We start from the raw sequence: 72,089 nt of genomic DNA on the forward strand, positions 1-72,089 counted from the left end.
TATCCTATCAAAATAAACAAAGGGTTTTAACTACGTTGAATATTTTTTTTTATAGAGCTTATTACGTCACAAAGTCGAATAATATTCATAAACCGATCGCTATTTTTGGCAAGCGCTGAGTTTAAATACACTATAAAAATATCTATGTCGAATTTTATGCATAAGTCACAGATAACGTTTCTTTTTTTTAGTGAAAAACATTTGATTAAACCTTATTATCATTCCACGATATTAACTTTGATTACAATATTTATAAAACAGCTCTGGTTTTATTATGTATCATTTTAGTATGTATTTAGTCCAATAATTTCAGTGGGATTTAAGTACTTAGTTAGAATAAATAGAACGGATAAGTTGTAGCATCTCCGATCACTTACTTGTCACGCGTACAGATGGAAATTATAAGCCGGTTTTTTTCGTAAAAATGTTGTTTTTATAACTATACTTATTGAAGACTTCATGAAACTTTAATCATATACGTGCAGTTGTTAGTTAGCCTAAAGGTTACGTCAACATGCTGGAAAGTACTTGGAAAATAGAGTTTAATAAACGAGTATCATTAATTATATAAACTTTGAAATCAGTAGCTGAAAAAGATAACAACTTCAAAAGTTTCACAGATAACAGAATTAGAATTAATTATATTTACTTTACTTATTTTTTTTAAATATTAACCATTCTTTAAATACATTCTTAAACACTAATGCGCCACCAACCATAGGAACCTCTATTTTATGACCTTTGTGCCTGTAGTTACACTGGCTCATTCCCCTTCAAACCAGAACACAACAACGGCTAGGTATTGCTGTTTGGCGGTAGAATATCTGAAGAGTGGGTGGGCCTGCACAAAGCCCATTTGGGTAGTAATATTTCATAGGTTACAAACACAATAAATAATTATAAATTTATTTGAATATTTGTATGAAGCAGTTAGTGAGTATTATTTTATATATTTGACGAAACAGTTATTTCGAAATTTCAGAAGTAAGTTTATGCTTTAAATAGTATTCGTATTGTACATTTTGCTCAACGAATCTATGCATAGTGGTTTAGCACCGATATGCGAGACCCCAAAAAGGGTACGCGATCATGCTGTCTGTTATTTTATAAACTTTCAGCGGAAAATTTACTTATAGAACATGGTGTTTACACTTCTGATCTGTTTAAGATATTCAATACCAGTTACGCTTAGATTGATTACTTTATTATTATTAATATTAATGTAGAAGAAGAACATGTTTATAATAAATATGATACGCTTATATGAATTCGTTACATTGAGTTTAGTTTAAATTACAATTCTGAATCGATATAATTATCATATTCTCTACGTTTCTATCACTTATCGAAAACTCGCTGTTACACGTAACTTAAACTTCGCACAATAAACTCCCGAAGGAACCACAGCGAGCGATAAAAGCGTCATGCATAATGTACGGGCGTCCGAAATCGAAAAATTAAACTCCCGCCATCTGCCGGTTGGGCCGGGTAATTACGCGAAGGGTTGCTCTTGTTTTGACATGTATCCATCGGTTTGCAGGGTTATGATCTTTGCTAATAACGCACATCGCGTATCATCACGACTCACGCTCCACCATCTGGTCCCGGCGGAGTTCATGCTAAAAACCCTTTTAGACTCAACTTTTGTTTCGATTACTAATTGAGTGTACGAATTTTAATGGCCGCTGATTTTTGTTTATAATTTTGTTAAAGCTATGTTTTAATATTGGTTAAAAGTTTGAAATGATTGTTGGTACTTTAGCTAATATTTGAAACATCCTATTGTATAAATTGAAATGTTTTCGTTAATCGAATAATTGATATATTTTATTTATGATTTAAAACGTTTCATTTAAATTCGTTTTTTTGAAGAATATGTTCCACGGATTTTTCTTCTTCATCGATTAATTTCGTTATCTTTTTGATCTTGTTCTGAACTCCCACCAAAAATTCCATTAAATAATCGATATATATACATACGTTGTATATACATACGTTTATGTTGATATTATTTATTATTAGTATTTTTTTGTTAGATTTCATAGTCACTCAAATCAAAATTAAAATGAAGTTATACTTTATTTAAATAAGTTTCTACAAGCACTTTACAATGATGATTTTACACAACTGTATTGAACGTAAAGCTACCATCGGTTCGGAATGTAGGTTCTACCGAATGGAACCGACAGGAAACTCAGTAATTTCTTCTTCATCTTGTAAATTCTAAGGAGAAAGAATATATATGTATATTAATATGTAGGTAGGATCAATAAAGTTGAAATTTCAATTGAAATTTAATATTATATATGTTCCTTAGGTCATAATTTAAAACAAACTATAATTGCCATTAATTCTTACTGCACTACTTAGGTACTTGAACGGTATAAAAAAACAAATATGCGCTTGAATATCAAAGTTGATTTAACTTGTGTATCGGGATGAAAATTATTTTGAAAAATATTTTTAGTTGTAATTATTATTATATGACTAGTAAGCAAGCATATACATATATCTAATATTGCTGTAGTTATAAGTGATTTTTAAAAATGGGTATTTTGTTCGTGTTGTCGAAATTAAGATTTCTATGCAACTATGTTGAAACATCGTTCAAACCAAAAGTAGTGACGCATGGTTAGCCCGAACCTACAAACAGCGATCGCTTCCTTGTTTCTTTACCTTTAACCAAAAACATTAAATCATTTTCGAGAAATTGTAGTTAGGTACGCTAGTTACGTCCGACGCCCGTATACGATGGTTTAACAATTATTTCGTGGGATAATGTAAAATTTTACAACAGTATCCTAGAAAAAGTTAAATAATGTACAATAGCTAAATTAAAAATAAAATGTATTAATGAAAGTTTGTGTGTAAAAGGATATTATAAAACTTTTATGGAAATAAAACGATTGCTTGGAAATTGGAAACAACAACGGCAAAAAAGACCCGCTGAGTTTATTTCACTGGTTCTTTGCGGGCATAAGTTATTTCTTTCCGAATCGATATTAGATTTTTGACCATTAATAAGTAAGTGTAATCGTGGTTCAATATAGAAAAATTGAGCCACGATTTTGAAGTTGACCTATAGTGTTATTTATCAGTGGATTTAGTGAATTTCAGTATGAATGACGACAATATGATATATTAATTAAATCTTTAAGAATGAGTTTCTTTCATTGAATTAAGTAGGTAGACTAACAAATAGGTCACCACTGCGTTAGATGGGTTAATGGTAATCACTGTCCAGAGACATTGGCGCTGCAAGTAAGCTTAAACGTTCCTTACAGTGTCAATACACTACCAACCCAGGGAACTAAGCTAGTATGTTCCTTGTGTCTGGAATTACACTGCTTCACTCATCCTACTAAGGATTACATTTAGTCTCTATAAAAACAAATCAGTGTATGACTGACAATTTTTTTATAATTAATTAATGTTATCTAAAGTAGAGCAACAGTTTTATACATAAGTTCATTTTATATGAATAGAGAATAATGCTTGTTTTTTTTACTATTTCATGCATTCACATATTGTTTTCAGATTGAGTAGAGACTTTGTACCGCTATTGTTGGTACCTACTTGCTTGAAGATCTCTAAACAGATTCTATAATAATCCAAAGTGTCTAAATGGATGTATTCATAAAAATAAAATAAATAGAAGAGTTATTGTAACGTATGCTGATCATTAGGTATAACTCATATTTATGTCATATTTGAAATTATAAACAAAAGATAGATAGTCGACTTTAGTGTGATATTTGGCAAATGAATAATTCAACGTTTATGAATATACCCCCTGACTGCTTAAACCTATTTCGGAACGTTTCAAATTATTCAATAATTTCAATATGATTTCATTACTGAATTGTGATTTGCAACACATAATATTTTAAAATGTATTATTTTATGTGTATTATATACTATTTAACATATGCATAGTAAGCATGTACGATATTAAACATATACGTGCAATCGTTTTTATTAGAAAACTTAAAATTGTGTAAATGCTATATTTATTGGAAATAATTATAAGTCAAAAATTATATGTGTTTGTTTTATTTGAAGAGCGTAACCATTCTTACATAAAAACAACATCAGTGTTATTTCTATGTTTGATATTGTTAGAATTTGATATAAATTGAGGGTTAATTAGGATTGTGCCAATCGCGTCACGGGCAATCCGTCAACCTTTGCGAGCTAGAAGCGTGAAAAGGTAACAGACACGAGAAGTGAATGGACCAATTAAATAATTCAGTTAATCGTGGAGCCGCCGGCGGCGACGTAAACATGCGTGCGAGGGACGAGGTGTTGTCGTAGGAGGGGTCAGTGGAGGGGAGAGGGCGTGGTTCATAACGTCACGCAGCACCCTCTTCAGTCGGTTATCATCCGGCGCACGGAGCGGTCGCGGCGACGCGTCGCCTTTTTTTAACCCCGAAGTACGATAAAGTCGCCAAAATTTTCGACCGGCAGTATCACTCACCCTCCAAGGTGTTAAAGTTGGAGGACGATCCGTGGGGGTCATGTGCCATGTACTCCCCGGACAAAATGAAGTCCGGTGGGGGACTGATGGCACCCCCCGGCTGTTTTCCAGGCCGGTACAGCCCCACGTACCGCAGCTCTGATCCGCGGCGCTGCGTGCCAAATCCATCCGTGAGTATCTTAGTAACCTATAATTACAAGAAACATTAGTTATACTGATTTAAGATGTGCATCACCGTTAGAACCGTTAAACTTTCTCAACAACATCAAATAACAGAGCACAATAACTAAAATAAAAAACAACAAGTTATTCGAAGAACACTAATAAATTTATTTTCAGGATGTTTGTGCTATGCGTATATGTATAATGTATATGTATATATATATATAGTATTATATATGTATGATGTTCTCGTGCTGGCTTGCTTTAGCGACTTCACATGGAGCTCCATTAACCTTGTTTTCTTTTGTCACAGCGAATTTTATTTCTCCTAAAACTTGGTTCTCAATGGTGTCAAAAACAGAAAATAAATAAACGCTCAAACTTTTGTTATTACAAAAGCACAAATACAATTATCTAGACGAAAACGATTATTATTAATCTCCTATTAGTTATTAATCTCTTGTCTTAATAAGGGTTAAGTGAAAATTCACATACCGACGGCGGTCTGTAAAAAGCAATCGTGTTTCCGACTTATAATTTATTGAATGTATAGTATTGTTTTCAATTTAATTATTTCTGCATATATTGTTTAATTAGACTTTTACTAACGTTTCTTTGCTTTTGTTATTAGTATTTTAGCTTTATGAATCTAATAGTAATATATAGTAAGATATCATTTATAAACGAAAAGGAGATTTACTTGAATTTACAAAACAAAATATTAGGCAATTACTTACCTTACATTTACTATTAACAAGCAGTAAAATATTTTTAACGTGCAGTCGTTGAAATCTTTTTCATGATTGCTCGTAGCGTTGAACAAAATGCCGACGGCGGGCGGCCTGCGACGGACGGCTACGCGCTACAAGATCGTTCACGTAGCGTGAATGTAGGCCATAGACAAAAAAAGGAATTAAAATATTGTCGTATTTTAATATAATTTTATGAATCCGTACATTAGTTCGATTAGATAAAGAAGTAGAACAAACGCGTATCATTTAAAATAATAAACCGGTAAATTTTATATTTTCTAAATACGTAAACACATTGAGAGCTTAGTTTGTGGAGTATGTTTATAATTTTTTTTACAGAAAATTTTATTTTAGCAACAAGAAAGAAAGAAGAACGCCGAGGATCATTTTTATTTATTTAAGATGACATATACAACTATGATTCAATGGGAAACAGGTATTGAGTCGTTTTGTTATGTACAGAATCATTATTTTTCTTAGATCCTATTTTTATATCCAATACAATATAGGTATATCCGAAGAAAAAAATATTATTAATTAAATAATTAAATTTGAATAATCATAAAAAAGTAAAATTTTAATATTCTCCGTTATAAAAAAAATAACAGTATTACTTTTGTTGTACTTAATATTGAAAAATTTGCACCCTTTACGAAGTAAAAAGTATTGTAACGGTTCAGTATAATTTAAACGGTGATTACAGTGTTGTATAAAGAGCCTTTAAAACTTTTATAGGGCAATAGCGTGGTGACTTCTGTCAACTTTATACCTACTAATCTTTTTGTTTGCGGGTTAATATTAAAATGTCTACAGAGTAAATATTCAACGTAAGCACAATATCACGATTACTTTAGATTCGTGAAGTTTTAACGATCACGTGCAGTGAATAAATTGGTGAGCTCTTAGCGTCTCTGTATGTACAGTACATGTACAGTTAGTTGTATGTTATACGTCTTTCAATGCTATCTCAATAAACGGAATCAATATAATTTCATTATATAAAATCTCATAAGAATTGATATATATTAAAAAAATTATATATATTATTCGTTTATCTTAGTTTCATTCATTTTCTAATATCGTTTTAATTAAAGAGGGAAGTTGAAAATTTTTTTATAGTTTCAAAATCATACTTTTTACAGTCTTGGATATGGAAATGTTTCTTATAAAAAAAAAACGTATCTCTGGATTTATAACATAAAATCAATGTCTTGTAATACATATTTAAATTTGCTAAACAATTTAAAGATGACAAAACCGTTGTTGCTTATCGATAATAAAGACTATGACATCGTAATAATAGTTAGTAATATTATATTTAAACTAATTTCCATATACTATTACATTAATAACTTTTATTAATATCGGAGTCTGAACACAGCCTTAAATTAAAACTTGATGCACTGCAGAGTATTATTGTATGTGAAATATATCAATGATTTGTAATAAGTTCACAAATACCCGTTCATCGCTGTCGACTTGAATTGTCATTATTGCTGTCTTTAATTATTTAACGTGTTTTTATAGCTTTAAATAAATCGAGCTACTGGCGTAATGAAAATTGATTTATGAAATTATCTGAATTCTATGAATAAGTGTTTTTGATCGGTTATTTACGAGATACTTTGAATGATTTAATCATTAATTATCAATGTTGTACGATTTTTTTTATGAATTAAATTTGATTGCTATTTATTTGTCAAAAATATATTGAAAAATAATTATCATAAAGTTACAACATGCGGTTTAAGCCAATGAAGAGATAACTCAATTATAGCTCATGTGATTTCAAAATACTTATACTTAATAATATGAACAAACGCCTCGAATAAGGATCAATTTTGTTAACCGTGTTTCGTCAAACATTCAATTATCCATAAATAAAATTTCATACTATGCTATCAGTTTTAAAATACGTTTTTCTAGTCATAAAAGCTCACTGAAACAATACCGTTACTTTTTTACGTGTATTTACGTTTAAGTTTTTTTTATTTGATCCTTAGTCTAGAGCAGTAATTTTATCAGTTTTCCGTCGGTTTGTTTATTATACGATATATAATTTTCTAAACGATTATTTCTAGCTATAGATCCTAACCAATCAAATTATTTATTCTTTGTTAATTTAAAAACTAAAAAAGGTCAAGTTTTCTCTTTGGACTGAGACGTCACTATTCTTGAATAATACTGTGATTAGGTGTGGACCAGATAAAAACACGGCTAGCGAAACAAGTGTTGCACCGTCGGCTTTAGCATCAGAAAAATTAAACATAACATAACTATATATTTTTAAATATAGTGAGTTATCTCATCAAGCGTGGGCTTATCTTGATAACAATCAATCGTTTTACACACAAAGCAAGAACACTGTGAATCACTATATTTCAGTAAGCTATAATATAGGTGCAACGGTCACTAAACTCATAAGTCATAAGTGCTAGTACATTATCAATTATATATAATGTCTCACAATTCTTACTATACCGATGTTTTTATATCGCGAAGAGACATCAATGTGTTCGCAGAGTTATAGTACTATGAATTATGAAGAATGTCAAAGACTTTTCGTATCTTTCCCTAAAAAATAAATATTGAACAATATAAATAAATATAATTGAATTAAAAAAATGATTCCAATTTAATCCAAATATTTGAAACTTTGCGATTTTCTGACAGTTGCTTATAAATTTGGAAACTGTGTGATTGATGATTAAATTAATTATTTAAAAAAATATAAATCTCATAAGAAAAGTTCTTATACGACCTTTTTAATCGTTACGTACAAGTTTAAAATGAATGTAACGTTACCACCGAACTGGAATACTTTTGAGATTATGTAAATGAATTTAAATGTATATATCCTAGCCGACGAATACTAAACCCAAAGTTTTTGATCACTTACATATTCTTGCATCAGTAGCCCATTCTATATTTCCGTAAGATTTAAATCGAATGTCTGGTACATAGGTTTCAATAGGTAAAGGTATATCTATAGAATTTTATTATAGAAACATTAACCTTACCCCAGAATAGATATTTTGTTTTTGTCCAAAACTTGGCGTGTTAAGTTTACTTTTATTTCTTGAGTTTATACATACATTGTCCCTGACACTGTGACATAAATCTAAATTATTGTGAACCTGCGTACAATTTGAAAAAATAGCAAATTGTTGTCTGCTCTTAATACAATATCTCAAAAATCTTTATCATAGAGAGGTAGACGACATATGTGCCAAAAAAATAAATTAACCAAAATGTTGCCATTGAGTAATTCTTAGTTCTTTAAATTTATATTCTTGCAAATTCATTCCACTATTGAAAACTTATTTACTTGTGTATAAATTAATATGATGAAAGACCTTCAACTTTATAGTTTGTATAAAAGCGTTCCGTGCTCTACACAATCAATAGCCTTAGATAGGTAAACAACCGCAAGAACGGCAATGATATTTTGTGATATCTTGCCTCGTTTGTATGTTGCTTAAAGAAGAAAGTGATCGATCGTTTTTGTTTTCAGTTTCTTAACTGTCTTAAAACACTTGTTGTATTTATAGATTTCTTAATACTTCATTATTGCTCCTGCTGTAACACAATTAAAATAAAATATCTAAATTTAAAGAACTATTTTGTTAAGCGAGATGTTATCTCAGCAACATAGTAGTTTTTAATTTTAATAATATTGACAACATTTGCTGATTAAATATACAATAAACACAATTAATTACATCTCAGGGTCTGGGTTATTTTATCATTTGAATTAAGGACATAATTTTTAATATATATTGATTTTGCTTAAGTTTTTCAAGTATTTGAATGGCTTAACAGTTATCATTTTCCAAAACGGATGTCATTGTCTCATATAGGTAGTTCAATCCACGATGACGCGCCCTACTCTTTAATCTTTACAGTGCAAGTTTGCAATGTAAGCTGCTAGTTCTTTTACTACGTACACAGTACCTATGTGGGCACACCCACAATAAGCACCAATAGAATCATAGTATACTGGAAATATGCTCTACCACAATTTTCCAACATTAAATAGCGATGTTATTTATATTAAATATTTTGTCGTATTCTTTTCTAATATTTAAGTTTGATTGAATTTCTCAAAAAGACTCTACATAGAATATATGTTAGTGTCGGCAAATTATTTTATGCATTTCTTTTTTCCTGGAGTAAATCTAATTTAATTAAATTCGGGTAATTGTGTTTTCCGACTCCAACAGCTTGTGCAATTTACCAGCGTTCATAAGTTATTTTACATAGTTATTAATTATTACTAAGCTTAAGCTTTTCTGGTAAAGTTAAAGGTAAAGCAATTAGCAAGTAAAGGTTAATAAAATCGTATACTTTTGACTTTAATAGAAAAACAATTGGACATACATAGAAAATACATTTCAATTAGCCGAGTAAATAATTTAAATAAAATTTCTATGTATGTTAATTCTTTGCTTTTATAAATAATGCGTTCCGATTTTCTGGTAATTTTAAAAATAGTATTATAAACAAATAAAAAATCATAAACATAAAAAGTAAAGTTAGTAAAGCATCTTTCCCGATGATCCGTCGGTAGATCCGTCCGACAACGTGACCTAAACTAGCCATCTATACCGCGCCGTGGTCGACTTAGGCTGAACTCCCCCATTCCGCGCTTTCCGCTTGCGAAAAATAGTGGGGCGCGTCTTCGTAGATTGATATTCTATATAATTTATTCCTACTGCTATATATATGCTAATAGTACAATACCTAGTGCAATAAAGTAATAAAAATAAGTAATTTATATCGTTCGTTTTAATATAAATAATACATTTTTAAATTAATTTAATATAAATAAAGTAAATAAATATGCAGTTTGTCATTAAATTAAATGTTTGTATTACACACCTCCCAATATTTCTACAATAATTAAAGTTCACAGGTAGAATTCTGGTTTGAATTATCGGGTTGGTTCAATATATTTGTGTGTCAAATTAAATAAAAAATCCTTACAGGAGGTATATGCAAGCAATAATATATCGTTGAAATTTCTCACAACCTATTTCAACTGTAAAGTCGAAAGAGATGGTTACAATGTATTTTTAAGATTTATAAAGTATATCTTTACGCACTAGGAAAAAACCTGCCTACCTAACATAATTTAATTTCGAATGCTCGGCATTTGAAAACTAAATTCGGTAATACACAATATATACATACTTGATATAGTATTGTGTACATATTAATATTTAAGTAAGAAGGGACAAATGTTATATTTTTAGACGTTTTTAAATGAAGATCAATTTTTATTTGTATTAAACCATGTTGTGAGAAAGGTATTGAGAATGGATGTGGATGGATATAGAGATAGGGGACGACCAAAGAAACGATGGATGTATTTTGTGAAAAACAATATGGTTAAAAAGAATGTTACTTGTGAGATGACGTCCGACAGAGAAGTATGGAAGAAGAAGACATGCTGCGCCGACCCCAAGTAAAATTTGGATAAGGGCAGGAGGCTGATGGATTTTATACAATTATTGTATAATTGAACGTGAATTAAATATTACTAACATAAACTTTGAATAATATCATTTATTTAATAAATATGTTAATTTAAAGACAAATTATCATACTGCATTAATAAGTTATACGATAAAAGTCTATTAATCTAATGATGAAATGTGTGTGTGTGTGTTGTCTTTCACATGAATACTCAGAATGGAACCAAAGCTCTGTCTTTTCTTTGCTTGTCTTTCTGTTCTTCGTTACAGAAGTGACTTTATCTGTAACCTTTTCATGTAACTATTGCGTCAAAGTAAATATCGCTCTGAGGACAAGTCTACTTATCTTGCTAATTTTTAAAGCAGTCACAAGTGTACACAAGTGTGTTAATTTAATAATGACGAGACTCTACGAGGTACGGATGCATCACAATACAAGATTAGCAGTCGCCTGTAAATGTTCTCCTAATACGTTTCTGCATGAATAAAATGTTTCCTCTCCTTTTGACGAGAAAGCTGTGCAGCTGTCTTCACCACGCTGTTCCTAAACGAGTCGGAGGATACACTTGTAAAAGACACTCGTCCAACAAACGCTGGTTTCTTCGGGATATTTTCACTGCTGAGCACGAAATAGATTATAAACAAAAAAATTAAGCTAATTAAAATTCAGTCCAGTCCAGTATTCTAACTATTGTTCCATCTCAACTCCATATAGAAAATATTATTAAAGAGAATAATGAGAGATGATTTTGTCATTTACTATTAAAACTAATCAAGGTAAACGATAGTATCAAAATGATTGTAGATTTATTCGATGATGTGAATAATGTTGCTATTACTCAACAGTAGCCATCTACATAGCATAGCCAATATAACATAGCAATTGTATTGTGATGCCCTTCTGAATGCGTCAGGCCACGGCGGACGTGTTTAAGGGATACTAGCCAACTGTGCCGGACACATTATAGTTCACGAGTGCAATCACAGTGTAATTTAATTTGTGGAATATAGTAAGTATTGAGTATCTTACGGATTCATCTCGGTAGCATCTACACTTTGAACCGGTTGCATCTAAAATCTCTATTCGAAGGTGCCCGTTAGGCTCTATTGAATAAGAAACACTTATAAATTAGATTTTTCATGAATTATTTTTACTTTAGGACTTTTAAAGAAATTTACTATTGTTAAAATATTTTAAAATCGAATTATACACGCAGACGTCTGTATATAATGTTAAATTTATGCCGAAGGCCTAAATTTCATATCTGCTCAAAACTGTTGAGTTTCCATGTGCTCAATTTGTCCTTATTAATCCTTTTATCTAAAAAATATTACCTTTCAAGTTATTAGTCGTTTGCATATTATTTTTCCGAGTATATATTATTGTGAAGGGCTTAGAGTACTAAGACCGTTATTAATTAATCCTAGAAGGTTGTCTGTGATTATGTATGTTCTTTTATCTTGCATATCTTGAAACAAGTTATTCATAACATATAATTTTATTTCATATACTATAAGTTCTTGTAACAGTGTAATCGACAGATTATATAACTGTTAATTTTGTACATATTATAAAAATCACGCAAAAAAAAAACAACTTTAAATTGTTCACGAAAAAGGTTATTTTTAAATATCGTTCGTCAAGCAAAATTGGCTACCCCAGAATATGTTGTTGTTGTCACATATTTTGATGAGCTCAATATATTATCACATTTAAATTAAATAAACATTGATTTCAAACAAAATCAAATAATTTCGTAAACATACTTTACAATTATTCTTCAGTGTGTTTGTAAATATATACGACTTGAGCATCAACTATTTTGATGGTTGTTACTATGCCAAAATAGTTAATCTAAGTTTAACTTAATTGGGTTTGGATCATTGATATAAAAACGCACACGGGATAAACAAATAATCAATTTTGTATAGACTGTGGAATACAAAATTAAATTACATCCACTAGGCTATAAATGTAACCAAAGATAGGTACTATATATTTCCAAAATTCTCTGATTAACTTTATCTTAATAAGCTACTTAATTATACCACAATAGTCTAAATTAGAAAAGTAAATCTTGTAAAATAATCACACAATTAATATGCTTCCTCAGAAAAAGCTGGTAAATGATTTATAATATTTTTTGTTTGAACAAAAATTGCATTGAACTAAGGGCTTCACTGTAAGCTAACAAATGCAGGAATAGAACAGAAACAAACTTTTGATGTTTTACATCTGAATTCAAGCGATACATTTTGTTCCAAACTACATATGCATGTGTGCCGCTTGCATTTGAAACACTATCTGTGTGTGTGTGTTATCGTTGGAGTAATAGTGCAAAAACTTTTCTAAAACATATAACACACCGTTATTGCCTCAACTGGTGACTGCAAGGCTGGTTCATTTTTCGCCCAATGTTTTTTTGTATGGAAGGCCATATATTTTTTTAATAGATGAGAATGCTCAATGCAAGTACTTAATTTTAAAAAAGAATTGCTAAACCAATAGTATAGAGGGTTATATTAAGTACTATTTTTAATATAATATACCAATTTAGATTACATAAAGGACAAAGCGGGAATTTCATGTTCTTGTTCTTATAGCGATATTAATGTAAATTTCTTTAATACTTCTGCTTTCGTGTTCCAGGTGTGAGTGGAGGCTATTGTCTTCTTCGACGTGCTTAACTTTAACACGTCATCTCCCATATCGAACACAAATATATAATTATCAAAAATACATAATAAAATAATTATCAACATTGATATTTTAAAAGGAATCTAATTTCTTAGATTAGAAATGATATTCCTTTCTTAAATGTTTATATTCTTAAAATAATATCATTATAAATTGATCTTATAAACATATAAGTAATCATTAAATTATACTCGGTATACGCTAAATATTAAATTAGTTATTAAATTTTGTTTTTACAATCCAACTATTGGGTATATAAGCTTTGTAAAACATTGCCTAATTGTATATTAAGATGGTATTTTATATCAATATTAAAGATACGGTTTATGTGAGATTGTTAAAATTTTCCGCAACAGTATAATCGTCGAGTTGTTGGGGTGTATTTATTCTTCGAAACATATTATTTTACTTTTTGTTTTCAGTAATTTAGTCGACTACATAAGTCTACTAAAGTCGACTAAATTACACTTGCAGTAAAGGAGTTTGTGGAGGGTAATAGTGGACTCAAAGGGCTCCATTAGGGTGTTTATTCGTAAATGACATCTAACAGCTTTCTGGCGTGACTGTCGACAGCCCGAGTACATAACTAACCAAGGATGCGATATTTATTCAATACTGATATGTTTACAAACAATAGACTTAATGTTATATTTCCTATGCTTACATTGTAGCCGAACAAATTTACCTAAGTACTTCTGTATAAAAGCTATTCTATAAAGATGAACCGTAATTTTCAACGTCTATATACTACCCTACTAATGAGGCAAAATGAATAGATAAAAATTCACTTCACTGATTTTGCTATTCACTAGGCAAACTCGGCATCATTAAATCTAATCAAACAGGAATTATCACGTGCGCAAACTGTCTGCTATTGAAATGAAACAACAGATCTACTTAGTATAGTTAAAAACTATAAGCTTCTATATACGGGTAGAAACAAATCTCTCGTGTAGGCGCAGGGTTTTATTGCATTTCTGTTTTACGTTAACTATGACTTACTCGTTTTGCCAAATAGCGTAATTGGTGGTGCTGAGGGAGACAGGTAGAGTCTGCCTGCGCTATCTTATTTTATTCATGGAGGCGAGAAACATTCCGTGTGATGAGACGGGTTTATGCCAGGTGCTTTGCGAAAGGCAAGGACGACAATACCTCTCATGACCGACTGCAAACAAAACAACGTCGAGGGTGAGCGGCCACGGACGATTGTTATTCGACTTAAATAGTAACGTCTACGTTCATAAAAGGAAATGATAATAGTAATAAAAACGGAAAATGTATCCATTGAATCTTTGAAACAATATGTAAACAATATGCCATTTTATTTTATTTTTCTTTCTAAGGACATAAACAATGGAAAATCATCAATCAACTCATTTCATTTAGCCTTTTTATTAATTCAAAATTTACTGACTTTTTATATTAAATTAAAGTATAAATAATTTATACAATAAAAAGTATACGTACATAAAATATAGATCTTTTAATTTTGATATTCTTATTAACATTTTAATTAAGCATAAACAAATTAAATAAAAATATATATATACATCTAATATTTATGTGAATTTGAAAATTTAAGATGCAAAAAATTTTCTTTTTATTCATAACAAACTAAATTGTTGAATAAAATGTGTATTTAAATATTCATAACGAAAAAGGACCCTTAATAACTATTATTATTCGTAAAAATATCGTAAAGGTAAAATAAAAATAAATTTCTAGTTAATCTAGTGTTTTCGGATCAACAAAAAAAAAAAAACAAACAATACCTACACGTGGAATTCGTATAATATGTAGGTTCTCTTGGGGATTGTTACTCGATCTTAAAGATAAACAAACTATTTTGAACCTTATAAACAGAAAGAAAAATTCATTCATTCAAACAGAATTCCGGCACAAAAGAAAATGGAAGTTATAAAAAAAAATCTAACAAGAGATAGACTTACTATATAAATTATTCATGTTTGTTTTGTTGAGTATTGAGAGATAGGTATACAGGGCCGATTATATTCAGTAGATATTGTTCAAACTTTACTTTGCGAAAATGTACTAAACTAAAGTACTTACTCTTGTTAGGGTATAATATTATCCGACTCAATAAATATTCTTAAAAATGAAATATTTCATCGCATACAAATACGGAAATGAAAGTGAGCTACGATGGCTTAGTTAATTATAAACGTAGATTTTAGCGAAACATCGTGAGTTAAAACCCGAGTAAGCACCACTGAGTTTTCATGTGCTAATTTGTCTTTATAATTCATCTCGTACTCGGCGCTGAAAGAGAGCATCACGTGTAGATGTGTCAACCCGCAATTGAGCACCGTGTGAAATAAGCTCCAAATCATCTCGTCAAGGCGACCCTTGTCTATCAGTGACACCTTAGCAGCCGTCACTTAAGTATTCAAATAGTATTTTATCGATACTTTACTTAAATAATATTATAAATTTCATGTCGATTTAAATGTGCATCACTCGATGCGTCACTACTCCGAATAAGTTTTGAAAACGCGTCACATATAATACAGTTACATAAATTATATACGACTCCAAGTTAGAGTTTTGATTAAATTCGTCTGAGCGGATCGTACTCACTTTTATTCAAAGTGTTCAACCGCCATCAGATATTATTCCGCCTGTAACAGTATCTTGTGTAACCGTCCGTCGTTAAGTTAGTGAATCTTTTTGAACGAATTTGCAATATTTAACAATTAAATTAGCATTATTAAGTTAGTTTCTTAACCTCTTTTAATTTAAAATATCAAAATCAAATAAAAAATATCAAAAATCAATGATGGTCGAACCGCTTCCATCTAAAGGCAGCTAGCAACTATTATCCACATAATTTCTATTGTCGACATAAACAAACAACTAAATATTTTTATAAAATGTATCCTAAAATTAATAATGACCTATTTAAAAATAACAGTTGCAAACTTTTTTTTGTATTTGCATATTCTACATGTATTTTATATACAACAGGTGCCTAACAATTCGAAGTTAACAACTTAATACCAAATGCTCTTTTAACTATATGTTCCCTAGGTTTGCGACGCATTGGCGATGTAAGGAATAGTTATTATTTTTTACAGAGCCAATATCTATGAGCGGTGGTGACCACTTACCATCTCTAACAATATCAAAAATAAATATATTTATATACCTACCACCTTTACGTGAGTCCGAATGAAAAACGACTCACACACTCGCATTTTTACTGAAACCCAGACACGGAAATGTAATAAATAAACGGATTCCGGAAATAGGGAAAATTAAAAACGAATACTTTGCAACCAGTGCGTGAAACATACCAATAACCCTTTTAATTCATACATATAAATATTTAAGCTACGCTACCGAGTAGCGTTTCATACTATTAAAATTACCAAACTTTGTCTTAGAAACTGTAGATTATTAACATTAAAAAAAAAACGAGTAGATCTTCACATATAGATTATTTATTCACACAGAGACAAAACCTATATAGAGTATATAGTCTAAATAAGTTAATTTAAAAACACCCTTCTAAGAACAAACTTTAATACACAATATTTCATATTGTCTGTTTGCTGTAGACCGCAGAGGAGTTCCATTGCGTGGAACCAATTCTAGGTGACCAATCATGTTATATTACAATAAAAATGAAGCAACACGTAAAATTTCAAATCCGTATGATAAGAATTCGTGGTTCTAATACACCTTCAAAATTTGATCTGAGTAATGGTTTATTTACCTACATAAGTTTTATTTACATTATACATTGCAAGTTTAATAGATACCTACTTGTAAAAAAGCAAACATAGTTAATATTAATTTGCTTGCTTAAACATTTGCTGTTGAAATGTATAGCAAACCATGTATTTCAATGTTAGCTAGGCCCGTAGATGACAAATTCTTGGAAGTGACCTTCTCAATCGTTAGTAAAGTACTTAAGTTAAATTACGCTACGTACAATCTTATACTAAAATAAAAATTCACGCTTGTTACGTAAATAGGCTAACCTAAAACTGGAAGCGAAGCTTCTTCTGTTATATATTTTATTCTCAATTTTATGTAAATTATTATTTTGTGGTGGACGGGCAAATGGATATCTGATGGTAAAAAATCTGTACCGCCATTATTAAGACATATCATTACTAATACATGTATGATGTGATGTCTACCTAAAATTTAATTATAAGTTATGGATGTAGCTTTTACCAGAGGAAGGACTGCACGTAAACGTAGTGTAAAGTAGGTACGTAGAACCTTATTATAGCAAGTAACAATAGAGTATCCCTTGTGCTTGTAGTTACAGTGGCTGACTCAGCCATCAAACCGGAACATAACATTACTCAAATATCTAATGAATTGTACCTACGCAGATGGGCTACCGCCATGATCTTACCTTAGTTTAGATTTGAGAAAATACTTATACTAGGCGTGTCGTCTAGTCATATACAATAGCTTATTAGTAGGTTACAGAATTTATAGACAGGTAAAGCATAGTTAATAAAGAAAAATAAACCGTTCACGGATACTCTAGCAAACTAACAATTCGGTTAACGTTGCACACTCAATTATGAGTTAACTGCACCACGAGTTAACTCGGAATGTGTCGCTAACTATAGTTTAAATATTCAACGAGCTGCCGTATTGTGTGAAGTTGTACGGCCGATGAACGAATGTGAGCCTAAAGTGATTGTATTAGATTTCCTATTGTGTTACGTTTCTTTTAACGATTCAAATTTGATTCCAAATCTTTTCTAGCCCTGTTAATATAACGTGGACGACAAAAAAATATCTTAAAATATATATGTACTCATATAATTTTCTTGTCCGTTTCGTTTGCAATCGATTCTTCATTGTACAATTCCATCGATTTTAATTTATTCATATTTAAATTTATTATTAAATACGGTAAGTAGTCGACAATTTAAAAGCCTTGGCGTATTATTACTATTTCATAACTATTCTAATTCTAATACAAACTTATTTGTTAAATTTTAACAATACAAAACTTAGCACAATGGATAGTTTTATTCTGAACTTGTTAGTTTCAATCAACTAACGTAAAATCATTTATGTTTGCTTTTCATTTTAGGCAACGTATATATTTCTTTATGATCAGTGACACGAATGTGAATGCGTTTAAAGAGAGGTTTCATTCCGAAATGAGCCCGTTACTTCATTAGCGATTCCCACTGAGACTAGCATGTCCGACTAACATCCGACCATTGGTAGGGCTTAAACTACATTACGGTCTTAGTATTGTACTGGATTTAATCTAGGATTTAAACCATTCCTGATCCGTTCTCTGCCGTACCACGCTCTGATGGGTTATACATATTTTAAAGGTATCGACACAATTTTGACATATTTTTTTAATATATGTATTGATAAAGCTTTGGTGCAGATATAGTAGGCATTGCCTTCAATTTGTAGATTTTAAACTTCAAAAATGAAAATGGATCTAAAATTACAACATACTCGAATATTATTAAAGAGGAATAGTTTTTTAGTAAGTATATATGTTAATATATTTCACAATAAAGCGGAAATATCAAAGATAATTTATTTTAAGATCAAATCTTTACGGTTAAAGTTTTGCATAATGCATAAAGAGAATATATATTTGTACTAAAGCGAGCTGTTTAAACCGTAGGCATAGTTAGGTATTGAGTTACGAAATCGTTCTTTTTGGAACGGCAAAATTTAACTGAAGCAAACAGGCGTAAAACAAGCCGTGTAGCGTTTCAAATTTTCCTCAACAGAGTAGTTCCCAAAACCTATTAAGCTCCAAGATGTTAGTATTTTAATAACTGAGCGCACGTCGGCGGTGCTTCGTAAACTTGAAATTAACTTGGTGCCCACGGGAGGGATATGCATTCTGCCATGAATACGGCTCCAACTTCTATTGTTACTTGCTATAATAAGGTTCTACGTACCTACTTTACACTACGTTTACGTGCAGTCCTTCCTCTGGTAAAAGCTACATCCATAACTTATAATTAAATTTTAGGTAGACATCACATCATACATGTATTAGTAATGAAATGTCTTATCTTAGGAGTTAACGTGTATTGATAAAAAATAATATGATTGAAATATTTTGATTAAACAATTGTGAGATTAAAATATATAAAGATCGATTGATAATAAATAACAACATACAATTAGAAAATCAAGCAAATATTGAATTTGCTAATTTTTATAACAATTTTTTTACCAATATCCAATGCAATTATAAACGCTTTTAACTATATTTTTTTATTATCCGTATGTGCGGTTAACAACTGATAGAATATTTTAATTTTAATAATTATCTTAATAAAAATTAAACACAGCAAAACATTTTAAATATTTCTATTGCACTACTAAACAATATATAACAATTTGCTGTTCTTATTTGTAGTTTCCTCCATGAATCACAAGAGATTCGTTTAAATATGTTAAAAAACCGACAAAAACTACAATATATTTCAACAATATAACGATTAATAAAGAGTTTAGTATTCGCTTAGATATGTAGAGATACTGGTTAACAGTATGGTATGCATTTAAGAACAGTACATAGGCCTTCTATCTCGTTAAAGAGAAGATTTAAGTAATTTTATTTTAAGATAAAAAACATGAAATCTCTTTGGCGCAGTGCTAGATTTGAACTTGTGATATTCGGCGTAGATTTAATGTTGTACTATACCATCGCGACTTTCGAATTATAAATAACGGAGTAGTACTAAATAAATAAATTAGTTTGGGAAAAAATATTTTTATTACCCTTTGCAAATTTATTAAAGCTATTGTATTCAATTTGGTTGAAAGTTGAAACGTTTCCGCTCGTATAGCAAAATACGAGTAAAGTGTGTTCGTAGACCGAACGATGAGAAACAAAAGCGAAGGCTGAACTTTTTGCGTTCACTATAACTCTCAGTTCAGTTTAAAATTCTGCAATCAGACAAAAATTCTTTGCAAGCACTTATAGTCGAACAAATTTTTTTATTTTATTCAATTGAGACTTGATTATTAACAACAGTAAAAAGCTCTCACTATTATATGAGTTGATTTTAAATTTGAACAAGAAAAAGTCTTCCGAGCCGTTTGAGCGATTACAATAAAAGTTAACAGTTGCATAGTTTTTTACATAAAAAAATATGTATAACTTTAATATTATCTACTTTGTTTTAGCTCTTCGCTAGATGGCGCCGCAGCACATGAACCAATTCTATACAGTGAAATCGATCGCCATGACAATTGGTACTAAAATATTTGCTATAAACACCATTAAAGGTTCTCAATCCATTAATTAGAAACGTCATTCTGTCAGCCAAAAAAATGTTTCCTATATAATTTAATTTGTAAGGTATTAATAACTGACAGAATGGTCAACGACGTATTTGATCAACTAATTTTGTACAAGTATTATGTATTGACATATTTTTCACGTTAATACTTTTAAACACGCAGTCAGCGTCCGTAAGTGACGTAGAATCGAGTATCGAAGAATGAAATAGACGTATTTTCTATCTTTGTCTATAAAATAATATTATACTGTTATTATAAATAGTCTTGTGCTTTTGTTTTTCAAGTAAAACCTACTAATCCGATATAGATCTTTCATATTATGATAGTTTCAGATTGGCTTAGTTTATACAGTATATTTGTGTGTGAATACTAGGTAGCTAGTTATGTCAACGTATTCGGCGAAAATATTGACCGTCCAGCGAACGTGAGCTCTACCAAAACTATAATAGATACAAAAACATTCTGTACATTTGATAATGTAATGATCTGCAAAATGTATTCAAGTAAGTCCGAAACCAAATTAATAGAAAAATGAAACATAACTTTAATTAGATTTTTATTTTTCACATAGTACCCGTTAAAAACATATCAGAGTAACATACCTACTTATTTTAATCTATTATAAAACATTCCAATACGGACCGATCGTTTTTTAAATGAAAAATGCTATAGTACAGTCAGATATATTAATTGGCATGTAGTGTGATCATACTTTGGATGGAAATTGATAAGCAATAACTAATTATGACGATGTCAAAACTAAAAACACGACAAACAAAAACCTGCCAAAAAACAAACAAAAGAGTAAAGATTTATACAGTGGCAGTGTCTTAAAGGGATGATGTTAGGATTCTAACGTTACTCCGTACATCCAAATCTGTTTAGTTATTTAAAAGTTATGGTGGAATAAAGAAACTCAAATACATACGTAAACCAAGAAAACATTACACCCTTTTCTGAACAGTCTTGTAAAAGTGACAGTTTAAGGCCCTTGTTGTTATATAAAATATTTGGACGAAACAAAAATCGATTTTATGCAAATCGATTTTTGTTCACAGCTTTTGAATGAATGAATGCATATCTTTATATTTCTAGTATCTGTAGAAACGTTAAACATAAATAGTAATAAATAAAAAATCCTTTCGAATAATTTACTACGTGTTTGAATCACGCCGTCAGATCAGATGCATATAATCATATCTACGTTTTACGGTTGAATTTACGCGTGTTATCATTTTTACGAGCGGCCCAAAAACATCGTAACCTGTCAGCTCGTTCCTACAAGGAGGGTTCAATCCATAGTTTTTGATCCGAAATATATTATGCATTCAGATTGCTCTACACATTTTATTACGGACTTATTTATTCCCAGTTTCAATTCATTTCACTTTTAATTAAAAAAAAACACACAGCTGGGCTAAGGCTTCCTATTCGTTCTAATGTCAGAAGCTTAATCCACCACGCTGCTCCAATGCGGAATGATTTACAAATATGGATAAGATTTTCATCTGTTACACGGGTTTCCTAACAATGTTTTCCTACACAGCCTAGCATCATATAAATAATAAACATATATGAATGACATAAATTCAGTAATCTTCACTTGAGATTCAGATTCTTGAACCACTGGGCCTTATCAAAGTTATCAAATTTAAAAAAATAATGCAGCATACTTTATTTTAGTATGTGTTTTTATAATACGAAGAAATAAATCGTGAAATATTTTCACCCACCAATGCGATATCGATTGCACAGTTGATTGTTGAAATTACTTAGCCGTATTATTTAGGTTATAATTGTCGTTGCTTTACATCCAGGAAACACGTGCTTAATCCCACGCTTGGTCACGTATTCCGATAAAATGTCTACTTCGTAAGTAGATGTATTGGTTCTGATATGATATTTTTTGTTTTAATATATACTTGAATTAAAAATATAATATTAGACAAATTTATTAATAATTTATTATCGATCTGGCTCTTGCATAAATATTAATATAATCGTCGCGAAAGAACAAAATCTCAATTGATCGAGTCTTTTAGAATTGAAACAATAGCTAACGATAATATAAAAAAATTTTGATATTCGGAATTTATGAATAAACTAACTAATATTTAATTTAATTTGAAGAACGAACATTAAATGAAAAATAATTATTTTTCTCTACAAGAAAACTTCAAATTCTCGGTTTTTACTACAATATACATATATTATATATATAAACTTTCTTCTTGAATAAAGCCGTTGCGTAGCTTAAAAGATCTTACCGTATAGACGGCAGCGACTTTGTTTTATACAATGTAGACATGTTTTTACATATAGTCGAGGGCATTGCAACATCTAGTAAATATCAATGGAATAATATTATCTATATTGTAACCGAATCTTATTCCCTCCCTCCGATCGTATAGAATGTATATACGAGTCAGCGTCATGGAACCGCATAGCGTCCCTCGGGCTGTTTGCTATGAGGGGGCTGAGAAAGCCTTCTTTACCTTAGATCTCAACCCTTTAAACTCATTTTTGATTGATTTTGCATTTATGATTCAAAACAGTGTATATTTTTTAAGAAAGAAAAATACAAAATCAAAATATAATAACGTGTTCAAGTAGAATCTTAGTAGCCTTACTCTGAATAAAATTATGGGATTAAAGTTATTATAAAACTCATTAGATTCAGATAATATTAATTAACAAAGTATCGAAAACTTAGTAGTTAGTAATTTTCTATTATGAAAATACAAAGCAAACTGGATACAATTTAATATATGTATGGAAATCAAAGAAAGCAAACATTTTTAAAAGATTCTCTATAAACCATATATTATGTTGCCATACTTAACTTTTTTTTATTTAAGCCTCAACTGTATTAACAGAAAAAGTTAAAAATATCCGTGAATTTTTTAATCCTGATGCAGAAACGAATACCGTGTATTCGTTTCTGCATCAGGAAAGACGCATTGACTTCATGGAGTCGTAAACTTGGTGTTATAATTTTTTTTACTTCTCGTGAATTGTATAATATATTACTATTCTGTCAAAATTAACCATACTATTATTATTATTATTAGATATATGTGGATATATCTTGTGACACAAATTTATTCCTGTAACTGTAATGTAAAATTTGCTATGTAACAGCTAATTTAAAAAGAGATTTAAAATTAATTTATTTGATTGGTCGTAGGTCCGTCTTATGTGACTGAACGTTTGATGCTTGGCTTTGTCATTTATGAGAACTCACTTTGTTTGTAATTCGTGAAGTACTTATCGAAAATTGACAAATACTTTAAATATTTCAATTATTACTGTCAATGTCGCTTAGGACTTTCTGTTTTTTAATAGTTGTATTGAGCGTTTAATTTCGGGTCTGTCCTTATAGTACTACTGATAATAAAATGTTGAACAGCGATACGTTCGTATACTTAACACATATTATAACTCGACATTATAATAGCCAGCACGTGTTGCAATATCTCTCTGGCCCCTGGGTTTACCTAGTTTAGGGTGCTAGAGTGTCGCTAAATGTTGTACAACAAACAGGCTCTTGTATAAAGTTTCTATATATTTCTTTTTTTAAACCAGAATCAACAATCAAAGGTTTTGATATGTAACATAAACAAACATAATTTATTCAAATATACATACCTATATTATTGTATTTTGTGTGATTAGATAATTCGTTCTGAAAAATTAGCTTTACTAAATATTTTCAAGACTTATCCTCCCTAAAGCTTATAAGTTTATTGAAGAAAAACTTCTTAATAAGTACATACGTACCTATTCTTGCTCGTTCTTAAACCACACGGTGGAAATTTGACTGTGAGACCACGTTACATCGTCAAGTCAATGAAAACTGACAAAATCTTAAAATTCATTTATGTTGAAGCTAAGTCGCGCTTCGCTTTATCATTTTGACTTAAAACACATGTTTTGCTTGATGTTCTTAAGTCTAGATTTTGATGTACATCCTATAACAATTTAAATTTCTGCTCAAGAAATAAAATGATATCCAACACGCTCACGGTTAACACGCTCAAAAATGACATGTGTTTTCAAGAAGACATCACTTACATTATTTTATTTAGCCTCATTTGACCTTCAATTGTGGATACAACATGTAGCATAACTCGTAGATAAATAAGATTTGACCAGTTAAATCTACCTAATACTGAGTATGGACCAAATATGACTGAAATAAAAGTAATCGTTTACACATCTGGGCCGAACCTGATTAGTACTACAACGGGACCGTGAGGTCTAGTATAAACCTATTTTTGTCATATAAAATATTTGATAAGAATAATTTACCTCTAGACTTATTATATTTATTAAATCAGATGCAATGATATACAAATACTGAATATAGATTCTACTATAAAAAGCAAGGAAATCATTCGTACTCTTTTTTACTAATAAAATAACACATATCGTGTATGAAACACCTGTTTAAAAAATCAGCAATAGCAAAAAGTTTATCAAAGAGTACGTTATTAGTAGCTAAACTTTATTACATACCTCATGATGTCATTACATTAAACCTATCATTTATTACGTCCTATTATTTCGTTCTAACAATAAGTATTTTTCATTTATAAAGGTTTCATTTGTATGGTTATGTAACTGGAAAACTTAAAAGTCAACGACCACGAGTTAATACTTTGTCGCCAAGCCAGCTAGCCGCAGTTGTTTTGAACTTTCCTTGCAACCGATAGTTAACAGTTTGAAAGTTGGAGTATAATGAAGGTCGTAAGTTACCTGAAGTCCATTAATGATTTTTATTTATGTAATTGAGTTAAATTTAGTTTTTACTAAAATATATAATCAAGGATGTAGCTATTTTCAAAAATGTTTGGTTGCTTATTAATAAACATTTTAGCTTTTCTTAATTTACCTAACGTTTATTTGTTTTAATATAAACAAACAAAGTAATCGTTTTAACTGAAACTTCATTAGTTGTACATAACGGAATAACGCGATAGGTGATATTTCTCTTACTTTAAAGTCATTTGTATACACGATAACCGAGACTAAATAACGGGATATTGAAAAAGCGGGATCATTAGTTCGCATTTTACTTATTGTGTAAATTTTATAACAAAATAAAAAATACACATAAGTATAGTTTAAGCTTTGTTGGTTTGGAGTTGCAATCATTAATAAAGTAATTGCCTAAACTGATTTATTAACACTATAAAAACATTGTATATTAAACAATAATATTATATAATAATCAGTAAAAATATATTTTACTCGGTACAGAAATTTTATAAAAAGTCCAAGCGAAGTCGCGGACGGAACACATTACAAATAAAGAGTTAATATTATCATAATGTGTGTTCGAAGTTTTAATAAAAAATTCCTCTGATGTAAATTATACGGTTGGAACTATTTTATACGGGAAAATAGTTGTTTAGCGTGAGAATTAAGAACACGTGTTTTTAAAAGAAATATATATTTTGTAGGATACAATTTTTCACACGTAGCATTCACGTCTGATCTTACATATATAATGTACTACAAGTAAAATAACGCTTACTATTTTATCGAGTTTTTAACACTAGTGGTCGCTGATTGTTAGACATTCGACCGTATTTCTTTGCTAATAATATATATAGATACGTTGTTTTGAAAAATCAGGCTCAGCTGGATGATACCTTCTCATTGAAACAATAAAAAAAATCAAATGTCAAAAAAAGTTATCGTTTTTTAACTTTGACATAACGTCAACCTGTGTAATGTTTACACGCACTCACAATGTGTAATGTTTTTTTTATTAATATAATGTATCTTTTTACTCATATTATTAGCTCTCTCCATTTCTTCATATAAACTTTAACTGTGCCAAATTCCATACTCCTTCGTCAGCGTAATTTTTGTGAAAAGGATTACAAAAAAAAGACGATTTTTGCGTATTAATATAATATAAATTATGAGGCATTATTAAATAAAGCGTATGACGTAAACGGATTTAGTTCATAAAACGTTTATTAAATAACATGGTTTATCGAATAAAAATTTGGCCGAGTACCGATTATCATCAAAATTCAGAACTACTTTTTTTAAGCGGCTGTTAGTGCAGGTATAATTCCATATAAAAGGTCGATAAAGGTCGATAGTTTAGACTGTAGATAGGTAAATAGTATTAATGAAACAAACAATTTACTCGATCGTTATGTAACTAATAACCTTTTACATAAATTAAAAAAAAACCTCGGAGCGACCTTCTAATTGGTTATCGTGATAATCTTTTCACTCTTTGAGACCAACGTAAGCGAGATCCGAGAAAATTTAGTAATTATCTAATTTCATGTTTTCTAATAAAATCCTTCAAAATAAACATAATATTTTCTAAAATCATTAAAAATAGATGTTCATTTTATAATATATATTTCTTTAGATTTGTGAGTTTTAAACGTTTTATAATGGAAATACATAATGAAAAAAAATGTTTTATAAAATATAATTTACTGTTTTTATTGAAGGTGCGATTAAAAATCATAGGGAAGCAGTAATTAGTCGCACGTGTGTTGTAGTAGGCGCCACTCGGGAACGATTTGGGGACAGCACCGCTTCCGGTCACCATCACGCGATTTTCACTGATTCTTCAAACAGAGATCGTAAACTTTTGGTTATGATATTCAATAATATCATTTGGAGAAAAAAAATATATATTTCTTAATATAAATGGTTATTTTTTATTAAATATCCATTTAAAAATTGAAATAATTCAACTAAAACGTGACTAAGATCACGAATTTGACGACCGCGACCCGTGATTTTGACAAGCTAACTTCAAACGATTGCGTGTCAATAAAGCCAATAAAATTGTCTAAACTTGCTTAAGTACCAACCGAACACAATTTATCGATTTGAGACGGCCTATGCTACCCTAAATGTCACTTTACAGCCGATATTGATAGTCGGTGACAGCAGCCTTACTGACTTCCCCCATATCAGCTTTAGTCGCTCCTATTTTAACTTTCACGCTTACACAAATCTCACTGAATTGAATCTTATTACCTCGCAATAAGGCGTAAACCCGGTGCCATGTCAGTAAAGGAAAGTTTGTGAATACAAGCGAAACTTACGCGACATCTAAGGAAATATTTTCTTTGATAAAACGTGCTGAGGTTTTTCCTCGGTTGCGGGCTTAGGCGGATTTTCTTTTCCTCTCTCTCAAATGCGGTCTTTTCATAACTGTCGGGGATCGATTCGACCAAGAGATTTCTAAATCTAGTTACAAACAGTTGCTACAACTCAATGGTATTGAATGTCTAAGATTTAAAGTAGTGTTTGCTCTAGTTAGACCTATTTATATCCGTTGCACTTTATATACTTTAAATTATTATAAGTAACATCACGTACAATACAAATAAAACTCGTTTATTTATTAAAAGAAGTAAATAAAATTTTGTATTAAAGTTCCAAATTTAAGCTCGAAATAGCCTCTTCGTCTTGAAAATTTGTTACCAGTACGAATGCGCTCTGCGCCTTGCAATAAAACTTTAATACAATTTGTCGACCGTTGACGACTGCTGAATTTTACGTGTACCGTAGCGGAAGTGTATACTTAAACAAGATGGCGGCCGGCGGTCACGTGACCACGGATTCACCCCGGTTTCCGGCGCTCATTCACAAACATGTCAAGTGTATTGCGGGTAGTTTGATAATTATCGGCGTCATTACATCAACCCCTAATGTTTTTATGAGTTGAATTTTATAGCGATGCATCTGTTATGATTTTGAATTTATTTGCAAAAGATAGCTCTTAGGATAAATTAAAAGTGACTAATTCATACTACATAAAAAACGAAAGTAAATTTAAATGCTTATTTCTTAATATTTTGACAAGGATAAAATTACATTTTAATTTCATTAGCTATTTTTAATGCCGTTAACAATGTAAAAAGACAAACAGTTTTTTCAACATGACATAGGACCGGTAATATGATTATGTACATATAAATGGACACTGGTGCTAAGGTTAGGTTTGTTTTATATTTAATTATATTGCGCTCGATTTAAATTTTATTTTAACAAAAATAAAACATGTTTTATGCTTGCAATTATTGAATTTGTTTTTTTATTATGTTATACATAATTAAAATAAAGTATTTTAACATTGGCAATTATTAATTAAAAGTATTAAATTTCGAGTAGGTATTTACAACAAAGATCATCAAAATTCATTTATTTTCTTTCAAATTAAATAAAAATCAACATGCGCGTCATTACTTAAAATACAATTTATTTTCAAACGTACAACCCTGAAATGTTACGTAAACAATAATTTTCCAGTTACTCGTATATAATTCTGCTTATTGGAGAATTAAATATAATATTTAACTTATTTCCTCTATATAACTAGCCTAGAACAAAAGGCAAGTCGATGGTTTGTCTTGTGAGTGGATGAAGGGGCGAAAAATCAATAGATAGGCTCTGCATGTCACAGCTACTTAGGCAACGTTTTAGTAATTCGGGTCTGATGACCTTTGTGAACTGTCGAATCTCGAACAATTTATCAATCCGAGTTCCATTCAATTTATTTTACGGTCAGTTATACATTATATTCACGTGTATTTAGTGTTCGTCTTGTAACTGAAAAATGACGACCTAGTTTTTGTTAGATGTGTAAATTATGTAAGTATTGTTTTCAAAGAGAGAACGAATTACATAAGTATTTTGCATTAAGTTGATAAACAAGTTTTTCTTTGCTAATTTGTACTCTCTTTTGTCCTTGGATAACTCAAGTATACATACTATTATTGTTAATAGCACGAATTTTTGTACGAGTTTACATGAGTTTAAAAAAAAAAATAACTAAGTATTATTGTGAAATTAAAATTAAGAAAATATTTGTTATAATATATATAAATGGTTTAAAAAAATACCGTAAATTTATAGTTTATCTATAAAAACGAACTTAAAATGTTTATAATTATTATACCTAAACAAATTTGAAAATAAATCTGTTCGAAATATAAATCGAGTAATGCGTTGTACGTAAACATTTGTAAATCCGTAAAATGTAAACGGTAGCTGACATTTGAATTAACCTGATTTTAGTTCGCTCTTGCTAGGAGCAGCGGTATAAACCAAAAAATACGGAATTTAAAAAACTACACCGTTCAAAAGCCAATAATTGCATAAAATTAATCACCGTTACGTTCAACCAGAATCCCCCTGTCTCCCCTCAAAGGACACAATAAAAAGCCGCCAAAACGCTGTGCGTCTGGCTGTCAGACCGTCTGTGTCAATCAATTAGACATGCGTAGAGCGCAGAGCGCTACGCAGCGTCAAATCTCTAGCCACGCCTTATATTGATCAGTCCCGCCCCGTTGCGCTGAAATTCGTGGTGCGCGTTTTGCCCCAATCTACTCTTTCGTGAGTTCCCGTGTTAGAAGGTACCGCTGCTGTTTTGAATATGTTTCATTTTTCATGATACCCTTTAAAAAGTTTTCCTTTACGAATTGTTAATTAAGCACACTATACACGCCGACCCGAGTGGGACGTCAAAATGACGATTATTATTATTGCAATCCTTTTTTTACATACATATTCATTAATTATGTTGTATAATGTCTATTAATTAGTCGTATATATTTTTTAAAGTAAATTATTCATAAATGTGTAGTTTTTCAATGTAAAACTGTCTTAATGAAATGTATAAAAAAGAATGACAGTACATCAGAAAGTAGAAACGGATATTTTTAGTTTAAATTTGCCGCTTGGATTTCCTGAAGTATGGGTAGTGTAGTTTGGCGAGCTATTTGTATTGACTCTCGAATTCATTTGCGTGCTCGTATGATTTAGACAGGCAAGGTACAGCTATTTAATTCGTACTTGACTTCTTTGCGAGGATAAAAAAATATTAATAAAGGGTACGTGTAAACTGTCGTTTATATGCTAACGTCGTTTTTTTAAACGACGATTAGTATTTTCGATTATATTTGCATTTAAATAGATACAATATAAGTTTATGTGTATAGTAAGTATATAGGTGCCGAATAAATATGTCCCGAATAAATATGTCCCTTATGTGTTTTTTTATATAAATATTAGAATTAATGTAGGAATTTATTTCACCACACTGATCCACGGGTTGGTGGATCGTGAGGCAGATTACACATGCCCGCGAGATACACACAAACTAAGCACATGAATCTTAATTGTGCTTGCCCGGATATGAACCCACTATATTCAAGTGTTCTAGAATTAAGGCATTCTAGCTCAAATCATTACCATTGGTTCTACTAATACTAATTATAGTTTAAAAATAATAATTAATTTAATAACGCTTTTGAGTAATTAATTTGTTTCGTCAATTCTATTGTTAAAACAAACTAAATCCTTTTTCAAAGGATAATTTAGTGGTATCAAACAGTCACACTATTCACCTCTTGACTTTATCGTTAAATCTGCTTTGTCGTACCAAATTATAGTATCGACACTCGAATTACATATACTTGCTCAGTTTTAAATCGACACTATAACAATATAAAAGTTGAAATCGACATTCTAATTCGTTTACACGTTGATTTCGTTTGTTGTATACAAGTTTAATATTACATAGCGGGATTTTTGTTTTTCGTTTGGGTACGGAGCTATTTATTTAAAAAAAAGCGAAGTTCAATATAGTGAGAAAAATTTATTAACAAAAATACATACGTACATAAATTCACGAATCACAAATATGGGAGAATATATTTTATTTACTTATTTTAAAAAATAGCTAAAACGTTTCTTTTTTGTTTTTTGGTATATAAAAAAAAATAACATGAAAGTTTTGTATAATGGTGAATATGTAGTTCAAGTAGACATGCTACGCGCATTTTTATCACCCAATAAAATAATGATAAATATGTTTAAAAGCAGAGGACATGATCTAATTTTGTATGGGCAATTGCCTAGATTAAAATATGAGCAATTGCAGTGCAGTTCATCAGTTTTTCACGTGTTTGTAAAGTGACAACTGATAAACTGCCTAATATATCGGAATAGAGATTAAGTTTCAAATAAATATAAATGCCTGAAACGTTTTAACTCAAATATATCGATTTTTTTTCTCTGAATTCGATCGACAGTAGTATCGGTATTTATTTTGTTAAATTCTAATATAAATTCGATTAGAATGAAAAACAAAATATTATAATTTCATTCTACCAAATAGAAGAATAGGGGGACGATCATAACGTTGATAGTTTATAATGATGTACATAACTACATAAAGTCTTGAATTATTTTTTATAATAATTGATTTTGTATGTTGTATTCAATTACTTCCTATATTATAGAGACATAGTTCAAACTAATCAGAATCGATTAAATCGAATTCCAAAAATAACATCCCGTAGATATATAAAAACAAAAACAAACTATTTTTAATGCGTTATTAAATCCGACGTTCTGATGAAGACGCCCAATGCAATAACTATTGTACGCAAAAACTCCTTTGTTAGAAATAGTTATACAGTTATTATATGTCATTATATACGTACCTAACACGAAGTTGCGATTGACAGTTCATTAGAACCTAAGACCTCAGGATCTTCTATTTAATAAGCTCCTATTCCAACTAGTAAGAAAATATGGTATGTTAATGAACCGGACAAGAAAATCATTTATAGATGCCGATTCTGAATTAATGTATGTGGTTTAAAAGCGTAGTAAAAATTTTAAGAATTTTAAATGAAAATAGACATTGTCTCATAGTGTTAGTTTATCTATTGATTTACGAAGACGCGCCCCTCAAGGTTAAATTATTTAATATTATCTGCTTACATTAGTATGAGTGAGTGACGCTCGTACTTGCTAGTGTGCGTGAGACTAAGAATAAAAACGGCGAAAAAAATAAAATTATTTGTTATTTTTTTTTTATTACGAAAATAATTAATTAAATTGAAATCAGCTAACAGATTACTTATAGCCTAATAAGAAGAAGTAGGAATAAAGATAAACGAACCCTTCATTTACGTATTTCATGCAATTTGGTAATAACTCGGCTATATTGTGCACTACAAAGAGTTTATGATTAAAAGATCTTTATTTATAATACAACAGTTTGCCACTTAACTTCTTATTTCCACTTTAATTTTACTTCCAAAATTGCAATAACTGTTTCGTTGACGTACAAAATGCCTTTTTTTTTTAAAAAATCCATAGAGAATATCATAGATTAATCAAGCTCTCAACCAATGATATCACGTCAATTTGCTGTCAAATGTTGTTTATTTGTCTTTTTTCCTATTATGGTTGGAATAGAGTATACATATATGTATGTGTAAATTCATGTAATTATTTGTGACTACAAGAATTTCCATCTATAACCACAAAATCGAACTCCATCGAGTTAAATCATAAAGCATCTTTTTTTATGTAATAAGTAGGTAGGCAGACCGGTAAATCGGGCACCTGATGTTAACTGGTCATCAACGCCCATAGACATATGGGCGCTGTTAAAAATATCCACCATTCCTAACATCGCTAATGCGCCACCAACCTTGGGAACTAAGATATATCTCCTGTGCTTGTAGTTACACTGGCTCGCCCTTTAAGCCGGAACCCACTCATCAGGTACCACCCTACTACCCAGATGTGCACAAAGCTCTACCACCAAGTTGTTGTATTGTTAATATTTGTCAAAGTATCCCATTACAATAACGTTAAAATAAAAAGTTAAAATTTGTTTAACTTTTTTGTCGGTCTGTTTACGGATATTTTCAAATACTAGTTTCCCGTGTATAGGATTATTTATTCCGAGTTTATTCGCTTGGACTTTGTTTATGGAAATACAGTGTTTTAGTGCCCCTGGAAACGTTTATCCTATTGACCACATGTTTAAACAAATCAATATATTCATTAAATATTTTTGTTTAATTAAATCAAACATTTTTCTGTTCATTTAGGTAGTTATGTATAGAGATAATAATTAGATAATAAAGCGTAGATAATAATTTGTATAGACTTATTTGTTTAAATATCGTAAGTTCTTTTGTAAATAATGTTTTTATTTTTATGAGAGGCAGATCAGTTAATTATTTCTATATATTGAAGTAAGAGAACAACATTTTATATCCCTTTATTAAGCTAAATGGCTTTTATTTTTTAAGGATGACTCAATTATACATTTGATATTTTTCCTTAAAACTTAAAAAAAAACGACTCCCCAACAACTAGAAATTATTTAAATATTCTAACGATACAACATACATCCATATCTGTTCAGATATATAAAAGTTGTGATGGAGTAAAGCAACTGAACTGTTTTTTGAGTAACGTAAAAAATAAATGTTACTTTAAAAAAAACTTAGATAACTAAGCAGATATTTTATTCACACAACTGTCGTGACGTTATTCGTAGATCTAAATGAATGATTTTAGGCTAAAAGCAACTATTTAAAATAACAATTAATAAGCTATGTTTATTATAAGTTGTTACAAATCGTATTCAATTAGGTAAATATTAGGATATTATGTACTCAAAAATATAAATTACAGTCATTTATTAGAAACTAGATATAATATAATAACACTCTGATTTATTAACCTCATATAAATTAATGATTAAATATATAAAAATAACTAATGAATCGATGTTTATGTGGAACATACAAAGATATAGGTTTACTTTCGTAGCCTCCAGTAATTTCCTTCGTTAAGTGAATAAGGAAGTGGCTCCATCTGCAGTGTTAAAATCTTGCCTTCCTAAGTAACAAGCCCACTGGCAATAACAATTAACGCTTAACGGTTATTGTTACAGCCAACCGCTAATGCAACGTGTTATTTGCTGCTGGTGTTTGGCCTCCCTTTTAAGTTCACTTACCCTTATCGTGAAAGAAGGTTTTAGGTACCTACTTTACCTTTATTTATTCTTTGATAATATCTTATGTTTTGTAATAATTATACAAGTTCTTGAAAGTATATTATTACGAAACACATATTTTATTTGTCTAATTTTTCATGGTTTTTCGTTGATTATTATTTTTAGAAGCAATTCTTCATTTAGCTTCTCCTTATCATATACGTTTATAAGTTATATACGTTTAAGTTTTAATTGGATGAAAATTTTAAATAAGTGTCAAGAGCAATATAATACGAAGACAAAACAACCATAGATTACATGTTGCATACCAGTGTGCGCCCGCGTATTCGATGATCGACTTAGTAGTTAAGAATTACAAATGTAACAAACAAACAAACTCGCTTTCGCTTTTGTAATAGTCGTAAGTAAATTTTAACTTTATACATTCACGAAAAAACCACGATTTGTTTAGAAAATTGTAAGTTGCATTAAAATAATAAAATAATACATACTTAATAAAATTTTAAAATGTAAACCAGTCGGTCGAATACGATGAAGCTTTGCATAAAAATTCCTTATGGAACGTAGGTGATCTAAGATCATCTCTGAAGAATCCATGTCTCAAGAGATTTGAGTTCATCTTTTTTGTAAGCTTGGAACATGTAATTCGGTATATAAGCCTATGTTTATAAGTAAGTAAACTAAAGAAACTATTAATGCATAAGGCAAGAGGTTGAAATCGGGGATCAGGTACGCATATTGTGCCGCGATCGAGGTAACATGACGGCATGACCAACGTAAGTTACCAAAAAATTATGATATTTAAAAAATCGATGGGTTTCTGAGTAATAATATAATAGTAATAAGTAAATTCCCGACGGGGGCCTCATAGGGTATCGGCGTTAGTTTAATAATAATTTAATTATTCTAATATCATTTTAACCTGTACACAATAAAACCAATTTCGTATTTTCTGAATAACGCAATAATTCTTATTACTTTTATGAATCAATGATATTGTGAAAAGTTTTTGTTCAAGAACATATTTATATTTTAATACATAGCAATATACAATCACTACTATTCATGTATCCTTTCACATGAATGCTGGCTATTGGACGAAAAACAAATCTTTTATGTTTCCATAATTATAGAATTTAAAAAAAAAACAAACATTTTCATCACACATATGTATATGTTACATCACACGAATACAAGGAATTTCATATCACGAGGAACGTTGAATAAATTATTTAATTCGTTATGTCTCCCAAAATATAGATATAAAAGTGAAAATAATACAACATTACCTTTAGTTATTTCGAAAGTAATTATCCTGCTTTAAATAAAGGCTTCTTTGTACAAATGCATAACTGATTAGTTTCACCACCTTTACTCAGAGCATTCACACTCAGAGAGACTTTGTACATTAACACGGACAAATTGCAACATTGAACTAACGAACACGAGACTTTATTATTTATTTCAAATTTCTAACCGCTATCTTGTAATTATTTTCATTGAAGATTCTCATTGTACGACTACTGCTTTCATGTTACTGAAGTTAAACGTATTATTAGCGAAGTCGTACTTTACTTGACTTTGTAATTAGTTTAATATGATTTGACCTATCATAACATTGCATAATAATAAGAATACATAACAACAGTATAATTTACCTGTATGCAATTCAATAGGATTATCGATTACCTTCGCCTTACAATAATAATCGTTAAGGGAATACCCGGCAGAAAGACAAAGAAAGTGAATATCGATTTTATTATTCTCTACCCAATTATATCTGGTTAAATAAGTAGTGGGTAGTACCCGTATAACTTTATACTATGTACATAAAGTCCATTTCCGATGGGAATCCGCTGATGCGATTTGAGATCGAATCGGATATTGGCCTCGGATTTATTTCGGTTTATTGTAATTTAGTAAAGTTCATTATCATTATTAGAGATTATCCTATTAATAGTTCCGACATCTGAGTACTCATCTATGTAATCTAACTTCATGGATTTTTATTTTGTTGCTTTGTTAGTCAAATTTATATCTTAATTGTCTTTGTTTTTGTGAATATATGATAATTTATTTTTTTATTAATATATAACATTACAATATGCCACAACCGCCCTTATAACTTAGGCCATAAAAAATGTTACAAAGTGCCGATAGAGTGCACCATAATTATCAATTCACAAATAGAGCTCGCATCGGAGTCTTTTACAAGCCCCTCCAATCCCTCTAAGCCCCAATGACGCCCCCAAACAACTCCTCTCCGAACATTAAATACAATATCTTTAAATTGCTTCTAAGTACCGCCACCCTCATTGGGTATTTTTACCGTCATTACCATAATCTCCGATTAGATGTCTCGTTCGTTCCTTTAAGAATTTATATTTTCTTCTCATTCCAACAAAGCCTTAAAATTCTACGTTAAATTTAAGGCCCATTCTCTTATGATTTAGGTAAGATTGTTCGCAGTTCTAAGGCACTTCAGACACGATTATACTGGTGTAATTGCGGGAATAGGCGGGAGTGCTTTCGACATGTAATTTTTACAGCTGAAACTTTTTACTTCATGTGAAACAGTTCAGGTGCTACGCTTCCTGAACTGCGTGCATGTGAATTAAATTGTCAGAGCTAGTAACGAATAATTACATTGTAAAGTCGTCGAAATGCCACGTGAGGGATTGTTTTATAAGTAAAAGTGCTGAAAGGTTTTACCAGTTGTCGTGTTCTGTGAACAATGAATTATGGCTATTACACTGAGGGGTTTTTTCCCAAATATAATTCTATGTGTAATAAAGTGAATACGTAAATTTCACAGAATAGCACTTTAAAAGTTATTATATAGGTCCTTATTGAACTGAAAATTTGGAATTATGCTTTTAGAAATATCGAATATTTAAATAAACAATTTCCTTTTTACTCGCCATCTCAGACGTCATTACGTACAACGAAAAAAATTAAATATGCCGAGACCAAAGCTTAAAAAGAGTATCTAATTGTAACAGTATTTAGTATAAGGATATATATTTACGCCATACTTATTTACAATGTAACTTTCAATTCGTATAAGGTTTTTACTTTCAGGAATAATATAAGTTATATAATATATTTATTGTGTCGCATATTTTATTAAAACTTTGGGAAAAAAAATTATGTTTGCTTTCTACACATTTACGCTTTAAAAGCTAAAACACAAAGTGCATATTGACTTTACACAATATCCAAATTATTATATAAAAAATAGAATCAGCATATTTAATTTATCTTCCGTCACAGGAACCGGTTCTTATGTTTGTCTACGTGCAAATATTAAACGAAAACATTACTCAATGAAATTTGACGCTTCAACTTTGCGTAACTGTAGTAAGATTTTTAATACACGTTATATATATATGTATGTATTTATATATAGGAGCTAAACGTGGGCGGAATGCTAACGCCACAGATTATTGTGATAATGTATGTTTTAATTTCAAAATTGTATCATGTGTTTAAACCTTAAGAGCTTTTTACGCGATAAACTTCTGTTATCGATAATGTTTTACTAATATACACTATAAATTTTCCATCATGTATATTATATTCTAGTATTAATCAATATTGCCGTTTTGTAATCATATATCGTTTTATTTAGTAATTATGTAATAGCATTCAAAAAAAATTTTGAATTGATACCTCTAAACCTTAAATATTTAACATACAATTAATATAGAATGTTATGTATATGTTTATATTTAAGCTATACATAATAATAAGCTATATAATATGTATATAAAATTTACCTAAGTCGACCCTGCGTAACAATAAGTCGTTAGATATATGCTTAATACGGTTTTAAGCACTAAAATTTATCCCAAACAAACGTTCAGTATTAAAAGTTTTCGGGGAGAAAGGAGGAGGGTCGACCCTCCCTTATTTAGTCACGCCATTTAACAGGCGCGGCAAAGGGCTAAGAATTAATTATTTATGCGACTAGGCACGGAATCGCGCGGAAGATGTCACAGCTATCTCTGGACTCTCTCATATTTTCGACGTTTTTCGGGTTGTAAATTTTAATATTGATTTACTTGGTTTTGACAAGAAAATTCTATGTAAAATAAAAATAATTTAGTCGATAATAAATCGAAATGTGAAACAGAAATTCTTGATTATAATTTTATCCGATAATATCAACTTAACAGTAAATTCCCTGAGACCAAATAATTAAACGTATGAAACCAAAGGAACGATCTGAACAGGTAATATTATTTTTCATTCTTGTCATAACGTCGTTTCTATTATAAAACTCCTATGAATTTTATACGTCAAGGTGGCAATCATACAAAATAGTCTCATTAATAAAGTAAAAAAGAAAATCGGAATGTAAAAAAGATTCATACGTACTGAAATAGCATGCAATTGCTGTGAGTATAATTTCGATAAGTTTCTTGAAAGGAAAATTATAGCGCTTATCGAAGATAAACTGGAATGAAGAGAAATTAAATATTCTATTGAAATCGTAGTTGCTACCGCTTCAACAATTGCCGATCATAGGCCATGTAAATGTCTTCTATTTGAAACTCCTATAACAATGTCTTAGTCCTCTTATTGTCCTCTTACTGAGTAATATTATAATAAGAAATATTTCGTAATCATTACTCAATTTGTTTTAATTAATTAATTTAAATGACATTTCTTATATCTGCTCTTTATTTGCAATAAATAAATACATCCAAAAACACAATTAATAATTGAAATTTTATATCATAAAAAGTTTGTCAGGATACCTAATATATCACTACATAGTATTTATTATAGATCAATATGGCCATGAACTGTCTGAAAAGCTGTTAACGTTGTGTATAAAAACATGCTGTGGTATATTTAGTATCAGCTTGCCCCCGTACGAAGCCGGGGCGGGTCGCTAGGGATATATAAAAGTAAGACATTTATATCGCCAAACAGACAAAAATACTTAAAAATATATTTTTTATAACAATTAACTTTATCGGTATAAAAATTACTAAAATAAAACTTGGGTTGATCTATTTATGGAAATATACAAATTACCTTTCGATAATCTTTATAAACAACAAACAAGGAATTCCTATATAAATCCCAAATACAGGAAGTGTCTGATATTAATCGAATATAATATATTATGTTTTATGTGTATATACACCTACATCTACCTATATCGTAATTAAATTGTAATTTAAATGTATGTGTAGTACGTAATTGAAATGTTTACATCTTATGCCGTAACTCTCAAAATATTTGGAAGAAAGAGCTAAACATGCATGCATAGACATAAAATCTTTAAGCAAACTAAGGTTTCTATTTGCAGAGTCGAATATTGGAGGACGCATCGTTGATGTGCAACTCGTGGTCACCGAGGCACAACGTAAGTGTAAACGCATGTAAGAGTTGTAGTATGAGATAATGCGTATTTATATTGATTGCCTTGCGACACCGCCCGCGACTATCTTTGGCCAAAGATCTTCTTTTGTTTATTTTATATATGCGATGCGATTTTATTTTCATTTATATTTTTTATTGTTATACAAAGTTTTTTTTTTAATATCGTGCATGTTGCTTCCACTGAATAAATATAAAAAGACTATTTAATGTAACTTTTTTCATATAAAAAGAGAATTAGTAATATGTGTAATATGACACTATTATTGTTCGAGCAAAAATAAGAAAAACATAAAAAATATCGATGATTGCCTCCTTTTATACATTCGTAAGTTATCGGGCTAATATATTATTCCTTTTGACTGGATCCAGAATATAACATAACAAATTGTAGACTAAATTGTAAGGTTTCATATAACGTTCGAACATAATCTAACATCATTCTCATATCTTCCTTTTCATTAAGTAACCAATTGTAATAGAGAATATTTTATAGACACGTAGGCAATTTTAAACTGTCTGTGTAGAACAACATCGCTAGAATTATTTATTTTTAAATAGCAAGCTATTGACCTGTTCCATAAATAATAGTATAATGTTTCCCTTTATCACTGCATGGCTGTGTCATGGACTATTATTTAGTCCTGTTTAAATTCAGAAACCAAAGTATTCGCTCATTCCGAAATTATGAATATGAGATCAGAGCTATTTATGAACGTGCAGTCTTTGTTATTTAATTCTCTCCAACATTATTTATTGGCTCTATACTATGTTGTTTCGGTAAGCGCAGAAGTTGGAGATATATCTACTGAAATTCGTGGGTATTAAATTAGGAATAATAATTTCACATCATTTAGACACATTTTAGTGTTGCCGATGCTGATTAGTCAAAGGTTCTGAAAACTCAATAGTTTGATTTGTCTCATAATATACAGTAAACTTTATCAAAAGGCGTGCAACTCATTTAAAATCCGATGAAATTAAATTATCGTTATTTTTTTTTACTTTTGTCAATGAACTAGTATGCAATGTACAATACTTATATGTCAAACGAATAGAGTCAAGCCATCAAGACAAACCTAATTTTAAAGTAGATTTTGACAAAGATATGAAATATTATTTTACTCTACTAATTACTTCATTATTGTTCATAGATTGGTGTGAAGACGTTTAGGTGTTATTGATGTACTTGAAGTTATAACTATAAAGACTAATAAAAATAGGCTTATCAGAACATTTTGAAGAAAATCGTAAACAGAATTAGTTGATGAATCGATCCTTATATTTAGATAATATCGTTAACAGAGAGAAATTCAGACAAGTTTAGCCATTCGGTTCTGAAATGATAATCAAAGTTAGGTTTACTAATTTAGTTAAATATTGGACTCTCAATGCCTAACGCGTCATAGACTGCCATCGACTAATGACCACTCAGATTCAAGTCGAATTAGTTTAATTTGTCTTTGAATAGCGTTTCAGAAACAGGAGGTCGATCTTTTAGATGCAAGTTCAAGTAAATGATTATATAAATGTATTAATAATTTATTAATTAAAACGGTGGAATTATTTTATTTAGTTTTAATAAAAAAATGTAATATAAAATTTAAAAGATAAACATTTTTTTAAATAATTCAAATTTAATTTTAATGGACCGGTTAACAATTATTACGATATTTCGATTAATTTTTAATGTATGTATTATATATCTCGATATATTTAACGTAAGCAAACAAACTTTTCAATAGTATTATTAAAATTAAAATACAATATTTAAAGGTGCTCTTAGAAGCATTTGAACTGTGATTCACAAGATGGAATGAAATGATCCTGAAGTTCGAAACGTCAGCTCTATAATCCTCGGTGTGACACGTGACACTGGTGGGTCGTTCATCGCAAAGATTTGCAAATACGTTTTAAGGGGGTGCAGTAAGCATTCTACAGGGTCGTGATCATTTTTGAATAGCAATCTGTTTATATACAATTAGACCGAAATGTTATAATAAATGACACAGAATAGATAATATTTCATATACTAGCCTGTAAATTCCTTTGATAAGAAGGCTTGGAGCTTATTCCACCACAATGCTCCAATGCGGGTTGGTAGATACATATGTGGCTGATTCTCAACGGACAACATATCAAAACAACGTAAACACACGATAATGCAGTTCTGCTTGCCTGTTGTTTAACCCATAATCAAATTTTAAGATTTACGAGATCCAACAACTGAGCTATGAATAAAATTTTGATGTATTATAAGTTACCTTAACATTTAATTAATCACATAATATGTGTTCAGTTATGGCACCGATATTAACAGAGAATAAAGTATAGCGTGATCAGAGTGCCTTACGTATGCAAGCCTCGATAGAAAGATAAATTTTTAACAAGCATTTTAATGAATACAATACAACCTTTCCAAAAAATAATTTCGTGATCATTTGGAACTGAAAACGAAGGTTTATTGTGTATAATATAATAAGAGTTGAAGTAGTCGCATATGATATATAAAATCTGATATATCACCTACCAAGTTATTACCAAATAAGCAACATAAATGTCAGTGGTCTATGAAAAAGCGTGCGCTTTATGAGCTTTCTGTTACACATTTCCGTCCCTTTTCACGAGATCACTCCAACAGACTGCAAAAGAAAAGATGGTGCATATCAAAAGATAAATCAAAAATATATTTTTTTCAGTTATTGTTAGTTCCGACATTCCACATTCGTGCACAAATGAAAAATTAATCTTCCTGGCTACTTTTTTGGCGGTAATTTTCAAGAGTCATACACAGGAAATATTATAGTGCACTAACTCTATCCTAATCAAGAGAGAGATAAGTACCAATGTCTTCACAGACTTTTCATGTTAGGGAGTAACACTATAAGTTACTAAGTGTTGTTACTAAGATTTCTTGGTAGAAAACTTTTTTGACTCTAAGCCGGGGATTTGAGCCCAAAGTAATAAGCCACTAGACCAACGAGGGAAGTACATAATTTTTTTTGGTTTTTTGGAGACATTGGCACCATAATAATTTCCTTACATTTATTTCCTACTATGCCTGCAGTTACACTGACTCACTCGGCCTTCAAATTGGAACACAACAATACTAAGTATTGCTGTTGAGTGGGTGGTACCACCTATCCAGACTGGCTCGCAAAAATCTCTAAGACAAAGTTAAAATTATTTCGAATAATAGTAGTTAGATATATTAACCTGTAATATATATGTATAGACAGAATATTTTAAAAATATGTACAGCGAATCATAATCATTGTCAGATAAGTCCACAATCGTTCGTGCTTATAAATATAATTTGGACCTGTCTATAGACTTCAATGCCGGTTTGACATTTCATTCACGTTCCCGTGTAAAAAGTGATCGCCGTAAAAAGTTAATTAATACCCAACTTGCCAATATCGTGATATGTCAGTACGTATTCGGAACTGATTACAGACTCAATGAAAATATAATCGTATTTACTATTATTAATAAAGAATTGGCTCTTAATTGAAAGCTGTATTCTGTTTTCAATGTTTTTACTTTATACATTTCCAGTTGATATCCGAGTCTGATCCATTTTTTATCTGGCGTTTCCATTTTCATTACTGTGTTAAAGGTTACATATTAATTTCTCATAAGCCGCTTAGTACTGGCGTGCTAGCACCATTAATAGAGTTTTATAACATCGATGACTGCTGTATCATTATGGAAACAAAATAAACCGATTCAAGAACTTTTGACGTTGAACGTATTACTATATTGAAATATACAACGATAATTTGTACGATTATCAGTTAATTTAATTAAATTAAAAAGTTTAAGTGTATAGTATCAGTCGAAGTAAAAATATTCTAACGTCGAATAACCACATTAATAATAAAATATTTTAATTCAATCACAAGTACGCTCGATATGAATATGCAAACGTGCATCCCGTAGTAATAGCAAACGCCCTCTCCCGCTTTTAGTTCTCTATGACACTTGATACTGCCATTACGCGGCACAGATGTATCTGGGGATCAGAAGATGTCGCCAGTTAACCCTAAAATGAGAACGTTGATGAGTAATAATAGTAATGGATTATTTCAGTGCTTAAGGGATTGGGCATACCTTTGTTTCTAGTTTATGTGTACGTTATACAGCCTGAGTGGAGCATTCCGCAGTCACTTTGTTATGTTATGTGAGGTCGTTTAATGATTGCTCACAATTGTATATATTATTGTTATTATATTATTTATGAACTGAGGTAGCAGTCTGTATCAATATTTTGACGGATTTTTGCTTTGTTTTTAATGTGTTGCGATTTTTATATTAGTTTATTGTTTATATATATATATATATATATATATTCTTTTGTATTTATTGCAAAATTTGCCAAGAAAAATTTGCACATCGTTTTTTGTTTTATCTTCGTATAAGATAAAAAGTATTTTCAAACGTTTTAAAATAATAATATAAATATATTTTTGATAAGAACCTCCAATCCAAATATTTCAGTAAACCTTAAGTCCTTTGTTTTAAATTAAAATACATAAGCCATCTATTCTAAGTTCAGACGGTCCCGACTTCACTCCGAAGGCACTTTAGAGCAAATTATTACATATTTCACATAGAAGCGGGGTCAATTTGTTTAGCAATTACAATTAGACGGGGGCTGAATGTAGAATCACTTCTGTAACTCGATGCTAATGATTCGTAAGGGCGTAGGGACGACACTTTGTTCCCACGGTCGATTGTCATGTTTTTTGTTATAGGATTAGGACGAGTGATAGATTTTAACTCGCATTGAAGTGGAATTTTCAAATGAATAAAAAAATATTTTCAATACAAATATATTTCCACTTTCAAAAACATTGTACATAATCTAAGCATATATAATCATTAAGGCCTAATAAGTAATCCATTCGTTTATTCTAATCAAAGAAAAGGTACAGAACGAAAATCCTCTTAAAAGTTTCATATATATTTCATTACTAGAAATTATAATAGAACAGGACGAATACAGAACGAAGCAAATTATCACAATCGATATTCTGACCACGTTTGTATTAGACAACCTGTGGTATACTTGAATTTCATTTCGTCTGCAAAAAACAACTCAATCGAAATCAACAATTCAGTTGCAAGTCCGGTCTTTAAAAGGGGACGCAGAAATAAAACCAGCAAACGTGTGTACCACCGGTAAATCGAAAGGAGAAACTATCACTTTAAAAGTAGTCCCTGGTTCTATAAACTGCCTATTTAAAAGTCGGTTCGCGCACGAGGCATCTGTCTGGAAACCGAGAAGAAGGCGTGGAGCCGGGTAACAAGTTACCAAGGAACACGAGGTCAGAGTCACTCATAAATAATTTAAAGTAATCCGGGAAAAACCCCTGTCCGCGGGCCGTCGGTTGAGCCGCCATGACTATTTGATGTGGCCAACGTATTACGTCTCGCGAATTAGTGTTGCCCTTTTGAACTAGCTACTTTAGAGTTGCTTAATAATTTTGCTTAATCTCGATTCTTATCCCTGTAATAATTTATTTACCTATGTAAATCTAACGTTTTAACTATAATTAGCATGGTATGGATAGAATTATGCATGCTTAGTTATTTTAATACGATAGCAAATATGTATTTTAAATATAGTTAGTTAGTTTTATGACCACAAAACGCTCGTTTCTTCATTCGAATACAAAACTAATTTGCAGAAGGTAATGTTTTTAAGCCAAATTAAAGATACATTCGATTTTAAATAACGTTTATGTTTTATATTATTAAACATCTATTAATGTGTGATTTAATCATCAGGGTGACATATTCGGCGGCCTCAATGATGGTCTGCTGAGTAGAGCGGAGGCCTTGGCAGCCGTGGACATCGGTAAACATCAGTCGGGACCTCAGCCCGGGCCTCCACTACCGCAGCTCAAGCACGACATGGTCTACCACCACGGTGTTGGCGGTCCTCCTCCGCACAACGCCAGGCCTCATCAGGTAGAATCGTTGTCTTCGCCACCTTCTTAATTCATAAAGAATATTTTTAACACGTATTTATCAAATAGGTTCCGTTATAGTTTTTATGAGACTCCAATTTCTTGCTATTATTTTAGAACTACAAATACAAATTATATACATTTATTGTAGGGTTTGGCAAATTAATGTGAAATACAGCATCAAATATTATTTCTTCTTTAAATATGATATATTTGAAATTCATACACCGATATTGACGAGGGGAGAAGGTCTATTCCAATCATTTGAATCGAATTCCTAGACGATAAAACTAAATCGCACTCGTAAAATTGTTGCGAAATTGGTACACTCCACGCCTCTTTTGGCATAAATAATAATAATAAAAGTAAATGCATTTCTGTATGCCCCATACACCTTGGAAAATCTTTCAGTCTTCATATGTCAGTAGCTGGGCGAGGGTTAACTCCTTTGGGAGTACATTGGCGTGGGGTAGCGGGCTGTAATGTGTAAGAAATATACCCGCTCCGCTATAAAAATGAGGTAATTTTATGCACTGTTCGATGTTGTGTTGTCGACTGTGTACCCTTATATTTCTTATCTTCTCAAATGTTAGGGAGATAGTAATTGTTACTGAAGATTGCTACCAGAAACACTTGCGTTCCATCGAACATAATTATGTTTTTTTAAGACATCGATATTGTACTGAAATTTATGATTTATTTGATTACACATAGATGACATACTTTTGATTGGTCATATTTGTGGAAAACTCTATTTTTGTTATTTTCTTTATGTCGTTTAATTGTAACCGAATTGATAGAACGGGATTCACTCAAATGCAAAGGCATGGTGTCTTTATTGTTAGTACGTGTATCGAAAGATATCAATCAAGGTTTTTAATTTAGAAATTAACAATATAGATTTAGAGAGCAGTCTCCCATTCAGTCTTTAATTTTTAATGTATCTTTATTTTATATACGAGATTACCTTTTTATAAAAATAAATTAATTTAAATTGACATAGTAAAATCGAATAGTAATACAAAGAAAAAATAATCATTCGCTGTAAATCAACCAACATACACACATACACACATACATCAACCAACATACACACATACTATATATACATACGAGTATTTCATAACCAATCAGCGTGATTTATTTTCAAGTAACCAGCTATTTATGACTGCGATATACCGAAAGAAGTAAAAAAGTGCTACCAATTTTCCATTTTAAACCCAACAAACAAGAAAATGGACACAGGTTAGTCCGTGTTAAATATTTACTTACGTACATTATTTATATAAAATAGAAGCGGCTCTATCGAGCCACTGTTGCCAGCAAACAAACGGTAGGTTAAACTTAAACACAAATTGTAAACTACTTGAAGGGGAAAACAAAAAAAACATGTTTACTCATGGGAATACAGGACATATGAACGTTTTCACTGTTACTAGCAATTGTCACCGTCGCCACTGGGGACGCGACGCGTAGTTGAAACTAATGTTCAAAACTCGCTCAAAATCCGTCACGGCAGCTTACGCGTGTCATACATAAAAATAGATAAGAACTTTATTTCCATTACAAAAATAATAAGTATTATCACTGATAGGGATGTACTAGGTACTGGCTATTATTTAATTATTTGATTTGAATTTATTGCACCCTACTAACTATCTATTATTGGGTATTTATTTATCTATATTTATGTTTTATTGGTGCGTTAATGAATTAACAAAAAAAATTAAAAATGTTCAAAATGTCTTAAGTTATCAAAATTTACCATTATTATATCATACAATTTCAGCAATAAGAAAAAAAAAAATTTACAATATATATGCGTACGGTTCACACTGAAGTTTGATTTCAGACAAATATTTAATAACACATTGTGAGTGCCATAAATATAATGATCTTGATTAGATTTTTATAAATATTATGTTATATATGGACAACAGTAATAATAACGATAAAGTATGTATAGTTCAACGTAAATTACCTTTTTAAATACGTAGGTACGAAATTAAAATTATATAGTACTGCATAGTTCGTTACAAGAAAAACGTTTTTAGATAATCCTTTTAGCTTTTTCATGTTCAGCAGATTTTCCTTCGCAATAAAGCGATGACATTATCATTTGAGAATAGGATTTTTAAAGAAGATTATAGATATTTAAGTTGAATAAATAAATCGTAAATTTGAACATAACAGTGGTAATCAAAATAAATCCTTTATTACATTAAAATGATATAGATTTGTTTTTCAAAATTTCATAATTATCATTATAGACAATATCGTATGTTACGTTTTGACATTTCACGATCGTGTTCCGAGATCAGCTGTGCTAATCTGTTAGAGCTTCGACTTTGTATTTTCACAATAAAAGTTATGCATTTAATTCAATTTCATCTTGATGTCCTCGTGAACGACTTCTGTTAATGTGGTTAGCTAGGCAGGGAATATTATTGTTGTTAGTTATAATTAATGCCCAAACAAACTTACTCTTTATTCCATCACCCTTACATTCTGATGGAACGAGAATACATCTCGGCTGGAGAGAATTCAGGCGATGGCTTAACGTTTTTAAGGCTGTTTTTAAGTTTTGAAATCTCGGTCTGCTACTGAGAATTTCTGGAAAAACGAAAAACATACAAATCAAATGTTACCGGCCCGAACCGGGATTTTAAGGCCTCGAAATCCGCAGCTTTATAAGCTAGCCACTAGACCACCGAGGCATTATTTTAGTCTTATTACAATGTTAGCATTCGAGTGTCTATCGCTTTATTTTTATAAGCAGTTTTATAATATTTTAGTACTATCAATAACTATACGTTGGTCATTTGTTACAAAAAACTCAACCTGAAGAATATTTCATTAACGCAAATACGCCCATAAAAATAAATTATCTTTAAATATTTAAGCTCTTTTACTTTCTGTTTATCGTATAAATAAAATATTATAGAACGTTAGCCAGTTACAAATTTATCTATTAAGTAAATTGAATATTAAATTTGCATATATATTCATATTCAGTTTTAAATAGATTATTTTTGGGTAAATTTCATATTATCATTCATACGATCATTACATTCATTTCATGTTCATACTAGATTTTCTACTAGAAGCGTTTATGCTGGACAATTCAGCGCTTTCTAGTGAACTGTTCAGCATTTAAAATACTATATATTTGAAATGTATTATAGTATGATCTTACTTATTAATCCAAGTGTCATACTTCAGATATTTTTATGTGTTCTAAGTTGTTAACACATACACATATTGCTTTAAGATTCTTAAGGTGAATAATAGATTATTATCAAATCAAATGTTGAAACTCTTTCATTGGATTAAAATGATTGAATAGTCTTTAGTCTTATACAATAGAGCATTCTATTATTTCTTTAATATCTTTTTTCTCTCGTATTTAATTTAATCTATACTGTAAATGAATAATCTTTACTAGTTAAAAATCGTCATTTGTTAATCTAAAAATTTATAGTATAAATTAAAAACTTCAAACTCGATAACTCTAAATTGTAAATCTATGCCTGGAGCCGAAAAACACACCGACACAAATCCCGATAGTCGTCTTTGTGAAATGAATTGTTGTAATAGGTTTGTTAATTAAAATTCCATTCATGTTAAAGCTAGTTTCAGTGACCACTACGCATATCAATTGCCACTATTGCTAAAAAAAAAATTTTGTTTCTGATTTTACTGAATTTATAAATTTAAAAAAAAAACATATTATGTATGGAGCTTAAAAAAACGATAAAAAAATACTTCTTCATACGCACAAATAATGAACAAAATATTACGTCTGCCGTTTTCATAGTCCCCACATCGCACCCCATCGCATCCCCATTTATATTCGACCACTTGTTCAAATAATAACAGTGCGATAGAAATCACTATTAACAGAGTATAATTTATTTAATATGCACTTGCAACTGCATTGTGAACATTTTAAGTGACGTAACGCTACAACATTATATAAATCGTAAACGATCGAGCAAATAATTATTGATAAATTATTAAAAAAGACGATTTCAAATTCTACGTCACAAATGTGTTGATGTTTTTTTGCTCCACTTGCATGACAATTTGCAAACTAAATAAAGGCAGAACACATTAAATGCCATCACGGGGAATTATGTAAATTAACTTAAACGCGTATTGACATTTTCCTATTGCTTTGATTGTAGAAGCTATCTTGTAATACCCCTTATTTGAATATCTAACGATGACATTTATCGATATTGATTTCCTATGATGCATTGCCTGAAGTTAATAACAGTTTATTTTTATTTTTCTTTTTTTTAAGCGCACTACCCTGACTAGCCCTGAATTGATTTTATTAATGCACAACTTGTACTGTAATAGATGGACTTGAAATTTGGTGGTAGTGCATTAAGAAAGTAAATCATTTTGTTGTTATTTTACCCGTTAAAATAAAATCTCTTGAGTTTGAGTTCTTTATAGAACCTTTATATAATCTATGAAATTAAAATAGTAATATTTAACGGATACGGACTAAGAATAGATTTTTTTGTTTAGTCTCGCGAACCAATTAGTTGATTTTAATTTCACATGTCTTTTGTATCATAAATAACAATCATAATCAATATATGATTGTTAATTCGATCTCAAGCACTTAAATGAAAACTGAAAGAGGGAGAAAGTACACTGCGGAATACTAGATAATTTAGATATACGCATATTAACTGATAATATGTGTTTAGTATTAAAACAAAATTTTAAAACAAGCTTTATATACACAAGCTACTTATTACTTTTATGGGAAATTATAAAATAATTATTTAGGTTTATTTAAGGTTGAATTTGTAGCTACGTACTGTACACATATATAAATAGATACATTATATGTACATAGAGCTACAGATGACAATTAAAAAAAAATATTGTAAGACCTGTAACATGTAACATTACGTGCTACACGCGTACTTATACCGGATAATTGTGATCTACCGGTCCCCGGGGATCTCGTGCCGAGACCCAATGCACCTACTGCGCCACCCCTTAGAAGCGCCATGGAAAAATTGCTAGCGAAAGACTTACGGCCTGTTCTTACACTGAGATAAATTGCCTCATGAAGATTGCTAGTTGTTGCAGTTTTTATATAAAGATTTAAGTCGCGTTTTACTTTAGTTTTTTCTAATAAATATATCTCAAATAATAGTAGATACTCGTTTGAAAAATATTCATTAGGAAACCGAACGAACTTACGTATGTATTTTTATTATTTATTTTTAATAGATTAATAATAATATTTTTCCATAACACTAAGAGAAAAACTTAGAACTTTATGTTATTTAATAGATCGAAGTATAAAAGAGTCACATATGCGCGTTCGACTTCTAAGCATTGCAAACATTCATTTTCGCTACAAAGCCGGTCAACGACATAAGCATATTGGTAAAACACTTGCAACCAATCAACGTCACAACAGATTCACCCTCCTATGAAAAAACAAGTGTTTGCACTCATAAAGAATGAGTGCAAATCTGCACAAAGATGATTGTTTATGTTTCCATATCGTCCCCGAGTGCGGCTATTGTTGCCGCCCCCCTCTTTGTTTACAATAAAACGTATGATTTAACATGAATACAGAAGTTAATTCGCCGAATGACAATAAAGATCACGCCACCCCATATCTATAGTAATCCTTTTAATACGAGAAAATTTGACAGTATGATAAAAACGAATTACAAAAGCCGTTTTTTCCGCAGATGGGCCATCACGGCATGGAAGGTTTGGATATGCTTGACCCACTCACATCATCATCCATGACCACCCTGGCACCGATGGGAGAAGCGGCGCCACCTCACCACCAATTGCATGGCTATGGAGCTATGAACCACGTTATGAACCATCACCACCACGCCGGAGGCTTATCTCATGCACCACCAGCTCACCTTGGTCATCCTTCTGCTGCTCTTCATCCTGATACAGATACAGACCCTCGAGAACTCGAAGCCTTTGCAGAGAGATTTAAGCAACGAAGAATAAAACTTGGTGTTACTCAAGCGGATGTCGGGAAGGCGCTAGCCAATTTGAAACTACCAGGAGTTGGAGCTCTGTCTCAAAGTACAATCTGCAGATTTGAGAGCTTGACGCTGAGTCATAATAATATGATTGCTTTAAAACCTATACTACAAGCTTGGTTGGAAGAAGCTGAAGCTCAGGCAAAGAATAAAAGACGAGATCCAGACGCACCGAGTGTATTACCAGCCGGCGAAAAGAAGCGAAAGAGAACATCCATAGCCGCGCCAGAAAAGAGGAGCCTTGAAGCTTACTTTGCAGTTCAGCCACGACCCTCTGGTGAAAAGATTGCAGCGATTGCGGAAAAATTAGACTTAAAAAAGAATGTCGTTCGAGTTTGGTTTTGTAATCAGAGGCAAAAACAAAAGCGTATGAAATTTGCGGCGCAACACTGACCGGCGGGAGGCGGCGCGGCTCTTCTGTACCCAGGAACTGGGTACGGGTACTGAGTCGCCGGCCGCATGGACATGGCCATGGCCTAGCCTAAAAGGCCACATCAGTGACATCGGCGCTTCACCGCCAAGAATACTTTCTCGTGAGCAATAATAAGATCTCATTTAAAACGCATCTACATTTTTGCATTTAAGTTTTATTTAAAAATCGAACGCAACGTAGTTACTAGTGTAGATATCGTGTAACGTGTCTTATTTTCTTTCCGTGTGAATTTACCTTCATGTGTATATTTTTCGAGACACAGGGTATATAATTGATTATATACATATCATTAAAATTAATACAAGTCGCTTTTTCATACATTGTTAATTTGTAACGCGCCGAGTTTTGATGTTTTTGAACGTCGAATTGTACATGAAAATCAGGATTTTTAAGAAAATGTGCCTTGCAAAATAATCAATATTCTGTGTTTAATGTTAGTAACTTCATCGCTGTGTTGCGGATTCGAAGTGGACACATTGGATGAGATGTCCTGTCGAAGTACCATACATCGAAAACATACGATAAAAAATTTACAATTGTACAATAGACTGTTACTAGATTAGGTGAAGAGCGTACGAAACAAACTATGATTTGTAATGTACTTATGATTTATTCATTATTTTAAATAAAATTATTTCCTTGCTCCTAATCTAAATACAGTCTATTTAAAAAAAAAAATTTATTATTTTAAATTGTTCTGTTCCTGTATTATTAAAATTTGTACAAAGTAATTTTAAGAGTGCTCTTTTTACAAGTGAAGTGTAGATAGCAATTTCTGTTCAAGAATTATGTGAGAAAAGTGTTTGCTTTACTTTAGTTATACATATATTTTTTGTTATAATTTCTCACTTTTCAATCACTATCACAAACATGGCACAATTCTTATATTAAGCGGTTATTAGCGACATTTAGCCAAAATAGATTTAAATTTCATTGTAAATAAGTCACATTTCGATTTATATTTAGACATTAGTAAACCATAGTTACTAAATTGAATGGAATTAGTACAACGCTAATGAATTCTAATTTTAATAATGACTATTAATAATATCAATAGTAATTAAAAACCCTTTTGATTTATGAAAAAATGTTACCAAAGACTTATTTTACTCAAAACTTTTTCTACAAATAACACATGTGAAAACGTATATTTTCTCTATTATTTAAATCCGCACCGACATACTTAGTAATCGTAGTAACGCAAATACAACCACAAAGCTTAAGATAAAATGAAAAAAATGCGAATTATAAATAATATTTTTAAATAAAAAAAATTGTAAATATAGTACATTATTAAGGTAAAAGAACGTGCAATCTAGTAATTACAATTAATTGATTATAACTTAAATTTGCTCATAGGAATTTATTTAGTTTTACACTTAACTTACGGTAGGTTTTGAGAGCTTTAGTCTGGCTGAATCTAGTCATGAGTTTTTTTACAGTGTTTTTGTATTTATTTTTAAAGATTTAACAATCAGTCTTTATTATACAAAATGTAAGTCGTTATAGTAATAGTTCTAATGTTTTCGAATTTATTATCAACGAACACGAACCCCGAATGATTATTATTTAAAAAAAAAAAACAGTTACAACGATGTTACATCATGTTAACGTTAAGATTCCGAACTGGACTTATTCAATACCTGCGACTAATTTTCATTAGACCAACTGATATTGATTTTAGTCTTTAGTGTGGTTAGTTTAAGAATAAAACATCTTTTATATAAGACGTGGCTGACCGCAGAATATTCTTTTCTACATTAGCGTTAACATAATGCATATCAAGCAATAAAACTACCTTGAATTTAAATTAATAAGGTTCCCAGAAAAGTTTAGTTATCTTTTAAAATAATTAATTATAATATTAAATTTACTATTTATATAATTTCTAAGCATCAATGCTTTATTTAGATACCACATTTGATCATGTCTTAAAAGCAAGATTGAAATAATTTTAAAATGTACACAGGTTTCAAGCTTTAGAAAATACTATATAAATAACCATTAAGATATTTCGTGTTTGTAGTTGCTATATGAAATTTTATTATTTTGATAATAACAATAATGAGCTAAATATTTCTGGGTGCCTCCCATATGTATAGTATAATACGTGTAAGCAATGATATCTTATCAATGTGGCAATAGAACATGTCTTTTTATATAAGTAAGACACCAATAATAAAAGTCATGATAGACTCGCGGCGACATCGATATTATGGGGGCCAATAAATTATATATAAAATACACTTTCAGACAGTTTCAAGGTAAATTGGCTAGATACGTAACAATACAATAGTTATTATCTACATTCAAAAAATTATCGTAAATAGGTATATGACACGAAATTTCGCCAGTCGCATCAGGAGTAACTAATCTTGTTTTGTTACAAAATAATCTTTCTGATAATCTGAACATCGAATTATAACACAATTGTGACCAATGAAACTAATAAACTATTAGATTTCAACTAAATCAGCGCTAAGTTTAAGTAGTCATTAGTGGATTCTCTTGCAATTTATTAATTCTTAATTACATTATTATTAATAATAATATTATTAAAAGAGCAAAATCTTACTTGGAAGACGAATAAACAATAAATTAAAAAATAGAAATATTAGTAATATCTTGTTGTTTTATTAATCCCTACTTCTTTACGACATAAAAGTAACCCATTCGTTTTGAGAATTGTTCATTTCATATCGTAAAAAAAACACATAAACATATCGTGAAAATGCCGATTAAAAAAATAACTGTCAGAAAAATTCTACTATTGCTTAGTTACCCTTATTTCATCTGTGACCTATCAATGAATATAACATCTAAAAGCCCTAATAAAATAATTCCATTTATACTTAGTGGCCAATAATTTAACACGCAAGTAAAATAAAATCTAGATAACATTATCACTAGATTTCACGTAAATACCATACTTTGTTTATACATAATATCAAATGTCAAAATAGCACCTTTTCACGAAGGTAATTAAATTGTTTCAACGTCAAACAAGTCATGACCTTAACGTAAATATCGTATATTTATATGTGTATATTGACATTCCATCATTAGATAAGTGATATTTAAAAATATATATTTCTTAATATGCAGGAGCAATTAAAAATAGCCGTTTGTCAAGCCTGGCACCTGTGCTTAACGTTAATTAGCGTGACCTCTGCTAAACACCTGAGTGCATAAAACAACGCAAATTTTCGTCTCTGCTATATCACTTGTACGTGAGAAAATTACTTTGTTGTATTTAAATACAAAAATATTTAGCTGAAATTTCTGCTGAATTTAACAATTTTAAGTTCAAAGTTTTAAATATTCTTTTTTTTAATACACTACAAAGACATATCTGTTGCCAGTCTCTAAAATCTGTGTACAAACAACGATAAAAATGAGAAATGACGAATGTACAATTGTGACGTAAATATAAAGAAGGTATAATGGCTTTGTTTATGAATCTTTAACAATATTGTTAGGTGTATAGTAATTAGTAAAAAGTAGTACAATTGTCTATGTATAAATCTCATTGTCTTTGATTAGTAATAGTAAATAATATTTAAAAGTACGCCAGAAGACTACGTTAGAGTAGGGTCTATCTCTGTAGTAATAATCAGCATACAGTTTAAATAGTAATCTACAAGACTAAGAACTAATTAGTGATAACAATACAAGAACAATTTAAACAAAGTCATGAGAATATAATCAATTAGGCTCAAAATGTCGCTCGACAATACTACTAACGATATACAAACTAAAACCCTAGAATATAAGCTATTCAAATATACCTTTTATAATTCGGTCACTATTGACAGAACGTTTTTAAAATATATCTTTAAATAAAGATCACTTTTTTAAATATAATTAATTAATCATCAGCTTTTATTTAGCACTTTTAATTATGTTTGCGTCAAATCTTATGACGCTTTTATACCGGTTCCGCTCAAACGATTGAGCTAAGTACGAGTATGTGGTCATATCTTTGTTCCATGTGACATTATCAACTGAATGAATATAATACCTATTGTTATTTGCTCAGAATGGCCGCCAACTAAGAAGTTTGTTATTAAAAAGGTTTCATAACTGTTACTTATTTCAAACTCCAAAAGTTATTGAACATTTTTTAGTAAGTATATATAGAAATAGAAATTATCAATATAAGATTTTGTTCTGAAGCAATTCTTATTTAAAACTAAAAAATATTTACGATTTTTTTACATATTTCGAATTCAAACATATTAACTTGTTTAGTCATTACTCGTTATATTACATAAACAAATCTAGGAAATCGATTTCTAATCACTGTCGTAGTGATTTGAAAGTTTGAGACATACCAACATACAATTCAGACTATAATAAAGTAATTTGGTATCGATCTGATCCAATGGAATTGTGAAGTGGATAGTTTAGAACTCTTTAATGATTACTAGTCACCGCTTTACGTGCGGATCATTTGGTCTGTTTAGAAAACATAATGTCTAAAAAAACATTTACTTATATTAAAACAAAAAAATTACCTTACTGATATAAATTAAAATAGTGTGAAGTGGTTCTATTACCTTATAATTTCAGATACATTTAAGAATAACGGTCAATAGTGTAAAATAAATTACACACACTCTGTGTAAAATAAATGTTTAACTATTTTCACTTTTTCTTACAACAACGTATTTTTTTAATAATATAAAAATATACTTTATTTATTGGTATCTCAACGACTTTTGTCATATACAGATACAACTGTTGAATTGTATCCCGAGTCCGAACTCTATGAGGTAATGAACTTATATTTATCTGTAAGGGCTATAACTAGAAAGATGGTTGTATAATTTAATTCGCTTCTGTCCGACAATAAAATGTATCGTCGACGTCGGTCGCCCCGACGGGCGGCCCCTACTACATGTGTGACGTGTGACGTACTTTCGAGATCTACAATAATATAATCATATAAGAATATCGAAATTCTGTAATAATAGTTAAAACTTATGCAATTAAATGATTTTGTGTAGTAAGTTATTTATATTTTTTATTATCATACCCATAGAACGTATTATTAATGTATTTTCATGTAGAATAAGCGTTCTTACGTTTAGATTATTCCCGAATAATCTAGCACTTTCATGGAAATATGTAATATTTTGAGAAATCGGTCTGACGGTCGGACTTCATACATAGTTATAATGTTAGGACATTTTCTTTGTAAATGTTATATTAAAAATAATTAATTCGATATAGTAAAACATAGTAAAGCCTTTTGTCGAGGTCAGCTATCCCCAGAGATGCATGACGTATGGCGCCGGGCGGCACTAACTCACACACGGCAGTGTGCGCCTACCTTTATACACCACGCTGCAGTATAGTTACCATCTTTACTTCAAATTAGATTTTGAAGATCTTATAATGCAAAATGGGGAAATATTGTCTGTTTATTGTTAAAAAAAAACATAATCATTAGTTCAATAAAAGGTAGTGATATAGACTGAATATTTTCCTGTATGTAATCTTAATGATAATTAAGGTAAAAACTTAATTATACTTAAATTCTTATAGTATCTATTATCTAATCAATAATCGTAATCGGTTTTTAGGCTAACTGTCATGCTTTTCCAAATAAACGAAGTTTGTGGATAATATCAGATCATTACATAAGCAGCCTGTAAATTTCCCATTGCCGGGCTAAGGCCCACCTCTCCCTTTAAGGAGAAGGTTTTGGAGCATATTCCACCACGCTGCTCCAATTCGGGTTGGTTGAATACACATGTGGCAGAATTTCATTGATATTAGACATGCAGGTTTCTTCACGATGTTTTCCTTCACCACCGAGCGAGATGAATTATAAACACAAATTAAGCATATAAAAATTCAGTGGTGCTTGCCTAGATTTGAACCCGAAATCATTGGTTAAGATGCACGCGTTCTAACCACTGGGCCCTCTCGGCTCAAAACAAAATCAGAACAAAGGACAAATTCCCTAGGTGTCTAACGTTTAACAGGACCGTTTTTTTTTAAATGCCATAATCGATTCCGAATCGGTGAATACATCATCGCTATCAATGAACAAACACATAATAATTAAAAAGAAACGAGTCATTATTTAGTCAAACAGAATTATATTAATAAAACATTAAAAATCTGTGCAATAAGAGTATGTCATATTTAAAATGTCTCTAATGATGTATGACGCGACATTGCTTGGGTATTTGTGTCAATAAATGATAAAAAGAGCCTTTTAAAAGACCAAATCTTATTTAAGCCATAAACTTAATATTTATGAGTAAAATAACTCAAACACGACGAAATTTTATTCTTTAGATAAGGTGCTCACGACTCCTTCATGAAACCACTTCTATGGTACCATAGACCCATTTTCAACGAAATTCCATAATATATTCCAAATTGAAGTTCAATTGTTTGGAACTTTTAAAAAAACCATTGCAAGATCTAAATACTAATAAGTTAATCTTAAAAGAACTGCGGGTTCATGTTCAAACCCAAGCAAGCATCACAAAATTTTCATGAGCTTAATTTTTGTTTATTATAATTAATATCGTGTTCAGCTTGGAATGAAACACATCGTCGGATGAAAATCTGCTCTGTGCTCCAATTGGAAAAGGAGCCGCGCGGTGGAAAAAGCGACAAACCGATGCTTCAAAATGTGATAAACCTTAGCCCAGGAGACTTTAAAAGGCTCATACTTGACTAACGAATGTAAAATAAAGCTTTAAAAAATAGTTATGACATGTGTTGATGTTTGCAACATTTACAAATGAACATTTTCCAAGACCCTGTACAAATTGACTTGCAGCATGTGGCTTGTGTAAAAAACTAATCAATTACTTTGTTTAAACTAAAATTCATGATCTCGGGCGTCGCCTCGGGCGTTACCGTGTTTCGGTGTTTACCCTCTCTTAATTCTCTTAACATGTTTAAGTAGGAGACCGTTACATAGAAAATCAAAGCCACAATTCAAACTAAATAAATATACGAGCTTAGTATATAGTTCTAATGTACTTCTAGCTAATTTAATATAATATTTTACAATGCTTATCGATATAACTAATAAGTTACTAGCACTATTTTTTTAATTATTTTTTTGTGATATTGGTAGGTGGATGACCAAATGGGCCACCTGATGGTAAGTGGTCACCCTCGCCTATAGACACTGGCGCTGTAAGAAATATTAACCACTCCTTACATCACCAATGGGCGACCAACCTTGGGAACTAAGATGTTATTTCCCTTATGCCCGTAGTTACACTGGCTCAGTCACCCTTCAAACCGGAAGACAGCAATACTAAGAACTGCTGTTTGGTGGTTCTTAGTATATATCTGATGAGTGTGTGCTACCTACCCAGAAGGGCTTGCAGCCCTACCACCAAATAAAGCCTATAGTCTAAAATTAATAATATATATTTATAAACTGTCTATTTGATATGGTTATATTTCAAGAATGACTTTTAATATGAGAAAGGTTCATTGACCTATTATAATACAGAAATAAAAGTGACTTTCTAGTCTAGTCTAATACACATTACGCATATGTTTTAATGAGATATGTAACAGCATTTACCTGTAAGCAATTATGTCAGACCTTATATATGTATATATATATTATAAATGTAAACATCAGATTATTGGATCTGTATTGTGGCTCATTATAATTTAGCTTCTCTAGATACAGACGTAGAGGCCTGGCCTTTGGAGGTTTGTTTGATCAAGCCGCTGCCCGAGGCGCACTCACCCCTCAGTTCGATGATTGTTACTCCCTAATATTGGATGTATGGAGATTGGTCTTGTATTGTGTAACACAAACAATATTTGGCTAATCTAGCTGTTTGGTTTAACGGTCTAATTGGATGAATGTTTGCCAATGTTTGGAACGATTCGGTATGCTTACCGAGAGGAATTGAGATGTTCTCTCCGATGTCTGATTGTGATCGGACAATGTCGCCGTTGGTAAGCCGTTTGTCAATCGTTAATTCCATTTGACTCCAATGTTAATAGCTACTAAATAGAAAATGTTTTGTTTACTAAATATCAAAGATTTTTACTATTAATGAAATATGGTAACGTATTTTATATGAATATTTAATTGCAAGTAACCTTTGTATACCACGGCAATATCGACTTTTATACCATTTTTTTTAAATGCCACTATAAAAATCTGAGCGACATTGAACTTGAGATGGCCCAGTGGTTAGATTATCTGAATCCTAACTGGAGAATAGGAGATCCTTGATTCAACCGCATGCAACCAATATATTTTAATAAGATTTTATTTTGTCTATAATTTTGAAGGAAGAAATTGTGAGCAAACCATGTATGCTGTATGTGTCACAAATCCCCGTTGCAGCAACTTTTCTACCAAGCTCCACATATTTTCCTCTAAATGAGAAGACTATAGACCAAAATTAGTACATAAATATACTAACTTAACTTTACGAACTTTACGAACTACGAACGAAATAAATCTTATATAATTTTTAAATTATTTAATACGTGTGCCTATATTTATAATCCTTCAATTTATTATTAATATTGTTTAAAATTGAACTTCAATTCAAAACTCAATACAACAAACTATAATTTTTCAATATTCATAATAAATACTGTATATTATTAAAACAAATACGACTATTTTACAGAAAACACAATAACCATTTATTTAATATCTCGCTTATTAATAGTTGAAACGTATTTTCGTATATAACACTAAATAATAACAATTACTATGAAAGCAATAAGCGAAGCCGTTCCTGCTGTCTGTAACAACAACGTTATAGTACTATGAATATTAAAAGGGGCCGACAGAGGATAGCAAAATTTGAATTATATGCCTTGTATCCACTAAATTATTTGATGAATATATTTAATTAACAGTTTGTTAAATAAGTATGTATTTAAATACAAAACAACTTGATTCTTAATTATCTTTATCTAGTATGTTTCGAGATTTGAATATATCTGTAACGTTATATAAAATTTAGAATTATATTATGATTATTTTTATTAGATTGAATACCAGAATATAACATTTTTTATTTAAACTTGTAGGTATTAAAAAATATACTACATACTATAATAATATACTACATACTTTTCATTAGCCCTGACAAAACGTATGATTTTTTTTTATTATCGTTGGAGTTATACGTAACCAATATTTGATATTTATATTAGGTATTAGTTTGGATGTGTATCGAAATCTTTAATATAATATAAATAAATAAAATATTAAGATACGAATGTCTCTAATGTGGATCTAATATGTTCACTGAAAGAGCGAAATCAAATCTTTTAACCTACTAAGTGGCTTACCTGACACGGAACCAGAAAACTCACTGTGAGCTATAAATAAATCAATTCACGGCCGCGTGGGGTGTCCACATAGCCTGGGGAACCCTAAATTTAGCTAGGGTGTCACTAAATCACAGTTATTGTTAAATGTAATGCCCGTTAAGGTATGGCTGTAATATATATACTTTTACACTCTTGATACTATTATTTGGTCCATATTATTTGACCGCTCGACTTATGCAGCGGTAGTGTTAAGCTTAAAATTGAAAGATTTTTCTTCATAATGTTGATTCAACATATGTCTTTAATACTACTTATTTATATATATATAGTAGCATTATGTTTTATTTTATGTCTATCGTGTCAATAAAATACTATGATTTTTAAAATTAATTTAATTGTTCTATATTACTATAATTAATTATGTTATTATTAATAATTAATATATATTAAATGACACCCGCAAGGAGCAGAAATATGTTTTTACTTTTCAATAGATCAATAAATTGCATGTAATATATTTATATATATTATGAATGTGAATCATGTATGTATGACAGTATAAATAACAAAAGAAAATACTTTACTTATTAAATATCTTTATTTCTTAGACTTATATTTGATATGCGTATATGTATGTACCCACGTATGTTGATATACGTGTACGTATATTTTTATTTGATGTTTCTCAGTCAAACCTTCTATAATTGATGATAATAGAAATATTTTATCGCTCATATTCCTATTTATCGTTCCAGCAATTGTAAAGTATGTACTAGGAGTCTTGGCAACAATAGCTAAAAGTATCAGCTACGAAACAGCAGCTTTTAAATCATTCGACGGCCGGAAATAAAATACATATATGATAATATATAAATAAGATATAAGTCTTTTTTTATGATATAGATAAGTGATGGTCATCTGATGGTAAGTGAACCCCACTGCCATTAAACATAAGTGCTGTAAGAAATATTAACCATTGGAACTATGATGTTAGTGCCTTTAGTTGGTACTCACTAATTCTTCGGACCGATATGTCGAATTTATTTTCTGAATTAGCAACTAATTAACAATAATACTTTAATAAGGAAACCAGGTTAATATAGTTAGCGGGTGGAGGAACAACGTCGTAAGATACAAAGACAAAGCTAACGCGAACACAATAGCGAGACGGACTGGGCTAAGACGTACAATAGTCGTTTACTGAGTAAAAGGTTTCGTCTGAATTTTTTCAATTTATTTCATTGTTTATGACTTTAAAAATACCGGATTTTTTATACTAATATTATAAATGGCAAAGTATATCTATATGTTTGGCTGTCTGCATGTCTGTTGCTCTTCACGGCTAAAACACTGAACCAAATTTCATGAAGTTTGATATGGGCCCCAAGGCGACTTTTATTTGCCTACAACCGGATGACCAACCCCTAAAATGCAAGCGAAGCCACGGGTGACATCTTTTATAACATGTTTGAATTCAGTCTAAAGATATTGAAGGCTTTACGTATAAATACAGCTTAGATAGGTGATTAGCAAATGATGTGTCTTGTTCTTTCGAATATATAATCAGCGATGACAGGAAGAGATTACCTATTTCTGCATGGATATATACATCACATAAAACCTTTTTCGCGGAAATATATGTACTTTAATTGACAATACAATATAATAAATAGTATTTCATCTCATTCTGAAAATGTTTAATACAATTATTAGCAAGTAGAAATAAATAAGTTTGTTTCTGCTTTCGCAATTATTTGCTTTTTGCTCTTAAGCTACATATGACAAGATTTGCTTATAGACGTCAGAATTGATAGTCATACAACAAACCAAAGAAAACAATCGGCTTATATCTGCAATATATGTAATAACAATTTTTTTTACGGAATTAATGTACACACACACGCGCTCGCTCTGTCGCACGACCGTTTTTAACTTGCATTTCAAAAATGCTATTGTAAATGTAATTTATAATATTATTAACGGTTAATTTACAAATACGATTGTATTTTGAGTGGATAAGCTTTCGTCAGGACGTTTTGGTCAGAAGTCGGGACGTGTGGATTTCAGATTGATTTATAATACTTCTGACATCTTCCTATTGAAGCGAGACTATAGATAGTGATGTGAAACTTTCGATAATCAGCTCTTCTTTATGATTTTTAAGGAGTTTAACACTACAACCTTCAAAAGAATAAAAATACTAACAAATATAAAAAAAAATATTCATTTTTGAATAGGTTATACGATTGATAATTAGTATTATTAGCATAATTAGTATTATTAGACATCTAATTTATATGTTATAAATATTTTAATAATATTTAAAAGCACTAATATTTAATATAATTAGTATGTCAAATAATATGAATTAATCCATTAGGTTAGTGTTTTTTGATTTGAAGAAATAGTTTGTCATAATGTCAAATTGCTCCTCCAAATATTTTAATACTTTTTCAAATAATATTTTTTATTGTACATCACTAAAACTGTAAAACTTTGATAAGCGACCCTCATTACCAGTTTTTTTTCTCGTGTGAATATTGCAGCAGTTTTCCTAGTGATTTCCAGATCTCGGCGGATGAACGTTTCGCAGCGTAAAATTTTCTATTCAAACTGTGTCGTCAGAATTTTTTTATGAAAGTCTAAAATATTACAATAGAAGAATGTAAAAATTTTAGGAATAAAACTTATTTGTTGCAATTTTTTTAGCGTTAGCATATTTCCCTTTTTCGTGTAACTTATTCATGGAAATACAACCTACCTACTAGATGTTGTTATATACCTATCACATTTCGTTTTGTAGCTTTATGTCGACATTAAATGTCGTTTATATATTAAGTGAGAAATTTTGAATGAATGAAAACTAATTGAAAATAAAATCTCCCCTACTGTTTCCTAACCTAAAAACTTTAATTAAGAAGTAAAAAAAATTCCACATGGGGGCGTTAGAAATAAAAAAATTACCATCTTTTTACGACACTTAAAAATAACTTGGTGCCGAATTTTCCCTACCTTTCGAGATTTCATTAGGGCGTAACTGACTAATTAATTTTTTTTCAGTCCAAATTAAACTGGCAGCGAACGATGTTCATTCGTGCGAAAATTTGGAAATTTATACGCTATTTTATTACGAATGAAAAATTTTAAACTTCATTTTAAACTTGGACTTGTGCTTAAATATATTATTCATTATGTTTTTTTTTTACTGGGCTAGTATAAGGAGATCTCCGACCATAGAATCTATCTTAAGACTACTCAGTTTCATGTGAGTATCATTTTATTATTTGGGAAGTTAAGAATCGAGACGGCTGAAGCTCATAAAATTAATTAAATATTTTTTTATATAATTAGTAATCTCCATATAATACGATTCAAAACACTATAAGTGGATTAAAACAAAGGCGTGTGGTGAATGATATATAAATTATAATAGAGGCAACTTTTAACTCTTGTGCAGAGTTGGATCGGCATTTGTACATTCGTACGTTTTACATAAATGACACCATATGAGAAATACCAATACCAATGAGAAAATATATATGTACATAATATAGTGACGGTATCGGTGTATGAAACATTTAACAAAAAACAATCGCTGGTGGCTACTGGAGTGTAACCATAAGAACTATAAACGTAATGAAAGAAAAAATTGAAAACGAAATCACAGGCTGTTTTCCTTTTCTTTTTTCATGAACAAATAAATAATCTGTAATTAAATTTTGAATGGCCTATGTATAAGATTTTATCGGAGAAAAAAAAAACGATAATAGTCAAAACTAACGCTAACTAACAGAACAGGGTATACCTTGTTCAATGTGCATACGTATGAAAAATATAAACAACAAACTAAATAGATTTCATTATTGAATAAACTAAGTATATTGTACAACAATTATTTTTTTAAACATTTCTGTGTTTACTATTGTATAAGAAGTAACTAACTAACCTAACTTAACAAGAAATAAATTCTATGTTAATTCGAAATAAAGTTTAAATTGATTCAACCATTCATTTTGTAATACAATATTATCATTGATGGTGTAGCTGTTATTTATTGAAACTATCGATAATCTGCTAACTTAACGTTGCAGTGTTATTTCACATATAATCAGTATCAAATACTGATATTATCATCGTATACATTAATTATGTATGTAGCTCTTACAATACTTGATAAGCTTTCTTTTTAAATTTGTCAAACAAACAGTCTTTTAATGATAACATTATTAGCATACTTTTTAGGATTTACGATACATGCCTTGATTTCAACCTGCAACGTTTGGTTAAAATTCCCGTGTTGGCACTTGAACTGAACTGAATGATCTGATTATATTTATTTATTATATCTGAGTAAATATTCCATATGTAATGAGCATTCCTTGCAACGTCAATGGCCAATGCACCGGAAACTATGAGATCTGCAGTGTCTATATCAGTGAGTGCAGTGAGCTATATCCCTTGTTCTTTTAAATCCAATGACTCACGATTCAAACTCGGGATATTTACTCAATGTCACTTTCGACATTTAACGTGATAGTTGACGTTTTGCAGTTTTCTGATTCTACTAACATAACTCCAGATACGGTTCGGTTGACATTTGGATCGGAATAGAATAAGAATATATCTACCGTAACCCTTAAAATCGGTGCGTGACTTTACGTTTAGCACACGTATAGAACATCGGAGCATACATGTCCTATTAAACAATGTGAGTTTTAAAAAGGATTTATTATACCTATGAAGTACGTTTCTGTAGAGTTATTTCGTCTTGTCTGTCTTGATGTCAAACAATATCGATTCCGAGCCAATTTCATACCTTATGTTCTAGTTACTATAAACGTATACGCTGTTTAAATTTAATTTATTTCTTTTATATACAATTACTTACTCTTAGACAATTTACTTTTTATTATGACTATGATAGGTTTTAGTGATTCAATTATATTAGTTAATCAATGAAGGTTTTTATAAACGTACATATTTCTCTACACCAAAAGCGCTCAGATTTGGTTCACCTCGCACCTAATTCGTTTAGGGAGTTAGTTCCTACGTATGTAATTAAGAAAACTTTTCGGATTATCCCAGTTTTTCCACTAGGCGCAACCAGTATAGTATGAACCGGCTTCCCCTTTTTTGTATTAATGAACAGGGACGCAAGGAAAGCAATCACCACTAAATTGTAGGTCATAGTATATTGGTCGTTTTATCCCATTTTTCGGCCACTTATTTAGTTTTAGTTTATCGCCGTATTTCGGAAACACTGAACCCCCAGACAGTGAGAAATTTGCCAATTTAGTTGTTGCAAATTTGTTTTGTTAGTAGTGTTCTTTCACTAGAAGCCGTTAGCGTTACTAATTTATTTATTTTGTAGGCGACGAAGGTGTTAATTACAAATATTAATACAGACACATTTAAATGGGTAGTTTCATGTACAGTTAAAATTTGGTACAATTTATGAAGTTACAATATTATAATAAATAATACCTTGAAATCAAATTAAAAATGAAATATTCAATTAACGTTAATTAAAAAATCTAAAAATTTAGGAAGCAGATTCTGCCATTTTATGACAAGATTCATTCTACTGACTCAGTAGTTACACTTTCTACACAATGATTATTGGTTCGTAATTATCTTATCAATATTATTAAAATATACTAATGGGTTAAAAAAACTCCCGCAAAACTTCGCGTTTATTCAAAATATTTTTTAGGAATTTCGAAACCCATGACAGGTTTTGTTTTGATTTCATTTAATTGTAAACTTTTTTAAATTTTAATGACAAATAGTATACATAATTAGTTCATTACAATTGGAGTTTGTCGATAACTATTACCTTAATTTTGTTTACTTTTTTTTTCATATTCAAACCGGCCAGCAACTTTTTATCGCTCTTTTAATTAAGTAAATTTCAATCAACAATCTTTATTTCTCTGCACATCTACGGTTATATTTCTTCAAAACTATACAGCCGATTTTTTTTTATGTGCAGCTATTGTCATATAAATCTCTGGGAAAAAAATCGGATTACGCTATTAATACATACACAACATGTCTGTAAACATATTGTAACAGATCTGTATTCCTAAGTCGATAAAAACTTTACAAAAATACTTGTATTGTATATAATACCTACATAAAAACTTTATGAAATGTCTTTTATTGTATAGATATCGTAATACATATACTAGACAGCTCTCTTTTGTCAAATGAGAGTCAATTCAAATAGTAGCTTCGTAAGAAATATTATGAAAATACCTTTATTATTAAAGTTGTATAGTACATTCTCGTTTTGAATATTTTGTTTAATAATAATTAAAAGAATTGATAATATCTTTCATATAACAAAGATCTATTTCTCTAAGATCTATTTGATCTGGAAATAGTGTAAGTAAAATAGTTTTCATTTGTCTTTCCTTTTCTCTCTTCCCAGTAATTGACGACACTTCGCCCAGTCGCTTTGTATCCAGTCGTGTCTCCCTCCCTTCCAATAGTCAAATATTCAATGAATCAATTTAAGTATTTTTCTTCCTTTCCTTTAAAAGAGGTGTCTACCGATTTTCATGTCTCATTTTCCAACCGCCGGCCGCTATTTCCTATTAAACAGGTCAATTGTTTTTCACGGCTTACCTTGGCCCGTGGATTATTTGCATCTCCTGTCTCGCTGCAGCTTCACAGTCGTAGCTACGAATAACGTGATTAATAAAAAACAATAATGAATAGACACTTCTTTTTTTTTTAATATACAAATTGTGAAAGCAGAAAATTGCTAAAATCCTCCGCCTGTAGACTACACCGGCCCCCCTCCGTCTCGAGTGCTACGGAACATAAAATATATACAAAGCATCAACGTATGTAAATATGTGTAATATAAGAGAGATATGTAAAGCAAGAACGTTACTTTTGAAAAAACAAAAGAAAATTCAGTAGAATGCTCGCCATAAATTGTTCTTCTCGCGGGAGTTGTAGCGTTTGCATATCCACCGAGTAGTGTGACCAAAATTGTTACTAGGTTACTATTTTAGATATAGATACGACCCAGACGACTCAGGTTCACAGGGAATAATATTTTTATAAATAATAATAAAAATATTTATATTTTAGCTTATGATACTTATAACTTTTCCTCTCGAGCGACTATGAATATACGTATTAAATAATGGTCTGACTCTACACAGGTATGTTATGGATTTTTTAACGAACTAATAAAAATAGGCCCCATGTCCTATTTTTAAATTCCTGTGTACCCATCTAGGTACTAAATCCACGCTAAATAAATTGAACTAGTACCCGTATATATATTTTTAATTATATAAAATATGTTAATAACAACATCGTTTATAAAATATAAAAACTGATAAATCAAAATTGTACTAAAGTTAAATACGGCTAACTTTTCTTCCACAGTCAAAACTAGCTGTCGCCCGCGGTTTCACTCGCGTTTTTGAGGTCGTTCGTCAGAGGTTATTTATAAAAAAGAGCTAAAAAAGCAGACATACCAAGATTCATCAAATTCGGTTTAGCCACGCAAGAGAAACAGCTGTCTGTTCTGTTTGTACAGACAGGTTAACTTTTACATGTATAATATTAGGTAAAATAGAAGCGTTAACCTCACTCCAATACAAGTTAACAAATAAACATGCCTTAGTTTCTTTCCACATATGCAAGTTCCGCGCAGTTTAAAGATTAAAATTAATTGTAAATAATTGTGAAATGTTTTTTTTGTATATTTAACTTTTTCAGTATTCAACTAAGAGCAAGATTGTGTTTAATATTCTTATTTTATTCTAAAATAAAATATAGAACGTCTGTTATTTCAAACTATAAGTCTGCTATGTGTGTATATGTCGTCTATTTACTTCGTGAGCTTTGCCATATAAATATTTTTATCTTTAACACGATACATGTAAATAATAAACATAAAAATGTCCTTAAAAAATGAGAAACATATGTACACTATTTTCGAAGATTCACACCCCTGTATCTCACGCACACATACATATCACACCGTTTAGGACCAAGCTACACACTACTATTTTCACATTGGAAGTACAACGTTATTGCTCCAGCCTCGTGATACAAACATGATTTCCCGCGTGGTCGTGCCCTGCAATAATTTTACCATATACTTTTTAATGATTGCATTCGATTGTTAACGCAAGACTCTCGACTTGACGTTTATTTATTTATTTAAAAATTTATGAAACACCATCGGCATATTCGGAAAATATTACTTAGTAAAAGTAGGAAACAAATTCTTGTACAGTGCGATACACCACTACAGGCGTTTAGATTATACATTTAAAAAAACTAAAAACTACACTCCTCTTCATTAATATATCTTTAAAATAAAAACAATAATATGAACAACAATATGAAAGAAAATGATATATGAAATAAAAATAGAATTAAACTTTACACTAATTAAGCAAAGAGGTTAACATTTTCTTAAAACTATTCCTTCTATGGTTATATATATCAATGTCATGGGAAGCAATATCATTGTAGCTTCTCATACATAGGATTGTAGGCGAAAACTTTCCTATATTTGTATGAAAGTTAAAGCGAAGGTATATTTAATTGGACGCGGAATCGTTCCTAGGACATTGATATAAATTTGAGAATGAAACTTTGACGAGTCTATTGAACCATGTATAATTTTTTGAAGAAACATTAAATCATTAATGAACCTACGCCTCTTCAATGTGGGTTTGAAGCGTTCCAGTCAATAATGTAACAATTAGTTTTATTATTTAATTATTTTATCTTGTTTTAACATACAAGACTAATAAATATAAGGAATAAACTGAAAGGACGATTTTTTTTCTTATTTTTTTTATTACGAATAAATAAGCTACAATTAATCCTATTTTTAGCTAAAAAATTGTATTCGATTGGAAGTACAAGTACAAAAATTAAAAATAATAATAATCTAAGTTACACCACTTGTCATTCATCTTCTTTGGCGAAATACATGTAGGAATAATTTTGAATTTAACAAATTTGTACTAAAATATTTTTAGTACGTACATTTTATATATTTACAAATTTTACCAATAAATTTATGGCACACTAAAATAAATGTTTGTCTTAAAATAAATTTTTATTTCCTTTTAAAATCAAAACCATTACAATACATTTCGATTTAATTACAATACATTGAACACTAAAATAAATGCAGGTAAATAAAAAGATCGTGGGAGATTCACGAAGAAAATTGTGAAAATCTATATCAAGACTTAAATATATTATAGTAACCAATAAAAAATTTATACATTTAGAAAACCTGATTGAGTAACTTTAAGTTATACTTGGCATATTTTATAACGATCGAGAGCTATGACTTAAAACACAGTGCGTAGAACAAAATTGAACTAATTCATGAGACGAGACAATAATCTATTTCATTTTTATATTTTGACACATAGTGCTGTTTATAAGGCAAACATTAATATTATATTAAAAAGAGCATGCCATTAAACGAATGGGAAAAAGAGCAACTATCTCTATGGCGCCATTTTATATAGACTACACAAACTTCAAATTTATTTTTTAAACTCATACAAATGTATTATTCTAGCGTTACCACAATGATCATCGTCATTACATATCATGTTTTAAATAGTTTTGTTTCAAATGTGTCGATACAATCTTTTTTTCAATCAATATGTAAAGGAAAGATATATCATGCTGTATTGAATTATCTATCTAAAACTGGCCGGTCTACTTGGTCCCTCGGTTGGTTCTAGAACGATCCTTTTAAAACAACCATCGGGTAGTTGGTTCAAAATATCCTTTATATTGTCGACTTCCTTGCCAAGATTGTCGTGTTCATCTTGGTATTGTTTCATCCATCTAATAAAAAACACATAATTATTATTAAACAATTAATTAATTAACAACTTATAAGTGTAATTAAATATTCACTGTAGTCAACTGTAAATATTTAAAAGACTATAGCTTCGTTTAAATACCTTTGATGGTTGTTTTTAGCTTCAGTTAATGATTTTATTTTTCCATCCAAGTCCACCTCACGAAGTGCGCTTTCAGCTTTGTCGAGACTTTTCTCTGTAGACATATTGCAAATAATTAAAAAAATATATCCTAAAAGGAAATTATCAAGCTAAGATTGAGTCTTTGCTAATTAATTGCCTTAGAAGATCAAATAGGAGAAAACCGGTTTAATGAAGTGCTAAATTCTACATTACCAAAAACCACTTCTTTTATAAATAAATGTATCAGTGTTTTTTGATAAATTGGGT

The 72,089-nt window shown here is 30.4% G+C and overlaps 2 protein-coding genes across 3 annotated transcripts in view; one reads left to right on the forward strand and one right to left on the reverse strand.

Annotated features, from left to right (window-relative positions):
- Window positions 1-4,542: 4,542 nt before the first annotated feature.
- Window positions 4,543-52,487, forward strand: LOC125076031 (inhibitory POU protein). Of its 2 annotated transcripts, none has more exons than XM_047687965.1 (4): window positions 4,543-4,647; window positions 40,002-40,058; window positions 45,866-46,048; window positions 51,765-52,487. In XM_047687965.1, the coding sequence occupies exons 1-4, from the start codon at window positions 4,543-4,545 to the stop codon at window positions 52,485-52,487; spliced, it is 1,068 nt and encodes a 355-aa protein (XP_047543921.1). The 2 variants fall into 2 exon arrangements, with proteins under 2 accessions (XP_047543921.1, XP_047543922.1); XM_047687966.1 differs by having other exon boundaries at window positions 51,780-52,487.
- An 18,424-nt stretch (window positions 52,488-70,911) lies between these two features.
- Window positions 70,912-72,089, reverse strand: part of LOC125075797 (laminin subunit gamma-1) — a 14,733-nt gene continuing 13,555 nt past the window's right edge. Inside the window, exons 28-29 of the mRNA XM_047687559.1 lie at window positions 71,802-71,895; window positions 70,912-71,682 (exon numbers count right to left, since the gene is read on the reverse strand). Coding sequence (XP_047543515.1) covers window positions 71,532-71,682; window positions 71,802-71,895 — 245 coding nt within the window. The 3' untranslated portion in view covers window positions 70,912-71,531. The remainder of the gene's footprint in view (window positions 71,683-71,801; window positions 71,896-72,089) is intronic.

This window comes from Vanessa atalanta, chromosome Z (assembly GCF_905147765.1).
Source record: "Vanessa atalanta chromosome Z, ilVanAtal1.2, whole genome shotgun sequence".
In the NCBI taxonomy this organism is placed as follows: Eukaryota; Metazoa; Arthropoda; class Insecta; order Lepidoptera; family Nymphalidae; genus Vanessa; species Vanessa atalanta.

Coding starts and splice junctions, on each gene's coding strand:
- LOC125076031 (XM_047687965.1), top strand. CDS start 4,543: ATGAAGTCCGGTGGGGGACTGATGGCACCCCCCGGCTGTTTTCCAGGC. Junction 4,648..40,001: donor GCTGCGTGCCAAATCCATCC/GTGAGTATCTTA, acceptor TTCTATTTGCAG/AGTCGAATATTGGAGGACGC. Junction 40,059..45,865: donor CGTGGTCACCGAGGCACAAC/GTAAGTGTAAAC, acceptor TTTAATCATCAG/GGTGACATATTCGGCGGCCT.